Source organism: Salvia hispanica, chromosome 3 (genome assembly GCF_029641045.1).
Source record: "Salvia hispanica isolate PSC_SH4W2 chromosome 3, Shi_PSC_v1, whole genome shotgun sequence".
NCBI classification, from domain to species: Eukaryota; Viridiplantae; Streptophyta; class Magnoliopsida; order Lamiales; family Lamiaceae; genus Salvia; species Salvia hispanica.
This window is the reverse complement of record NC_142694.1, coordinates 43,853,816-43,925,904: the sequence shown is the minus strand read 5'-3', so window position 1 is coordinate 43,925,904 and position 72,089 is coordinate 43,853,816. Positions and strand designations below refer to the sequence as shown.

The 72,089-nt window shown below is 34.9% G+C and overlaps 2 protein-coding genes, 3 long non-coding RNA genes and 2 other non-coding genes across 7 annotated transcripts; 2 read left to right on the top strand and 5 right to left on the bottom strand.

The window, feature by feature from the left end:
- Nucleotides 1-17,899: 17,899 nt before the first annotated feature.
- Nucleotides 17,900-20,683, bottom strand: LOC125210120 (uncharacterized). The gene has a single exon (XM_048109699.1). The coding sequence runs from the start codon at nucleotides 20,681-20,683 to the stop codon at nucleotides 17,900-17,902; it is 2,784 nt and encodes a 927-aa protein (XP_047965656.1).
- A 15,916-nt stretch (nucleotides 20,684-36,599) lies between these two features.
- Nucleotides 36,600-36,696, bottom strand: LOC125217211 (small nucleolar RNA Z43). The gene has a single exon (XR_007175630.1). It is a non-coding gene; the product is annotated as a small nucleolar RNA Z43 (small nucleolar RNA).
- A 6,811-nt stretch (nucleotides 36,697-43,507) lies between these two features.
- On the bottom strand, nucleotides 43,508-43,614 carry LOC125217210 (small nucleolar RNA Z43). The gene has a single exon (XR_007175629.1). It is a non-coding gene; the product is annotated as a small nucleolar RNA Z43 (small nucleolar RNA).
- A 9,590-nt stretch (nucleotides 43,615-53,204) lies between these two features.
- LOC148930889 (uncharacterized) lies at nucleotides 53,205-54,563 on the bottom strand. The gene is made up of 3 exons (XR_016137349.1): nucleotides 54,428-54,563; nucleotides 54,003-54,068; nucleotides 53,205-53,480 (listed from the first exon to the last, which is right to left on the bottom strand). It is a non-coding gene; the product is annotated as an uncharacterized LOC148930889 (long non-coding RNA).
- Nucleotides 54,564-55,270: 707 nt separating this feature from the next.
- LOC148930888 (uncharacterized) lies at nucleotides 55,271-60,104 on the bottom strand. Its single transcript, XR_016137348.1, has 2 exons — nucleotides 59,906-60,104; nucleotides 55,271-55,893 (listed from the first exon to the last, which is right to left on the bottom strand). It is a non-coding gene; the product is annotated as an uncharacterized LOC148930888 (long non-coding RNA).
- A 3,212-nt stretch (nucleotides 60,105-63,316) lies between these two features.
- Nucleotides 63,317-63,831, top strand: LOC125216286 (uncharacterized). Its single transcript, XR_007175399.2, has 2 exons — nucleotides 63,317-63,422; nucleotides 63,494-63,831. It is a non-coding gene; the product is annotated as an uncharacterized LOC125216286 (long non-coding RNA).
- A 6,321-nt stretch (nucleotides 63,832-70,152) lies between these two features.
- Nucleotides 70,153-71,602, top strand: LOC125200238 (vignain-like). Its single transcript, XM_089066957.1, has 2 exons — nucleotides 70,153-70,496; nucleotides 70,991-71,602. Exons 1-2 carry the CDS (start codon nucleotides 70,157-70,159, stop codon nucleotides 71,578-71,580), a joined length of 930 nt encoding a protein of 309 aa, XP_088923083.1. The 5' UTR covers nucleotides 70,153-70,156; the 3' UTR covers nucleotides 71,581-71,602.
- The last annotated feature ends 487 nt before the right edge of the window (nucleotides 71,603-72,089 follow it).

Sequence of the window (72,089 nt, the reverse complement as noted above, 5' to 3'; positions counted from 1 at the left end):
GTTGGTAAATGTTTTTGGGACATTTTTGGATCAATAAATATTAGGCTAATTTTAGCTATATTTTTTTGCCGAAATAATTGAACCCATAATAATAGGGGCCATTTCTGTATTCCAATAATCATCCATTTTTGTTTAATGTGCGTAATATAAGAGAATTCTCCTCCAAAACAGCACGCGGCTGCGGAAATCAAGGCGCTCTCCACGACTATAAGAGCATCCACAGTGGGACGCCCTAAGCGACGTCCTAAGTGACGCCCTATGCACCGCCACGTCAGCATTTTATCCTCCTCTCATTCCACCTGCAGTGGGCCGGACTATAGCCCGTCCTAAGCGACGCCCTAAGCATATTACTTCTATTTTGTATTTATATAATTTATGCAAATTTATCAAGCAAAATAAAAAAAATAAAAACAACACAATTAAGGTAAATCCTACATTTACTTAATTAAAAAAAAAGTTACAAAATAAAAAATTAAAAAAAAAGTTACAAACTAAGAAATAAAAAAAAAGTTACAAACAAAGAAATAAAAAAAAAATGCCCCATCGGCTCGTCTAGAGTAGTCCCAACCTCCGGCTAAGGCCATCGATCATCCGCTGGATGCCTTCTCTTTGAGTCGGGTTGGTCGCCTGCATCAGAGCGTTGTGCGCGTCCAACAACGTCCTGTAGTCGGAGGAGGCCACCAAATCCGTATAGGCATGTGACGCAGTCGAAGTCTCGCTCGGGGTCGCGCTCGGGGGCTGGTCAGACAGCGCCGCAGCGGATGTGGTCGTCTTGCCCTTGGCCTTGGCAGCCTTGATGCCAGAGGGACGCCGGGCGGACATCGGTATGCCGGAACTCTCATCGTCGAACACTGGATTGTTGAGGTCCATTGGAGACGTGCCGCTCACGCTGCTTGTATAATCAGCGAAGGTACGCTTCGACGCCCTCTTCCTCGCCGCCGTCGATGGGGGAATCACACCACCAACGAACTTCTGCTTCTCCCTCAAGAGCGCGCAGGACTGGTAGTGCTTGAAATCGCCGTACAATGACATGTACGACTGCACCGCTTTGTCCCGCACATCCGCGAGACTCTCGCCACTACCCTGCTCCCTCTCGCACTTCTCGTACTCCCCCGAGAACAAATTTATCTGCTTCTTTATTTGATCCCAGTGCTTGCGGAGCTGCTCCTCCCTGTGGCGCTTGTAGGCGTACGCCGGCTTGGCCACGTTGTATTTCTCGGCGATGCGCTCCCAATACGCAGTCACCTTCTGGTTGTTGGCGAACACCGAATCCTCCGAAACATCAATCCAACATCTCGTCAAGACGATGGATTCAGGGTCGGAGTAGTTCGTCCTTCCCGGAGCGAACTCTTCACACACCTCCGTCGAAGGAAACTTCTGGGATCGTGCCTTGGTCCGCTTCTTCTTGGTGGCGGAGCCCGACGCGGCGGCGGTGGCGGCGGGCCGGCCCCGAGGTGCGGCGGCGGCGGAGGGGAGGTGGGGAGAAGGCTCTATGTCGGACAGCCTGTACGAGTCGGTGTTGAAATCGGAATCGTACTCGGTGTTGGTGTCGAAGGCCGATATTCGTCGGGTTCTGTACCCGACCATCATGCACCACCGAACATCGGACTATTCGGATTTGGGTAATCTCCGGAATCCATTTTTCTTGAAATGTAGAAAATGTAGTGTGAATTTGAGTGAAGAGAATGAAAAATGAAGTGAAAATGAGAGGCATATATAGGTTTTGAAAAGTGAATAAAATTATTAAAAAAAAACGGAAATGCGTCGCATCGTCCGACCCATCATCCGCGTCGTCCACAGTGGCGGACGATGCGACTGACGATGGGGTATCCTCCGCACATTGTCCACGGACGATATATCGGGCGCGGACGATGGTTAACCCATCGTCCGCGATGCTGCAGTGGCGGACGATCCGCACCACTGCGGATGCCCTAAGGTTTTTTTTAGAAATTAACTAATATGATAAAAGATGGAATATATGTTGTTTCATTGATATGGAATAAAATAACAATACCTCCTTTTATATATAAGGACCCTATGGTTGATTCAACCTACTATTCAAGAAATAATAACAAAGAAAAACCCAGAAATGAGCTTCTAGTTCTGCTCGATCCAATTAATTAAAATAATGTTCGGCCCAAAAACAAAATAATACTATCCTAGTCAGATACGCTAATCAACTCAAATATTAATAGGGTACAGAGTCTCCAAACTTGTCCAGTCTCTTCGACGCTCGTTTCGGCCTCGGGCTCTTCATGGTTAAGGTCGGATCCTCTCCGGGCTTACCGCGCGTGTCAAACTCCGGCTGCATTGTCTGAGATTCCTTTCTCGGTGTTGGTTGCTGTTTTGTTGCGGCAGGTGACGATACACTCATATCAGCGTATATATGGGTTCGCACCGCCTAATGTTCATCAATCAAATTTATAAACTAGAGTAATTAATAATTGAAACAAAACAATTAAAATGTAAAGACAATTCCATCTCTTACATACTCAATTCAAATTAAAGGAATCTGAATCACCTATATGCCGAATATGGCGACTTAGTTGTTTATTCAAAATTTTGAGACCAATGATGTTTGGTCTCTACATAATGTTTGATAACTCACATGCACAATTATTTTGTTGATAGTGTTATCAGGCATAGGCAAGGGAAGCATGGGCCTCATGCAATGGGTTATGCTTGCGAGTTGCGGCCCCCAATTTAAATTTAGGTAGTATTTAAATCGAGCTCAAGATCGGAGTACAATCGAGAAAGGAGAAAACAAGACTAACCGGCTCTAAAACAGAATTTAGGTATTTAAACCTAATGGACCCAATGGCTAGTTTGATTCTACAGTGGAGATTAAATCTACCAACTAATTCTCGATCCAATGGTATCCGAGCTGGATATTGCACCTTCACACTTATCTTCCAGCTGAGCAATCACGATCACATAGACCGTTGCTCATCTAAATGGTAAGAGAGCCTTTTTTTTTAAGAAAAGGACTTTTCTTTCCTAGATCATCCATATTAATTTAATTTAACATTAACTTAAAATAACTTGATCACATAAGGGTAAATATGATTTAACAAAAAATCAAATGTGACGTAATAGGATAAGAAAATGGACCAGCCCAACTAACCAGTTATTGAAATTTATATTCATTCTAATTTGGCAGATGTTTAAGAATCAAGATTTAAGAGGAGATCGAGGCAACAAACAAGAAAATAATTCCCACAGGTTACGTTTATAGTGGAATCAAGAAATGAAAAGGTAAAGACCTAATTGTATTAATTTATATTTCGTATTTATTTTGTCATCATAGAAATTAGTCCTATAATTAATCATGTAATAGCATAGAAAAACAGAACCATTGAGTAATACAACTCAATTCTCTTCAAAATCAATACTCATGTCATAGGTATCACCCAAAAAAAAAAAGGAAAAAAGCATAAGATCAAAACACCAAATCCAATTTCAAAACTACAATAAAGAGCATGAAATGTGCAATATAATGGAGTCAAATGAAGTGACACCCAACCGTCCTAGCTGGTAATCAGTGTATAAAGAAGATCGCACGACCTTTTAGTTACAACCCCCCTTGTCTTGTACTCCATCCGCCCCACCGTAAGTGAGACGCCCCGTATCTTCGGCTGTCGTTGAAGGAGTGGAAGAGCAGATCGAGAAAGAGGCCCCACCGACGTTTCACGTTTGAGACAGAGACACACGCTGCAAGAGCCGGATCAGCTCGCACCCGCGACGTAAAGCGAAGAGACCGGAAAAGTAGGGATATTAGATTAGAAATCTTTGGATTTGTATTACTAGTTATAGATTCCTATTGTCTCATTAGGTGACTACTCTTTTCTACGCAATGAGATAAATATGGTGTTATAACTATCGCCATAAAAAATAGCATATACAAGTAGAACTATGACAAGTTAGCATATGTTATGTATATACACGAATATAATTTGCTTCGTCGTTGTTACTACTTGTCATAACTTGCACTAGTAAAATATTTTTGTACTCCATCACTACAAAAAAAAAAAGCGTCCATTTGCTAGCACCCTTGTGCTCGCAAAAAGGTAATAAAGTGCTCGCAATAGCCCATTTTGCTAGCACACTACGAGCATCAGTTGTGCTCGCAACAGACCATTTTGAATAAAAAGGTAATAAAGTGCTCACAAATTTGCCAGCACCTCCATTTTGCTCGCAAGTTTTCTAGCACTCCGATTGTACTCGCGAATTTTCGAGGACCTCCATTTTGTTCGCAAGGTTTTGACCATGCCTGGTTTGAATTTCGGCTCTTTTGCGAGCACAAAAGTGCTAGCAAATTAGATATTCATCGTAAATTTTGTGCTTGCAAATTAGTATATTCATCATAAATTCAAATATTATTTTTTTTACAACTTATTATCTGGATAATTTATTAATTGAAAATTATAATGAATTGATAATAAAAAGTTAACAACATTCAAAAATTTCATAAAATTAATAATATTGTTTTACACTTTCCCTCACTGTACCATTTTCCCTCGCTACCATTTTCCTCCCCTTCAACATTTTTTCTTCCTCAAGACCATTTTCTTCATCAACATCGAGAAGAGCCAACCTTCGTCCTCATCTTGTAAATCCTCCTCACATTTGAGAGCCTTTTCACAGCCACAAACTGCCCATTAGCCAACTCTCCCTGCAAACTCAAATGTAACACATTGTTATACTACTCTCAATGATTGTAGGTATGTGCATATAGATGTGATATTACCTTATAAACAGGTCCAAAACCACCTTGTCCAAGCTTGTTTGTGATGGAAAAGTTGTTGGTAGATGCAGCTATGCTTCCCAAACAGAAGAGTAACAATGAAAAATTAACATCGTATTCATCACCTAAAGGAGTATTTTTTTTATGAAAATGCACGTTATTAAAAGCAACAAATGGAGTCAAACAAGACACATACCTAATACAAATAGGAGTAATAATTTTGTTTAAGTCCCAATCTCCTACCCATCGACATACTGCACACCTTTCTGTAGTCCATTTCCCACAAACAGGTTCATAGTGCTTGCTCTATCATGTCAGAAAATAACTAAGTTATAATTCATGCTAAAGTGAATAGAGGGTTCAGGGGAGATATAATAGGGTTTAAGGTTAGGGGAGAACCTTGTAGGATATAAAGCAACTTTTGCTTCAACTTGTGTGCCATTTCCATTTACCAAGTGCATGCTTCCCCATTGGCAAGACCCAAACTTGCAAACAACTCTGCAACAGGTAAAAATATGGCAATGTTTCTTTCAGGAAATGAAATGATATGTAAAGTGTCCAAATCAGATGAAACTAGAAAAGTAACCAATATTTACAAATGAAGAATTGGAAAGTAAATTCCCTCAACACCACATAAAAAAACAGTAACTTTGTCTGGCAGTGCAACTTTACCGTTCTTTTTCTTGTTTCTGAAACAAACTATCATGATTCTCAGTAGTTAAGGAGACACAAAGATTTTGAATTGCAGACCATACTAAAACTAATATTTTGAATTGCTCGATATTATGCTCGCAATTTTGTGAGCAGACGATATTATGCTCGAAAGTTTGCGAGCCCCGGTGGTGTGCTCGCAAAAAGTTGGTCGCAAACGGAAGCTTTTTTGGTAGTGCATTAGTCTCGTGAAACTGTTTTTGAAATAAAATAATCTGCTTATCGACTGGTATGTATCAATGTGTGTGTATAAAATTTTTGTTTTTAACCTACTCTTTTCATATCTCCAGTTTCAACCTCGAAAATTAAGGGTCCGGCTAATGCCCCTCCAATTTGATGATTTGAGGATTCAGGTAGCAATCCAGATTCATGAATGATTACAAAAAAGTGAGTAAATGAAGTTGATCAAATTCCATGTTATGTGGCAACAACAGGACTACTTTTACACTTGATTTGATACACATGTTAGTTAGGCTAGGGCTGGTCAAAATATAAATTTAGAATTCATTCAATTCTAGTATATAATATAAATAATACTAAAAATAAATATTAAATTTACAAATAAATGTAAAATTAGGCATCTTTCAACTAGCAAATGTTACCTACATTATTAGCAAATCCTTTTGCTGAGTGGCAGAACTTAGTCAATTAGATGATGCAAAAATCGTATGAGGAAACACAAACATGCAATTCTCTCAATCTTTTCAATATATTTGCTAGTTCCAGTAATATCATTAGGATACTCAAGAACCCCTTCATCACGACGACATTTGCTCCTTTTCACCCTAACATAAACAGAGCATTCAAACTTATGACATAACAGACTTGGTGATGCTATGCATATGTGTATGAGGTTGAAAGAATAAGAAAATGAGAATTTATTTGGTTGGGCTAGAGTTGATTTGACAATATAATCGATTGCATTCACAATGGCTATAATTGCTTTTTGTTGTTTCCGTGACTAAACATTTATGCATACAATTTTTTTTTGTATAGTTATATTAATATAATATATGTGACTTAGATCACTTGTCGATTAAATACAGTCTAAAATGACAATATTAACTCCATCTCGCCCATTTTGATCAATTAATAATCTCTCACATTTCACGATAAAATAAATCTAAAAATAAGACTTATATTTCACTCACATGACACCCAACCAATTCAATTTGATTATGCATGAGACCAATTATATATTGTCATGCAAAGAGTGCACTCTCAATAGGGGTCATGGAGCTCCTAGTCATAAGCCTAGGTGTGTCACAAGCTCATTTCAAGGAGTTATTTAAAGGTAATCAATAACAAGACTGAACTAGGTATGTCCGAAATGAAAAATTGCACTCCTAACATTATAGTTTGATATAGTTTGGTATAGTTTAATAATGAACTATCATCATTCGTGTGGGAAATTGGAACTAACCCTAGGAACGGGACCTCTTGTGAGCCGGCTTCACTAACCATCCTCCATCAAGACAACGTCGACGGGCTTCAAGGGTACCTTAAATGATGACAAATGGTGAGCCATCTCATGGTAAACATGTTTAGGGTAAATAAACATGTTTTTACACTATCAAATGCGAGATATAAGAGTTGTTTGCATAGGTGAATGGTGGGAGCTGTGTTTTTATTGGGCTTAATATTTCTGTTGGACCAATTAATAGATAGCCCAATTATCAAATACGCCTGCAAATTTTGATTTTTAATGGGCTGTAGCCCATGAAGTACTTTGCTTCTGGAACTCAAAAATATTGCGTTTGCAATTGTCGATGTACATATACAATGCATTCATATTATCATATACGCATACTATGAATTGTACAGAAAACCATAATTTTATTCAAAACTAGAGTTAATAAGACCAAAATTTAAAGGTTTCAAAATGGATTAAGTATAGAGAGAGGGGATCCCATGGAAACTCTTCCGCTAGTAAATATAGGACTAAATTTAGATTATTTATTCATATTTGGACAGTAGCAAAGTGTGCAAATTATAATAGATTAATGTTAACAACACAAGTAGAAAACTGTACCTACTATCATCTCTGCTTTCAAAATTTAGACTGCAATCTCACTCAAACGACAACCTGCAGTCGTGCCCGTTTCAAAATTATTTATAGTTGCAAAATTAGATAGAATTAAAAGTTAGCTAATTTAAACTTTGTAACCAATAAAAATAATTAGAATAGTTTTGATGAAGATAGTTAACATTTATTTATGAGTAAAAGTAGTACTAGCTAGTTGCCAAGAATATGGTGATACTACAAGGAGGTGGTAAGCAATTTTGGGTGAAAGGGAGAAATCTCAGTATCGTTTACAATAAATAACTTGTCACGTATTGACTTCAAGGCGACCGTACTAGTTATAAATGAAACAATAAATTAAAGTATTTGTTGAGGTTAATTTAACGCAGCCCACGTCATAATTAATAAATTTATCTAAGCAGACACGACACGACTTATGTTTTAACAATTTCAATTGCCACGCTAATTTCTTAACAAGAAGCTTCGTAACACACATCGTATGTTCCATTTTTCAACTCTTTTCTTCGACAAATTTTTTATAATATCATACTAAAATTGGAATGAAAGGGATTTCCATGAATTTCTGTAAAGACTAAAATTTCATAATATCATACTATATAACTTACCCTAATCAAACAATAGTGCGAGGATCCGTCCTGAATTTTGAACTTGGTCTGGGCTGGATAAACTTAAATTCCAGAATTGAACCTAATTCGGTTAAGTCTTTGGGCTCGAAATAAATGATCTCTTCTTAATTTAAATCTTTAATTTATTTAATTTCTAACAACTTTTTTGATTACACTAATAAGAGCATTCCCAATGGAGGTGGCGAATTCTCGGCGATAAATCGCCGGTTATCGCCGAATTATCGCCGGCCATTGTGGCGAAGTCGGCGATAATTCGGCGATAATGTTGCCGTTGCTTCGCCGAGTGGCGTTCTAACGCCGGATTATCGCCGAGCGATCGCCGGCCACTGTGGCGACGCTCGGCGATAATCGGCGATAATTAAAATTTTTTTTTTTTTTTTTTGAACCCAACGGCTATTTTACATTCCACCCCTATAAATATTTCCTCCACTTCCTCCATTCATCACCCACAATCTTCATTCTCTCCATTTTCAATCTCTTCTCCCAATCTTCAATTTTCATCAAAATTATGAGCTTTTGGAAGAAAAGTTCCCGATCGGGTAAGGATAAGGGTAAGGGGAAAGAGTCGAGTTCACAAATTCCCAACACGGATGAAGCAAACGAGCAGTGGATGCAGTCGTTGTTGGCGATGGGTTCTCCTCCCGGCCAACTTCCATACGGGGGTCCGTCTCCTTTGCAGACTCCTCCGGCGCGGAGACTTTCTCCGTACTTCAACTCTGCCGGCAGAATGCCCTTTCCAGCCGACGATGTGTATCGGCCCCAGTTCGACACCCCCGGATCAACCCCAGGCGACCAAGAATCTCAGGCCGCGACACTGAGCGCGGAGGACTTCGAGGTGGAAGAAACGCCCACCGAGCCGCCTTCTAGGAGCGGGAGGGGGAAGGCGCCGGCGTCGTCGGCTGCGACTGATACGGGTTCCGATGAGAGGCCGAAGCGGGTAAGGACTACTTACACTCTGCAAGAGTCCGAGCTGATAGCCGACTGCTGGGCGGACACGTCACAGGACGCGGAGCGCAGCAACTACCAGACTGAGATCATATTCTGGGAGCGGATTGCCGCGAAGTACAGGAGCCACAAGACTGCCTCAATGAAGGACCATGGCAGCGAGGCGATCCGTCGGCATTGGGAGCGCCTCATGAGGGACTGCGGGCACTTCAACGGTATTTATTCTAACTTGATGACTCACATGACGAGTGGCCAGAACGAGCACATGGTCCGAGATGAGGCCATCCGGATGTATAGTAGCCAGTACTTGTCGACGAAGGGCTTCAAGTATTGGAACATCTACGATAAGCTGAAGGATCTCCCCAAATTCCGGACGGGAATGCACGACGCGCTGCACGGGAAATCGGTGCGCTCGCGACTTAGCGTTTCGGAGAGCGAGGGGAGCGCGGCCCACATCGACTTGAGTGGGGATGGTCCGCACGAGCGCCCGGAGGGAGTGAAGAAGGCGAAGGGGAGGCGGAAGGGGAAGGGCGCAACGTCGGAAGTCGCGTCGGAATCCGTCATCGACTTAGAAAAAGCCACTTATTCGAGCAATGTCGCCAATCTGACCCAGATGTACACGCTGTACTTCACCGGCGGCGGGACCCCTGAAGAAAAGGCGGCCCTCTGGAAATGCATCCAACACCTGCAGAGTACGCTGGGGCTCGATCCCGACGCCCCTCCGGCCCCTCCGTCTTAGATTTTTTTTTTTTAAATCTTTGTTTATTTGCGTTTTTTATTTGTAGTTTTTTTTTTCTCGTTGTATTATATTTTCCAATGATTAATACAACGATGAATTGTTCATTATTAGTCTATTTATTAAATACATTTGTAGGGAAAATTAAATAATATAAAAAATAATGATGTAAAAATGAAATGTTGAGTTAGGGAGAAATAATAAGGGAGAAATAAGGGAGAAACCAATGTAGCACTTGGCTAAAAACTGGGGATAAATTTTGGTGCTGATGTGGCGCTGATGTGGCAGGAGTTAGGGAGAAATAAGGGAGTTTTTAGGGAACTCCATTGGGAGTGCTCTAAAGTGACCGAATCTACCGATTCCAAAAGATTAAAAATAAGTAAATCTTCAGATTTAATACAGAGTTGCAAGTGAACAAACTTGGGATTAATAAATTTGTAAATTAAATCTTATGGTTTAGTTTCAACTTAAGAACTTAAGTCAGTATAAACTAGACGAAGTAGATTGCACATCCCAATTGGATAGACAAATATCATTTGTTTTATTTCAACTAAAGTTTTTCGGGTTTTCATAAGAAAACCCTCTCACACACAATCTATACATAATAATTCAAGATCCGTAAGATTAGATTAATTCAAAAAAGTATTGATATGAAAACAACTAAACAAGTTTCCTTTTGAATAAAAGTAGTAATAGTTGTTTGTGAGTGGAAAGTGGAAACAAATGCAAGATTCTTCTGCATTTATATAAATGATGTAATTAATTAGAAGATATCATATAAATGCAAGATTCTTCTGCATTTGTGATTTGCTGATCCATTTACTGCTATTAGCTTCTTTAAGATTGAGGGGATTTTGAATTGGATTAATTGCTCTAAAACATGCATTAATATGATGGATGTCGCATTTACACGTGGTGAGAACATATTAATAAAAAAAATGTGTATAGACCAAATATTTGGGTTGTGGAAGTAGTCGAAACCTTAGGCTGGGAATTGAGGAATTCTCGATGAGTTATTTAAATTGATAATTTTGATATCATACACGAGCATGTCTACAAGGGTATGTAATTAGACATGATTTGGATTAATAAAAAAGTGGAATGAAAGGGATTTCCATAAATTTCTATAAAGACTAAAATTTCAAAATATCATTTAACTTATCCTCAGTCTACATTACTCAAATAATAGAGAGAGGATCCGTCCTGAATTTTGGACTTGGTTTGGGCTGGCTAAGCTTAAAAATTCCAGAACTGGACCTAATTCGGTTAAGTCTTTGGGCTCGAAATAAATAATCTCGTCTTAATTTAAATCCTCTAATTATTTAACTTCTAACAATTTTTTTGATTTAATTAATAGTGACCGAATCTATGAATTCCAAAAGGTTAAAAATAAGTAAATCTTCATATCTAATTAAGAGTTTCAAGGGGATTAATTAATTTGTAATTAAATCTTATGGTTTAGTTTAAACTAAAGAACTTAAGTCGGTATAAGCTAGACGAAGTAGATTGCATACCCCATTAAGATAGACAAATATCATTTGTTTTATTTCAACTAATGTTTTTCGGTTTTTCAAAAGAAAACAAATTAATCTACACACTATCCTTCCCTCTCACACACAATCTATACATAATAATTCAAGATACGTAAGGTTAGATAAACTCAAAAAAGTATTGATAACAAAACAACTAAACAAGTTTCCTTTTGAATAAAAGTAGTAGTAGTTGTTTGTGAGTGGAAACAAATGCAAGATTTTTCTGCATATATATCAATGATGCAATTAATTAAAAGATATAGTTATAATAAAATGACAACCTACGGATACCCTTAGATTTAGGAGAATATTTAGCCTTAATCTACTACAAGGGCAAATATTTGTGATACTATTTTTGGTTTTCCAAAATCTTGGGATAATTTTGACTACAATTATTGTGCAGTAACTAACATTTAAAAAAGTTTGGCCCAAAAGAATTTTATTGTGTATTAGAATCAGTATACAATATGTTATGCTTGTAGACGTAGTCTTGAGTTCAGGAATTAAGAACCAAAAAATCCATGAAGTACTGAAAAACCCTTGCACCTTCAATTGCAAGTCCAATTATTGAATTGGGGATTGGATAAAACTGGCACTAGGTATTTTGGAATGTGGAACACGTTGAAATTATGTGGATAAAGACAAAGAGCTACATTGATGGTGACATATCTAATTAAGAATAACCCTAAATCAGGTACTATATGGTTGGCAATTCATATCCATTTTCTCATTGTTAAGTGAGAGTTAAGACTTTTGGGCACATAGGTTAAGAAATTGTGTAGAAAAATAAGAGAGATGAACCAAGTATGAGACGTAAAAAAGAGAGTAAAATAGGGAATGAGGTAAGAAAAGAGTGAGGTAATTGGATATTTCTTTTTTGTTAAAAAATAAATGACTCAACTTAATTGGGACATCACAAAATGGTCTACGCACGATTCAACTTAGTTGAGACGGAGGGAACACTATATTTTATGGAGTTATTTCGTTATTTTCAGTGTTATTTAGGAAATATAAATACTTATGAATTGAAATAAAAATAAAAATAAAAATAAAAAAGTTAAATTGTGGTAGAATCTGAAGTTTCATTTGGAGTATGAATTCTTGGAGTTAAGGCTCTACGCATGATTTAAGAAACATTATTATGTCGCAAATTTGTGAACTTGTGATATGATTGTAGGCTGATTTGTGATTTGGGGCACCACTCTCGAATGATCTTGAGAGAACGAACAATTTTAAATTTAAAGCTAAATATCATCTTGTCGTCAGAGTTGAAATTATACTTTAGAAACAAGCTTACCGTCAACCATTTAAAGAACTATTTTAACCCATCATAAATTTTTAAAAATTATCTAACTTTTTGAAAAAAAAAATAAGTAGATTGTGAAACTTTTTTAAGGTATTAATTTTATATTAAATTGTGTGTATAAAAAATTAGTAGAATATAATTAGGTCCACATATTAAAAATAGAATAACATAAATAATTTTATAAATTATGGATAATTATCTAAAATAATAAAATGATTCATTAAATGTGAACAAAGAGAATAGTATAAATAATAAAAATATATACAAGGAGTCCAAATCCATTCGCTGTCATTTTACCTTTTTTTAGCAGCTTTAGAAATGAATTAACTTTTTATTTGTTTTCCCAAATCTACATCTTTAAAACTATTCTATTCTAAATAAAAATCCAATTCATACAAATAAAGGGGACCGGTACAAAACCGCATCCAATGATATCTTTTCACTAACCCCTCTCTTACTCCTTAATAATATTTTCACCCCTATATTCCCCACTAACTCCACTCTCTCCCTGAAAAAATAAAAATTTACTCCTTCTATCTTAAAGAAGATTTCCTTCTATCTTAAAGAAGATGACTCATTTATTGAGCAATGAGAATTATTTAATATTATTTTGACGTGTGAAGTAAAAAGAGAAAAAAGGAAAATAAGAGTGAGTGAGAATGGAAAATAGAAGAAGGTGTTTTCATTTTTGGTAGGTTACCATGGTTGAAAAAATTAAAAATTAAAAATGAAAATGAGTCATGAACAAGAAAACAATATATGAAAAATATATAATAAATTAATAATAGACTAAATAATAAGATACGAGAGATCGGAGGCTGTTTATTTATATAAATAAACATTGATTTAAGAAAACATCTAGTATAAGTATAGAAATGATTAACTAATTAGGGACGAGTAAATATGTTGACATGATCACAAAAGAGCAAGCCAAGATTCCAGGAGAAAGTGTTCAACAGCCATGTCAATTAATGGTGATAGCGAATGGGAGTGACCCACGTGTACATGAGCTTGTGATCCCTTGTTGAATGAGAAAGCGACAAGTGTGGCAGGGCAGGACCACCAACGCAGCTGGCGCGATGTGGTGGCTGAGTTGCAGTTGTTTGTTAGAAAGATAATCTAGATGCTTCTATGATATTAGTATAAGACTTAATTATATTTTATTCAGCATTTGAAACAAGACTTATTAGTTGACTATGAGTTCTATATTTAAGTGTACCAATATAGAGGTAAATGATCTTACCTTCACTCAAATATTCTAATTTTTTGGAGATTGTCCCTACGAACCTATTTCAATGTTTGATAAGTGTATTTTCTGTTTTGTAGTATTTGTTGGTGTATGTATAACAATAACAAACGAGAGAATATGAATTGGTCGCACGATAAATAGAGAAGATATAGAAGTAAAATACTGACATTACATTAAGAATTATTCACATTTAAATGCAAAATTAGATATATTTAAAATTATTGTCTCTTCATGAATAGTTAAATTCTAGAAAATGCAAAAAAGTTGCTAGATAAAGATATTTCATGGATTTGGTCTTAGAAGACCTCTAACGCTAGTAACGCATATGCATTACCGTAATATAATTATTAACTAGTTTTCTATGTAAATAATATACTCCATGTTTTTATAAAGGGGGTCGATTGTTACGGATTCAATATTCCACATTAGCTGTAAAAGTAATTAGTACAAGGTTTATAGACTAAATGAGCTCTTGATAGTATAGTCTTTTGGAGTAGAGGAAGAATGATGTTTTTTACAATTATAATCGAATTAAGAATAGAATAGGTCAAGACTTAATTATATTTTATTGAGTATGAGGAGTATCTAATATAGGAATTAGCGTTATAAGAGAATGATCTGTCCTAACTAACCAGTGATTGTGAGGAGATCGAGGTAAGAATCCAATCGAGAATGGAAAAGGCCGAGACTTAATTATATTTCATTTAAACTTTATACAAGTATTTTGTGGAGTAGTATTTATTTTATCATAGAAATAATTAGTCCAATAAATAATTCATGTAATGCATAGAAGTACCATGGTCCATGGTGCTTATTGAGTATTCGTACTATGTTTATGTTTATGCCTGCCCTGTTGTTCCCGATTTGTAATATCTAAGATTGTTTTTGGATTAGTGAAAATTTCTCTTTCATTTATAAAGATGAGCACAAAACTTAATGGCACTAAAACCATTTATAACAATCAGGATTAAATTAATTGCACGCTGCCGTTGCCCGTCAGCCTAATAATTTCTCTTCTGTTGCAAGATGTAAACTCTTCCAAATTAATTTTCTTTATTAAACGCGAAATTGGATTTTATTTCTAAATTTGATTAATACGATCATCATCAGAGTACTGAAGGTTCAAAATCCAGTATGTGCAAAAACATTAATGTTCATATTGACTCTTAACACATGTTTTCTACGAAGAAATTAAGGTAAAAAGATGAATTTTTCCTCAGACAAAGTTATGAACTCTTTAATTGCAGGTTTTGTTGTGCAGTACCTAGTGGAGTATATGTTGCGTCATTCATTCCGTGAACCATCTATGTCTCATTTCCTTCGATATTAATATAAATATAGGAAATTAAGGCTCCACTAAGTTAGTTAAGTGAAAATTGCTTTATTAATTCACGACCACCCGTGCTTGTATAATTGTTCTAGGAAAATCTGTACACTTTTCATTTTCACGTTATTGTATCAAAAGTGATAACAAATATTGTTAGGTAAAAACTCCCTAACGTTGAGTAATTCTTCCGTGAAGTCGCGGGAACGTTTGCCCGACGATCAACGGCACGAAGAACTAGGGTTTGAGCGTGAAGAAGAAGAGATTGCGTAAAAATATTTTATTCCTTGCCAATGAAATAAAATACACGCATATTTATATCTAAGGACCCTAAGGTTGATTCGACCTACGATCGGGGAAAGAATCAACGAAGAAAACCCAGAAAGGAGCTTATAGATCGCTCGACTCAAAATAAATCCAAATTAAATAATTGTTCTAAAAAAGGAAAGCAATAACGTAAAAATAAACCAAGCAAAAATAATAATCCTCTCCACTTCATCTTGACGTGAAATCGCCGAAGTGGTCTGGCGGTCGTATCTGGCGTCGCGACCGATGTTTGGCGATGGATCGCTCTGGCTCCTTGCCGCCACCTCCATTCGTATCAAACTCTGCCTCGTCCACCAAGTGCTCTGTTTCAGTCTCCTTTAGCCTAGCCGAGGGTTGCACCGTAACAACTTCCCCCTCCTTAGCGGCATCCTTGGCCTCAAGGAGCAAACCTGGAAAACGCTTCTGCACCACCTGCAACGGCTCCCAGCTTGGCTGCGCACCCTCGTCACCTTCCCACTGCAGCAACATTCTTCTACCGCGGCCCCATCGTGCAAAACCGTCCTCTGCTCCAGAACCTTATTGGGACGAACAACCGGCCTACCTTGTGCAAAATTTGCTGGAAACAATTCTGCACCGGATAACTCCCCCTCCACGAACGGCTTCAATAAACTCACATGAAAGACATTATGAACTCTGCTCCCTTCCGGCAGCTTGAGACGATATGCCACCTGCCCAATTCTTTCCAACACCTCAAATGGACCGTAGAAGCGTCTAGCCAACTTCGTGGATAACGGCCGTGCAACAGAATGTTGCCTATACAACTGCAACTTCAGCAACACTCGATCTCCCACCTCAAATTCCAAGTCTCGACGGTGTTTATTGGCCTGCATACGCATCCTCTGCTGGGCCCTCTCCAAATTCTTTCGAAGGCGCACGATCAACTCCCCTCGCTGCCTGATCATAACTGCCACGTCTGGTGGCGTTGCGACCGAAGGGGGGCAGCAATAAGCGACGGTGGTTCCCTCCCGTAAAGCGCCATAAAGGGGGAAGTCCCCAAGCCTTCGTGATAGAAACAATTCAGTGCCAGCTCCGCCCAAGGTAGAAAATTCGCCCATTTGGATGGCTTATCCGCCGTGAAGGCTCTCAAGTATTGCTCCAAGCCACGATTCCTCACTTCCGTCTGTCCATCCGACTGCGGGTGATAGGCTGTCGAGAAGTGTAGCTTCGTACCACTCAATCGCCACATCTCTTCCCAAGTAGCATTCAAGAATACCGGATCACGGTCGGAGACCAAAGTCTTTGGGAATCCGTGATGCTTAACCACAGTGTCTATGAAAACCGACGCCACTTTCAGCGCATTAAAGCCACTTGACAGCGGGGCAAAGTGAGCATACTTAGTGAGGCGATCTACCGCAACCAATATAGCCGTGTATCCCCTCGATTGTGGCAGACCAGTGACAAAATCCATTGATACATCCTCCCATACTCGCGACGGAATTGGCAGGGGTTGTAGCAGGCCCGCTGGTTTCTGCGTCGGGTACTTAGTTGTTTGGCAATCATAACAAGCCTCCACGAATTTCTTGACCTCTCGACGCATACCCTTCCAATAGAACACCGCCGCTAACCGTTTGAAGGTACGGTCTACTCCCGGATGACCGGCTGACGGAGTGGAGTGATATTCATGCAACAATGCCTGCTTTACGGCCGAATCTTTGCTCACATAAAGGCGGCGATTGAAGTACACCAGCCCCTCCGAAATCGACACTGCAGGGTCTGCAGCACCCCGTTCCAGCGCTGCTTTCAGCGCGATCATATCTGCTGTGCTCTCAGCTTCCTCACGCAGAATCTCCAGAATATCCGAAACCGGGCGAGCAATGGCTAGCAGCAGCCGTGCATCCTCCGCAGGATCGCCACTCTCAACACGCCCTTGTTGGGCGTCCTCTGCATCCCTTCTTGATAGCGCATCTGCAACTTTATTCGACGCCCCTGTTTTATATTCAATCCGAAATTTATATCCCATCAACTTCTGGGCATAAAACTGTTGATCCGGTGTCTGAATTATTTGTTGGAGCAACTCCTTCAAGCTTTTCTGGTCACTCCGAATCACAAACTCACGGCCCAATAAGTATTGGCGCCACTTCTGAACCGCCTCCACAATTGCGTACAGCTCCTTATGATATGTGGAGGAGACGCGACGCTTCGGGCCCAGTTTCTTGCTAAAGAATGCCAACGGATGCCCCTCCTGTAGCAACACAGCTCCAATTCCAAAGTCCGATGCATCAGTTTCTAACACGAACGTTCTTGAAAAATCAGGTAAGCGGAGAACAGGTGCTGAAGACATAGCCTTTTTTAATTCCGCAAAGCTCGCCTCCGCGGCGGGTGACCACACAAAGGCATCCTTCTTTAAAAGTTCAGTCAGTGTCCCGCAATGGACGCGTAATGCTCCACAAAGCGTCTGTAGTAGCCCGTGAGACCCAAGAAGCCGCGCAACTTCTTGACCGTGGTTGGAGGCGGCCACGCCATCATGGCCTCGATTTTGGCAGGGTCTGCCTTGAGTTGCCCATCTGCAATGATATGACCCAGGTACTCGACCGAGGAACAAGCAAAGGTGCACTTAGATAACTTGACAAAGAATTGATTGTTTGCGAGAAGTGATAATACCTCGTTTAGATGGCGCACATGGGCGGGCAAAGTCGGGCTGTAAATGAGGATGTCATCGAAGAAGACGATCACAAACTGGCGCAGGAATGGTCTGAACATGGCATTCATCGCTGCCTGAAAGGTGGATGGAGCATTGGTCAATCCAAACGGCATGACCAAGAACTCAAAATGGCCGTCATGAGTACGAAAAGCCGTTTTGTATACATCCTCCTCGCACATCCGAATTTGGTGGTAACCAGATCGGAGATCCAGCTTTGTGAAAAATCGTGCTGACCCTAATTCATCAAATAACTCATCTGTGGTCGGGATCGGGAAATTATCCGGCACTGTCGCTGTATTCAGCGCTCGGTAGTCAATGCAAAAGCGAAATGCGCCGTCTTTCTTCCTAATTAGCAACACCGACGACGAGAATGGGCTCTGACTAGGGCGAATAATGCCAGAATCTATCATCTTCTTTACTTGCCTTTCGATCTCCGTCTTCTGAAAATAAGGGTATCTATATGGGCGAACATTGACCGGCTTCGACTGTGGCAGCAGATGGATTTTGTGATCAAATTGACGCTTTGGCGGCATGCCTGGAGGCAATCCAAACACCCCGATATGCGACCCCAGCACTGCCAAAACCTCATCCGGCAACTCCTTAGGAAATGAGGCAACCGTCACTGGACCTTCCTCTGCATTTTGCCGCGGTAATTGCACCAATTCAAACACCTCGCCATCACCCTGCAAGGTTAAGAGAGTCGAAAACTGCCTCAAGGATACTGCTTTGGCGAGTGGTGGCACCAAAGTAAGACGAATGCGCTCCCCATTTCTCACAAACTCCAACGTATCGGTGTCAAAATCCGTAGTAAACCTGCGTAGAGACTTCAGCCAGGATCTCCCCAAAATAACATCCGGACCATGAACCGGAAGGATGTGCAAATCCACCAAAAAGACGTGGTTCTGAATGACGATCCTCGTCTGTCTACTAGCCCACGAGCATAATAGGGACTCACCATTACCCACATACACTCTAAATGGCCACACCTTCTGCAGCGGTAGAGCCAATCTTTCCGCCACGTTTGGGTGGAGAAAATCATGTGAACTCCCCGTGTCTACCAATATGCGAATCTCTGCAGCTCCCAACATGCCTACCAACTCAATTGCATCCTCCTTTTGACGCCCATTCATAGCATATATATGTGAGATATCTGCCGTTACAATCTGAGTATCCTGCGCTATCCCGTCCTCCCCCACATCATCCTCCGAGTCCTCGTCCATGCCCATGTACACCAAGAATCTGCCCCGACAGTTGTGGCCCGCCACCCACTTCTCTGGGCAGTACCAACACAAATTCAGACGCGATCGCTCAGCCTTTTCCGCCTGTGTCAGCCTAATCACCAGTAGCTTGGAATATTCGGAGAATTTGTGCTGAGGAGGCCGTGGAGCCTGCTGCTGTGGTGCCGGCAGAGCTAACAGATGTTGCTGTCCTAACTGTCGTTGCTCGTAGCGTCCCCCGGAGCGGCGCTGAAACCCGGATGTCGGTGCTGACTTCTCTATGCAACTATCATACTCCACTGCCAATGCCATTGCTGCTGCCACTGACCCCGGATGTTGATGACGAACTTGGTTCTTGACTGGTTGTGTTAGACCCTCCACATAGATGGGGAGCAGAATGTATTCGGGCACACCCCTAACACGATTCAACATCGTCTCAAAAGCGGTGTTATACTCTGCGAGTGGTCCAGTTTGGCATAACTTCGCGATCAGGCCAATGAAATTTTGAAAGTGCTGCAGATCAAAGCGACGTCGAACATCGTCCAAGAAATCTGCCCACTTGGCATTCGGATTATTCTCCAGATAGTTAAAAATCCACTCCAAAGCTTGACCCTCAAACATCATCACCACATAATGTAACCTGTGATTCTCTGGGGTCCCCATATGTTCAAAATAATATTCGACCCTCGATATCCAATTAGCCGCTTCCGAACCGTCGAACCGCGGTGGTTTCATTTTTTCATAGCGCGGTTTCTCAAAGCGAGGCTGATCATACCTAGGCGGTTCGGCGAAATAACCAGAGTTCCGACCCCCTGATGGGTGATCCCATGCCGACTGACGTCCTCCTGTCTGCCAATCTTGACGATGAGCCGGATTGTCCCATGCCGTTGGTTGACGGCTCCTATCCCTGTCGTCGTCGTAACTGTTGTGCTGCCAAGTTGATGCCGAATTACCCACGACCCCTACTCGTTGCTGCGTGGCCACCGATACTGCTGAGGTCATCACCGGTCTGTGGGCTGTGGACTCCCCTCTCCAGCCACCGTTAATATTGTATGGTGGATCCGGATCCGGCCTTGACTGCGGTGGGTCTCTAGTGGGTTGGCGATCGCTCGCATCCAGCCGAGCCTCCACCCGTGCTATAGATGCTAGGATGTGCTCCAAAGCCAGCGCCGACGCATTTAGCGGCGCTGATGATGATGATGAGAGCGGGTCGAGACCGCGGATAAACGGCGTCGTCGTCGCGGCGATTGCCTCCGTGCGAACAATCCCCTGACTCGCCATCGAAGATGAGTTCATGAGTGAAAGCACCACTTGTTAGGTAAAAACTCCCTAACGTTGAGTAATTCTTCCGTGAAGTCGCGGGAACGTTTGCCCGACGATCAACGGCGCGAAGAACTAGGGTTTGAGCGTGAAGAAGAAGAGATTGCGTAAAAATATTTTATTCCTTGCCAATGAAATAAAATACACGCATATTTATATCTAAGGACCCTAAGGTTGATTCGACCTACGATCCGGGAAAGAATCAACGAAGAAAACCCGGAAAGGAGCTTATAGATCGCTCGACTCAAAATAAATCCAAATTAAATAATTGTTCTAAAAAAGGAAAGCAATAACGTAAAAATAAACCAAACAAAAATAATAATCCTCTCCACTTCATCTTGACGTGAAATCGCCGAAGTGGTCTGGCGGTCGTATCTGGCGTCGCGACCGATGTTTGGCGATGGATCGCTCTGGCTCCTTGCCGCCACCTCCATTCGTATCAAACTCTGCCTCGTCCACCAAGTGCTCTGTTTCATTCTCCTTTAGCCTAGCCGAGGGTTGCACCGTAACAAATATTATGTGATAAAAATAATGTATATAAAAAATGTTTTAAGATACCCAAAAAAAATCAAAATCATCAACAGCAATAAGTAGACAACAGTAAGAGTTGATGAGTTTATTAGGGTATATATATATTAATATATCAAAAAAAAAAGACAACAACAAAACAATTGAAAGAGTGAATTGGCGGTACAAAATAAACATTTTTAAATAGACAAACAGGAAAAATAATCATAAATCAGAATACTGACTCTATGTTACAAGTTAAACAATATTGATGAAGCACAAAGAATAATTAAAAGTGAGTAGAATTTCTGCGGAATATAATGAAAAAAAGATAGGAATGTGTGAATTGTATAATGTTATAGGTCAAAAGTTAGTAGAATTTCTGCGGAATATAATGAAAACCTAATTCAGTTGTTTCCTTTAGGATAAATTAGTTGTTTGTGAGAGGACACAAATGCAAGATTAAATAATTAGAAAATATCATTGCATCAAATTCAGTTGTACTTATCTTACCAATTCCGTTAACTTAAAAATTGAAATTAAATAATGTAATTGAGTAGTCGGGTAATGTATCAATTGTATTCAATGTTATGCTAAAGTTTTATGTTTTTGATCGAATGGTAATATTTGATAATATGTATAGCACGTGAATCATTAATAATTTATACTGTTGGATCAAATTGATTGTTTAGTTTTTAAAATTCATAAATTTGTATGTCTTTGGCTTCGATTCTGTATGAGTTCATATATATAGGGTCTTGTTAGGTTGAGATTATTTAGCTAAATTGAGAAATGAGATGCAATATGGGCCACTAATCCATAAGATTAATAAAATGTCAACAAATACCACATTATGTCAACAAGGGGGTATAATTGTCTTTTTATTAAATTGTGTTTGAAAACATTTTCTAAAATCCTCTCTAAAACTCTAGCCGCAAAGTCTTCAAATCTTCAAATCTTCAACATTCATATCTTCAAATCTTCAAATCTTCAACATTCAAATCTTCAAATCTCTTCAACATTCAAATCTTCAAATCATCAAATCTTCAACATTCTTCAAATCTTCAAATCATCAAATCTTCAACATTCTTCAAATCTTCAAATCTTCAACATTCAATAAAATAACACTTATTAAAATGTCAACAACTAAAAAGAACAATTATAATTCACATATTAATACCCGGGAATATCGAATGTCAACAACTCGTATGAAAATGTCAACAACTAACAAATAACACTTACTATTCACATATTAATACCGAGAATATCGAATGTCAACAACTCGTATGAAAATGTCAACAACTAACAAATAACACTTACTATTCACATATCAATACCGAGAATATCGAATGTCAACAACTCGTATTAAAATGTCAACAACTAACAAATAACACTTACTATTCACATATCAATACCGAGAACATCGAATGTCAACAACTCGTATTAAAATGTCAACATCTAAAAAATAACACTTATAATTTACATATCAATACCGAGAATATCGAATGTCAACAACTCGTATTAAAATGTCAACAACTAACAAATAACACTTACAATTTACATATCAATACTAAGAATATCGAATGTCAACAACTCGTATTAAAATGTCAACAACTAACAAATAATACTTATAATTAATATCGAGAATATCGAATGTCAACAACTCGTATTAAAATGTCAACAACTAACAAATAATACTTACAATTCACATATCAATACCGAGAATATCAAATGTCAACAACTCGTATTAAAATGTCAACAACTAACAAAAAACACTTATAATTCACATATCAATATATCGAATGTCAACAACTCGTATTAAAATGTCAACAACTAACAAATAACATTAATATTTCACATATCAATAGCGAGAATATCGAATGTCAACAACTCGTATTAAAATGTCAACAACTAAAAATAACATTTATAATTAATATATCAACTACGATGTCAACAACAAACATTATTCATGTCAACTACGATGTCAACTGCAAACATTATTCATGTCAACTATGATGTCAACAACAAACGTTATCTATGTAAACAGCAACATTTTACAAATTATTAATGTCAATAACAAATATTTTCATGTCAACGACCTATATTATTTATGTCAACAACAACGTTTTACATATAATTCATGTCAACAACAATGTTTTACATATAATTTATGCCAACAACATTTTTCATAAAATTTATGTCAACGACCTATATTATTTATGTCAACAACAACATTTTACATATAATATATGTCCACAACAATGTTTTAGATATAATTTATGTCAACAACATTTTTCATAAAATTTATGCCAACGATCTATATAATTTATGTCAACAACAAACGTTATTATGTCAACGAGCTATATAATTCATGTCAAAAATAAACATCTTCATGTCAACAACTTATATAATTTATGTCAACAATAATATTTTAGGCAATATCACAAACACCTTATCTACACAGCTCAAAAATTCCAGCAACACACCTTAGGCAAACATTAAAAACGCGATACACATCAGTAGGTGTATATCTATGTGAATATAGCCACAACTCCCCAAATATAGCCACAACTCCCCAAAACTAGGTTTTTGCACACATCATCAATGAATTTTATGATGTTCTCTATTAAAAATCCCAACAGAAATAATTTGATCAGCAACAATACCAAATAACCAATGTAAAAGCAAATATTCAACAACATTGGGTACAATTAACAACAACATCAAAACAATTTGAACTTATCGAAGAATTATTGCCAATTGATAAAAAACGACTAAGAAAATCGACAAATCGAGAATTTTTAATAGTGAGATTAAAGAAAATACAAAGGATTTCAACCAATTGTGTACCTAAATCGATAAATAGATTGAAGTTTTTCTTGTTTGCTAATTGCGAAATTATGCAGTGGAAGCAGTAGCGGTTGTGTAGATCGTCATCATCGAGCTATGGAGTCAATCATGGTAGAACTGAGGAGTTGCGACAGCGGCGCTGCGGCGGAGGAGAAAGGGGAGAGGATCTTATTCATGGCGGAGCGGAGGGGGTAGATCGGGCTGATGCCGTCCAGATTCACGGCGGATCTCAAGGCGGAGGCAGTGGAGAAGAGATCCATCCGCCGCGAGTACGGGGAGCTGCGGGGACGTCGGTAAACTAATCTGAAGCCATGGCTGAATTGTAGAGAGTCAAAAATCTAAAAATATGAAATGACCATTATACCCTTTCATAATAAATTAATCTAAAAATATTTTTTGTGTGGCAAAATCTGGACCACTCATTTAATAAAAATGAGTGGCTGATATTGCATCTCATTTCTCAATTAGCCTAAAAAATCTCAATTGATCACAACCCTATATATATATATATATATAGATATAGGGTCTTATTCTAATGCTTATAGCACCCTAATCCAAAATCAAGACTAAATCTCCACACTTGGATTTTAAAATGAGTGGATGAGATTAAAGCTCACAAATCTCAATAAATAGTAGACAAAATATCAACAAAAGGGTAATATCGTCATTATGTTATCATATGATAATTTTCGTGGGTGTTTTTTTATATCAACATTGTGTATTACAAATATCAACAATATGATATAAGAATATCAACATTAGTACAAGAAAATATCAACACATATTTATTGAGATTTTTACATGGTTTTATTGAGATTTTTTTATGTATTTGTTGATAAAAATCTGGGTATCAACATTTACGAAAACTAAAATAAAAAATATCAAATTTCATCATCCAAACGTCGTCGGAACATATGCAATTGAGATCTCGTTGGAATCCTTATTAAATTATCTTTAATTTGATATATTTTTTGCGAAAAAATAATTTAAATTGAGAGAGTTACGTAAATTTAAAGATTTGAGATGATTTTGAGGAGAGAGAAAGTAGTTAGTTATAATTACTACATATAGGATTTGACATTAATACCCTTTTAATTTAATTAATAATTATTTAAATTTAAAATATATTACATTTGGCATTATATTAACCACAAGATCTTCTAATCTAATGATTGAAAATTGGTCTCAATTTGGGATTGGTAATTAGTTAGCAATTGATTACATCCCTATAGATATATATATATTTCGCAAATTTGTGTTGATCAACTGAATAATCTCTAATTTGTACATTTATTTTTATTTTAATTGCTTTTCGATTTTAGACTAGTTGCACGCCCACCTTTTGTTTGTCTAAAAACCGAACTGGATTTGTTTTGTTTCTGGTTGAATTCGTCATAATTTATTCCGCAGATCGTTAAATTTTGATGAACCCATCCAGCTCTTTCGAACAAATGCTCGGAGTAATTTTGGTTTCTCTTCTAATCGAGAAATGGTATTTATGTGTGAAGTAAATTAAAAAAAAAATCGACCATGTTCAGCTCATTACTATTCCCTCCGTTCTACAAAAGATGTCATATTTGTGGGATGATACAAGATTTTAGAAAGTTTTATTTTGTGTGTTAAATTAAGAGAAAAAAATATAATTTTTATATATGTAAGAAAGAATATTTTCTAAAAATAGAAATATAATATTTTTTATGGGACAAACTAAAAAATAAAATGTGACTTTTTTTATAAGACTGAGGAGTACTGCGTTTGTGTTGCCAAAGCTTCGGTGCAACTCCGAATCTAGCTTGTGTATTTCTCAGTGGGTCCCAGCCCACAAAACTTGTGGCTCAAAATTTTCTGTCCCCTTGCCCACGTGGCACCCACGATAATCAATGTCTATATTCTTTTAGTATTTTTTTTCACATGTATAGGAATTGGGGGAGACCAAATATTTGGCTTATCATTGTTTATGGTATATAAACTGATAGGAGCTCTCTTTTTGCATACGGATAATGGAATTCATTATTATTTTAATAAAAGTGATATTTTATAAATATTCTAGTGTAGAGAAAGTCCTCTTCTACATGGACATCCATTCTCTGTTCTATTGGCGTTGGGTACAGTACAGTTTGATCATTCACTTTTAACGCAAAATAGTTTATTTATTTTAACGCACAATAGTTTATTTATTTTATGCAAATAAAGTGCTAAGTATGATATTATTTTGGGATGCAACATTAGTGTTTATCGGCTTTAAAATTTAGTTTTAATTTTAATTTATCTATGGTATAATTTTAATTATAATTTTAAAATTCAGTTTTAAAATTATTTATCTATGGTATAATTTTAATTTTTCCAAATACTTTGGTTAATTATAATTTATTGAAATATTTAGATTAATTATATGTTTAAGCATCGTCAAATGATCAGACTCTTGTTATATTCTTTTGATTTTTATGGTGCATGCTGCCAGCAATGACTACAAAAATAAACTATTTTCTGGTAATAATGAAGTACAATATTATCTAAAAATCACCTAGACGTGTTTCTGTCTACCGTTTAAATATTTAGAGGTATTTTGTAGTTGTATATAATGTAGTAGTAAGAAATATTTGCAAATTTCATTTGCACAAATTAAAAAATACAGTAGAATTGATAGTACATAATACCAATTTTAATGTAAAGTTAATAAAGAGATATATAGAGAAAAAATGATTGACGTAAGAGAGAAGAATTATAATTGATTGAAAACTAGTTATAGTAGATGCATTATAATGATAAAATGATTTACATAAAGAAGCGTTGGCCCCACTGTACATCACTTTTTTCGTTAATTTCGGGTAGCTGCAATAGCTTTTTTCGTATTTCTGAGCATATGATTCACTTTCTAGTATTTTAATCTTTTGTATTCATAAAATTTCTATTTTGTCGACTGCAAACCTATATCGCTCAGAACACTTTTCGAACTTTTTTTTAAAACTTGGGGATTTAATTTTATATTAAAAGGACTACTGTTAATCAACGTATGATTAAGATCATTAGCAATGGAGGGCATATAGGAGGGCCATCGCCCCACCATAGCAACGGCGGGGCCGTCGATCGCCCCCCTATCTTCACAGCTAATAATCTTGGATCCTTGGATTGGACCAAATGGTTGTGATAATATACCTACATTATTAGACTGAGATGTTATGTTATTAGATTAAAATACTATATTATTTTACTAAAAGATACATTATTAATCAAACTATATAATTAGATTAATAATCTATATTATTACATGACATAGTGATATTAATTTAAACGTTAAATCACAAAATCGAATGAATAATAAATGTTTTGGATATTAAAAAATATTTGCATATTGAAAAATGAATATATGTGTGCGCATGTGTAAATATATTTATAGAGAGAGGATATAAAGACAATAAGTACGGAAATCTATAGAAGAGGAGAATAGTGCACAACAGATACGATTCATCTCATTGAATTTATTGGAAGAGGCAGAGCAATAAATGACGGTGTCACTTTATAATCCTTATTTTTTGAGACAATGCTGAATGCTCATGTGTCACTTTATATGATTATAATAAAATATGATTAAAATTGATTAGTAGAAATTATAAGATAATATAATCATAACCTTTTGATGATTCTCTGCAATGTGATGGTCATTTTTCTCTTTCCGGTCAACATTTGAGTCTTACAACAAACTAGAAATCGGTAGTGAGAGTTGACGCATATTTTTGGTATATATTCGGACTAATTTCTAGATTTCCATGATTCTCATTAAAATATTAGTTTGACACATTTACCCTGTGTTTGACATTTTCTACTATAATTTCTAATACTATAACTCCTGGTATGACCCTTGATATGCCTTTTTACTCTGCATAGATTTTAAATCCCAAAACACTAGTTTGTCATTCAATTTGAGCATAATTGAAAATAAAAGTAATAAAAAATTGAAACATAATTCTACAATTGACTAAATCAAATATGTCTGAGGGTAAGCCCATAAAAATAATTGTTATATTATATGACTCCTAATAATGGAAACTGTAGGATGCTATAATGTGGTGATGTTTTGTTTTTAGTTTTTTTTTATATGAATACGCAATATTTTTGAGCTCCATATACAATTTTATGGAGTATGTACCTTGTTTGCTTTGGCTTTGTAAAATATTCGAACAAATTGTGTAAAATTTTGAACATCATGTCTATCAATATCACATTACATGACTACAACATGTGATGTCAAAAGTCTTAATTTATTTGGTTCGGATCCAACAATGAGAAACTTGATTTCCAATCAAACAAAGACAACACAAATCGAAATATCATGAAATGTGCATTTTAATACCTCCAACTAGATGGCGATTATACTCTATTAGTAGTTCATTTTAAAACTAAAGTCTTTCTGTTTTTGAAAAGAAAACAAATTGATTTCGACACTATGCCTCCCTCCCACAAACAATCTAGCTATACATAATTCAAGATTGGTACGATAAAAAGTATTGATAAGAAAACAGCTAAAATAAGTATCCTTTAGGATAAATAATTAGTTGAGCTAAAATAATTAGTTGTTCTTATCAATACTATTTTTCAGCATTCATGTAAATGATGTAAATAATTAGAAAGTATCATTGCATCAAATTCAATTGTTATCGTACCAATTCCGTTAAGCTTAAAAATTGAAATTAAATAATCTAATAAAGTAGTCGGGTAATGTATCATTGTATCCTGATACTCCTAGTTAGGATTAACCGATTAGTCAATATATACTTGCGTGGATCATTAATTGATACATGTTGGATCAAATTGAATTGATTATTCAAGGTTTAATGTAAACTGAAATTCATAAATATGTGTTTTATTAAGTGCTAAAAGGATTTATAGTATATCTTAGGCTTCGATTCTGTATGAGTTCATATATATATGCGCAAATTTATGTTGATCAATTGAATAATTTTGGATAAAATAAATCAATTCGCACATTTTTTTTTTAATTGCTTTTCGATTTTAGACTAGTTGTACTCCTACCTAGTTGTTACTGTTTGAATTCGTCATAATTTATTACGCAGATCGTTAAATTTTGATTAACCCATCCGGCTCTTTCGCCATGCTTGGGGAAATTTTGGTTTCTCTTCTAATCGAGAAATGGCATATATGCATGTGTGAAGTAAATAAAAAACTTTGTGTGACTTTCATCCAAATATTCTACCATGTTCAGCTCATTTTGTTTGTGTTGCCAAAACTTGGGCTAATTTTGACTACAATTATTGTGAAGTTTGGGAACTTGTTGACAATCATGAAGGTATGGGGCTGCCACCGTCGCCGGAGCCACTGCCGGACTCCGGGCAGAAGCATGCCAACGAGATAAGCTTCCTAATTAATTTTCATTATTATGAGTTTGATGCACTTATGCATATTGACATTTTTGGAACAATTTGTAGTCTAAGTTTTGGTTGTTAGTTTTGGGCAGAATCTAAATGCTATGATGTAATAATAAAAATTAGACAGGACATGTATTTCATAAAAATAAAATATTTAATGCAAATAATAAAATTTAAAACCATGTCAAAGACTCCAAGCTTTTGTTAAGCTAAATAAAATTGATAGTAGAATGTTTGATGGAGTAGTACAAAAAAATTTAATTAAACGAAGGCAATGATTTGCAGAGGGATTCAAATTTCATTTTATCTGAAAATCTGCAGCGGCATTTCTCTATATAAGTACCCCCGTCTTCCCACAGGCATTTCATATCCCATTTCACCTTATCCAAATTGCCCAGTGTTAAACATGCTTCTTCTCCCTCTCTTTCTCCTCATTTCCGCCTCCGTCTTGGACCCCCAGTGTGGGTCCTGCGTTGCTCGGTCTCCACCTCCCCCTTCTCCCCTGTCTCCTCCTCCCCCTTCCGCCACCTCCGCCAGCCCCGGTCCCAGGCCAAATGGACTACCCGCCGCCTCCTCCTCCACCAGTGTGGAGCTGAGTTCACACTGGGCCCCACCCCCTCCGCTACCTAGCTAGGTTTAAGATTTTACGTTTTGTATCTTAAACCCGGACTATCTTGATCAATAAACAAAGCTGTAAATATTTTATTTATTTGTCTCCTTAGCAATTAAATTGCTGTATAAGCTATATAGTATACTATAAGCAATATTGCAAATAAATTTTTCTGCTCCAAAATCAGTATTGGATCTAAAAGTTTGGGCTGTAAAAGGAAATATGTTGAAACAATTTTGGAATAGTAGGTAGAAATCTAATCAAGTTGTAATAATTCAGGATAATTAATCGGTCCCCCATCATATTTAAATGTATCGGCATAAAAAATCTCGACGAGTGTTAGAAAAATGAAGAGAATGAACCATTTGCCATAAAAACTAAAAATTGAAGAACAGTTTTCATATTGTAAAAATCCAAAAAATAAAAAAATAAAAATACATAAATTAAAATACTCTAAATTAAAATTAAATAATAAAAACTACTTCGCCACCGAATCATTCCCCCCCGAAGGCGTGCGTTCATCCGGAAATTCTCTGTAATTTGGGATAATCCCTGCGTTTGCCCATACCTCGGCAGGCGGAGGGACGATAGTATGCATCCACATCAAAATGTGGTGTTTGGTACGCCGCCTGCGTCGACGAGCCTTGGGTGCCCTGCGACGAACCGCAACCGGTAGCCGTCGGAGCCGCCAGAGTTTCCGTCACCGGACAATTTTACAGAAATTGGAAGAGATGATTTGAGAAGAATAGATGTGTATTTGTGTGTAGAATGAAGAATGAAAGAGGAGTACTTATAGAATTAAAAAAAATAATAATAAAAATAAAATTTTACCGTTACAACAGTTATATTACCGTTCTAAAAAAATTCTTAAAATCGATTTTTTTTAAAAAAATTATTTATGACGTGAGCTTGACGACGCCCACTCGCGGGCTGGCAAGTCGGTGTCACGCCTAGGGCCAACGCTCGCCATGTGGCGCTGGCGCGTGGCGAGCTGGCTTTCCAGCTCCCCCTCCGGAACGAGACGCACGACTAGACCGGGACGAGATGCAGATTTGCATCATTGTCTCGATGCATCGAGCCCGCATTGAGACGCAATGCGGATGCTCTTACTCTCTTCGTCCGCCATTAGGAGTCACATTTCTCGGTGTCACGAATTTTAAGAAATGTGAAGAAAAGTGAGTGGAAAAAAGTTAGTGGAATATATATGGGTCCTACTTGTATATACTAGTTTAAAATGAAATGTGAGACCCTATTACCATTTATAGTAAAAGTGAACCGAGACTCTTATTCGCGGACGGACTAAAATAGAAAAACGGGACTCCTATTCGCGGATAAAGGGACTATTAATATTTTTTTTAATTAATTATTATTTTTATCAAATAAAACTAAACTAAAACCTCTGTCAACATAAAAAGTACTCCCTCCGTCCCAGAGACGATGTCACACTGGGAACGGATCCTCTGCTGTGGTGAGAACACAGCAGAGGATGCTGTGCTTCCAAAGAGCTTTTTATGATTCAACTTTCTGCTCAAAACTTCTTTCTCCCTTCTTTATTTCTATATTCTGCAACGTACATAAGAAATCACTTCTCCATCTCTGTATTCTCTCTATAAAACAACTATAGTCCTCATCTAAAAACTTCAATAATATTACCTTTGATCATTCTCTATCAAAAAAGTATTTTTATTAGCTCCCATGGATTTTTTTTTTGTCTGATTATACAGTTGGACGAGAAAATCAGATGCCAAACTTTCAGCCAAATAACACCTATCATTCAATTGCTCTACGAAAACACTTGAGAGAATGGATACGTTTGGGATTTATTTAAAAAATAAAATAGTTGCTGTTCAATCAAAATTTAAAATTTGATCTTAGTAACTTCAGTTTTACTTCGTATCTTGCTTGATATTGATATGTATAAGAAGATCTTAGCATCTAATGAGTTTTGTTTATCTGCTTCCTACTTTGATCTCATTTCTATTAGCAAAAATGATTGGACAAAAATAATCCAAATATACTTGTTTAAAAACATGAATACTCTATATGAAAAATTACATTTGAGGCATGATCAGGTGTTTTGAAGAAAAATACATTTGTAGTAGAAAAATTAAACACCTGGACTTATCGGAAAGAGCGAGCTTTTGAAGAAAAAAGAAAAATATGGAGAGTACAGATTAAAGAAGATGAGATGTTTAGCGGTGGAAGAGATAAGATGAAGGTAATTATTCAATCTCATTAATGACGTATAGAAAAGAAAAAAGAAAGTAGGGAAAGAGAGTAAAATTGCTGTGCAGAATAAAAAATGTAGCAGCACTTCTATTAGTTCATTTAGTTGAATTGTAAAAAGCTCTTATACGGCGTCGTTTGAAAGCACAGCATCATCTGCTGTGTTCTCACCACAGCAGAGGATCCGTTCCCTGTCACACTTGGAAAATGGCACGGGATTTTAGGAAATGTTATTTTGTGTGTTAAGTGGTGAGAGAAAATATAGTTTTATAATTGATGTGAGAAGGAACTTTTTCTAAAAGAGAAAATATGACATCTTTTATGGGACAAACTAAAAAGGAAAGTGTGACATCTTTTGTGGGATGGAGAGAGTACTCCATACCACTTGCACACTGAGTAGTAGTTCAATTTAACGACTTGTATTGTGCTTCAGTTTGAATCGCACAATTTAACAATTTGGAACGTGCAACATGTGAAAATTACATTAGATGAGGACAAAAAACTACTTTAATGGTAATATACCTCGGACACCTAAATCTTAGTACACCATGTCATTTCATATGCTCTAGGGAAATGATTGGAAGGCCCACATCTGATTCACTGTTATTTATTTTATGTGGCTGGCATCATTTATAGTACCCCTTACTATACACTACTTGATCTCCGTTCTTTATCACATTTTACTCTCTCTAGTCCCAGATAATTCGATTCAATATTTTATTTTGGGTTGTCCCACATAATTTATCACACTTCACTTGTACCATTTTTTTGTAGTGGACCTCATATTCTACTAACTCATTCCTTCTCACATTTTATTATAAAACTAATATTTTAAAAGTATGACTCATATCTCACCAACTTTTTCAACTCACTTTTCATTAGATTTCTTAAAACTCGTGCTGTGTCAAAATGTCCCAAATTATGGGACGGAGGGAGTATCTTCTAGTCCTTGCACTGCAATAGCTCGAACTAGACTGGCATCGCATTGATTAGACCAAGGGTAAGCTAAGGCCCACATGTAGCATGTGCACCCTATGCAAAACTGCATTAAAACAAAAACGAGATTGAATATTAGTACCATTGATAATTTAAAGTACAATAGCAAGAGTTGTGTGCGTCGAGCATTGTAATTGTTTCTTCTTTAAATCAAAATTGAGTCAGTTTTTTTTTTTTTAATATTCTTTGGATTGATAGTATAATTTTTAACTTCAATTTTGGAGAGAAGATATGAACAGTTGTCAAACCTACAACGTGAACAGTATAAAACAAGTTACTGTCACCATGACACCATTCACCAACACTTTTATACGGGAAACCAATTTTCCTTCTTTTAAAATTTACGTTTTATGTTTTTAGTTTAAAATATTTTTTTTTACTTTTATATTAGAAACGAAGATAATTAACATCATTCAGAAGAAAATTTTAAGTTGGAAGGATTTTCAACATTTCCCCTTCCAACATTAATGTTCCATTTTGCATTTAATTTTCTACATCACCCATTTATTATTTCAAATATTACTTTAGTAATACTCACTTTAGTAGAGTAGTAGTAGTGCAATTGGTTGTCATATCATATCTTCTGATGAGAACAGATTAAAAATTTCAAAGTCTACCTGCCGAAATAAAATACTCACATGAGAATACTTTTCGATAGTAAATCACATGAAATCAAAGTGTATCTATTAGCTTTACAACATTACTGCACTCATCCACTAGATCTGGACTCTCTTTTCAGAGATTCGAGTTCGAAACCGTTGAAGGCCGTTTCTATTACATTTATTCTTCAATTGCTTTCATGACTCGGCCTATTAATGTTTTTAGTATGTTCCATTTTTCCTTATATTGTTAATACTTTTTTATTTTGTTAATATTTTTTTAATATGCCCCATTTTTGCTTTATATTGTTGATTTTTTTATTTTGTTAATACTTCCCATCATTTCAAATGCACAAGGTTTTAACTTTAAGTTGCACACATTTTATTTAATTTTTTGTTTCGCACAAACTTTGCAATAAAAAAATTCTTCGTATTTATTACTATTATTAAAATAGAAACAATATCATCTCTATATTTTTTATTTTCTTCTTTATTATTTTTACTTACTATAAAATAATAATAAATAAAATCTTGTTTCGAAAAATAAATGTTTCATATTTACTGGAACATAGGGAGTTATTCTCACCATCATTTTATTATTCGTCAATCATTATCCATTTATATACCACTATCTCCTAACTTCCTACCACTCATACCACAACTACTTGATGGGAGACAAATATCGAAAAAAAATACATCACAACTGTTAATAGTAATTTGGACTCCCCAAAGTCGAAATCCCTCCTCCGCCACTCACTATCTACCATAAGTGCAAAAAGTTGAGGATACGAAATTTAATGTTAAATTTCCATAATATATTATTTCCCTCTACAAATAGTGGACAAATGTTTAATTTAGTATTCTCTTTTTCTAGATTTTTCTTCAACTACAAAGAAAGAGTTGTTTCCCGAGCACTTTGGTGCTCGGCAAAAAGGGAAATTTGCTCGGCATATCCCACTTTACCGAGCACTTCACGAGTACTTTAGGTGCTCGGTATTCCCTTCGTCGGCATTTTTATCCGAGCGCTTCTTGGTGCTCGGCGAACTGGTCAACTAACCCGGCAGTGGCGAGCACTTCAATGTGCTCGGCAGGGCGAGCACCTCCATGTGCTCGACAGTTTCGAGAGGTGGGGTTTGGATGTAGCGAGCACCCCACTACTTCAAGCAGGTTGGCGAGCACATATGTGTGCTCGGAATACAGCAAGCGCCTGTGGGTGCTCGGTATTTTGGAGGGATGAGGTTTGAGTGTAACGAGCACTGACAGCGCTTCGACATAACGGCGAGCATATCCATGTGCTCGGGAAGTATGTTGTCCTGGAATTTTTTTAATATATATATTCTACAATTTTAATTATTTAAAAAATTAATAAATAATAAAAATTTAAAACAAAGCTTAAATAACATTAAAAAGATAAGATTGTTTAACAAAAATATATAAAGATAAGATTGTCTTACAAAATTACACTAAACTACACATTTTTTCATTAAAAAGGCTTGGAGGGCTCCAGTTCTTGCTTTGTCGCCAGGGTTGAATGAGAAAACACATTTGGATACTCCTCGCACATTGAAAAATTGAAAAATTAAACAAGTCTTTTTTATTTCCGAGCACATTTGTTGTGGTTGGAATATCCCAAGCACGATATAAGTGCTCGCCCTTTTAAAAAATATTATCAACAATTCGAACAACATATATTGAAAAATTAAACAAGTTTTGAATATAACGAGCACACTTCGAGCAACTTTTGGGGCCTCATAGTTCGAGCAACTTTCTTGTAGTGTAATTAATTGTCAATTATAATGTTATTTTTATCAATTTTCCGAGCACAATATATGTGCTCGCAAAATTTCGACCACCACAAATGTGCTTGCCTTATAAAAAGACTTAGTGAAATCACCCGAGCTAAGCACTCTGTGTTAATATTTTTAGGAACAATGGTGCTTGGCAAATTCCGACCACCTCTGGTGTGCTCGCATTTAAAAAAACTTTTGTACTTGTAATATTTTCAATCATGACTAGCATTATATATTTCAATAATTAATAGTGTAAAATTGAGAATTTATAAAATTTTACGTTAGCTTTATTTGAACCATATAAATTAGTGCTAGTAGCTTTATTTTTCTCAATTGTTCGAGCACATATATTGTGCTCACTATTGGCAAATACAATAATATTAAAATTTCACAACTATTTTTCTTATTACCCGAGCACATATACGGTGCTCGCCATATTCCGAGCATTGGTATGGTGCTCGCCTGTATTGGTGAAAAATATTCACAAGGCCGAGCACTTACGTTGCGCCATAGGTCCCCTAAGTTAATTACCAAGCCGAGCACGTTGACCGTGCTCGTAATTGCTCGCAGCTAAGCCACCAGTTTTTGACATTGCCGAGCACCATTTGATGTGCTCGGTATTTTGGCGAGCACGAGTGAAGGTGCTCGGTATTTCCCGAGCACATTTTTCTGTGCTCGGTCTTTTTGGTCGGGAAACAACGATTTTTTTGTAGTGTTCACTCATCTAGTATCTCTTTTAATGGCAACTTTAATTGTGTCTCCTATGTGGAAAGAATCGGCACTTCTCTGTGCCTGAGAAAATTGAGGTCCGTTAAGCATTGTTTTTTTCACAATATCACTAATAAAACTAAGTACTATGTTACATAAATTAAATCCCTACGGGAATTGGAAATATTGAATTGGAAGGACTTATAGGTTTATGGGTTATGAGTGGTGATATAACAGTATAGTTGGCAAAGCAAATAGTATGCCATTACTACGAACGAGGACCTCTCACAACTCATCATTAATTGCTCCAACGTCATGCTCTGGAGAGAGAGAGAGAGAGAGTAGGTGTGATGAAAGGGTGCCTCTTAACTTAATTAGCACGTGGTTGTGATTTTGGTGTGATAATTAGAGTCTTAGTTATTTCAAAATTAACTTATAAATTAGCACGTAGTTGTGATTTTGGTTTGATTTAACAAATCTCACAAATTACTAATATTAAGTACTCCTTCTGTCCAAAAAAAATAGAGCAATTGGTGTATGACACGAGTTTTAATGTAGAATTATTAAAGTAAGATAGAAGGAGAAAAAGTAAGATAGAAGTAGTGTTACTGGAATGATATGTAGGGATATTATTTGTTAAAAATTTTCCATAAATGAATTTGCTCTATTTTTTGTGAACGGCCAAAAATGATAAATGTGCTCTATTTTTTTTTGAACGGCTGGAGTATAGTATCTAATAGGAACAGATTAACTTGATTTGTCAGAATCAAAATTTAAATATATAATAAAAAAATCAGGCTGCACTAAGTTCCAAAAGTAACACTGCGTTTAAAATCTAAGCAGTGTAAAAAAGCATATCTAAAGATTTAAGTGCTAATAAATATAAGTAAACAAACTCTTCCATTAATTAAACTAGTATAATCCACGTGCATGCACAATCCATTTTATTTTCTATTGAATATAAGGTATATAGTAAGTGAAAACTAAACCAATGCAATGTTTCAATAATTCATTTATTTTATAGAAATATTTTCGCCAATCATACAAAGTAAGCATATTATATCATTTATTGGATTGTATTTTATATTTTGTTATCAATCAAAGTATTGAAATATGAAAAGACGCTAAAAATGAGAATGAAAATTAAATGGTCGAATTAAATAAAATTATATACTACATTATTAATTTCTCACAAATTCCACGCTTCATGTTGCGCAAGCAATAGACGTGGAAAGCAATGCTACATTATTATCAGTTAAATTCAAGTTTTTTTCAATAGCCAATTAAATTCTAATATGCCTAAATTTAAACTCACTCAAAGAAATTGGCATATCTGTTGATGCACAAAGTTCAAAACTGAGTTGTGCTTGAGCTCATTTAACATGTTCTTAGATTCATAACTTAGGACTCTTGGAAAGACCTTGTTACAAAATGCATATCAATTCAAGCTTAGGAGAAAAACACACGTGGAAAAAGGAGTGATATGGCTAACGTAAATTAATTTACGCTTTGTAATGTTACTCTTGAAAGCAAGAGACTCAACCAATCTATCAATATCTTGACTTGTTTATAATTTCATGCATATTGACTAATTGGTGATGTGATAATTCTATGAGTTTAGTAAAGGTAAAACTGAATAGCCTCAAATCTCCAACTAAACGTAACTCTGTCTTACCATAGGATTAATATGTATTTTTTTAAACCAATAGGTTGTGGATTCATATCTTCGTGCAAAATTGTTACTTTTGAAGCTTTCTCAAGGCAAAAGTATACCTGCAAAAATAAGTGAAGATCTTACAAAATAGTTGCACATTCATTTTTCTTAATGGTTTGCAATAATATAATGAATAGAATAACATACAGTAATAAAAAAAAGATAAGAAACTAAAATAAGACAAACATAAAAGGTAAAATAATATAATTAAAAACATAAATTAGAATACATAGCCGGGAGAGAATGATTAATTGTACTCCACATGATTTGATGGACATAAGCTTCTCCACTGAGAGAGCATTTTTTTATTAATAGAATTGGTATTTAACTATTTATAGAAGATTTGATAGTAACTCAAAATTAAAATAATCGTAGTAATAAATATCTTTCAAATCTTGTGACATTTCAAATTATTGTCAAGTGGAAGTGAAGAGACAAAACTCATTTTTGCAGTACTAAATACGACCGCTTGTAGCGGCACACTACGCACCTTTGTGAGAAAATTTTGTTCGCCAATAGTACTTAATTATTAATAAATGTTAAATATCGATCGTGTGACCTTTGAAATCATATTGCTATATAATTGCAGCATTATGTTGTGACCTTTGAAATCGAATTGCCATATAACTGCAAATTTAGATATTCATATTAATTTTAATAAATAATACTACTATTAATTAAAATGGCATTCTTATAAATTTTTTCAAAACTCTCCTTTTAAATATGTATAGATATAGATAGATAGATAGATAGATAGATTGATTGAGGAGGCTAATTTTATAAATAAAAATAATTATCTATATTTCATTATTATGTTATTATATCACTTCAAGTTCATTATTTTGTCCAAAAATAAAATGAATTTAGATTGCATAGACAATGATGGTTCAGTAATTATCATGATAAAGAACATTTTAACCCTAGCCTCTAGAAATGTGTTGTTTGTGCATCCAAATTCCCATCATCTCCTACTCTACTCCCTCAAAAATAGATTGTTTAAGGCATTTATTTTGATACTTAACTAAGCCGCATAGATTTTATTTCATATTAATCATCCAGAAAAGTCTATATATCCATACATTATACCATGAATATTCATATTTCTAAACATATCATATGCTCTTCTTTACTTTTTGTCTGTACATACCATGTAAATTGCACTAGTATATTCATTCATGAAAATGTGTTTATATACTATTATATTGAATTCTCTTGTAAAATGTATATCATATACAGTGAAATGGACGAACCAAATTATCTCACTTTTATTATTATTATTATTATTATTATTATTATTATTATTATTATTATTATTATTATTATTATTATTATTATTATCATCCATATATACATATGCTAAAAAGCTTTTCTATAGTCAATTTATATTATCTATCACAAATATTCGTGAATCCTTTACTCAACTTTTAGACTATTTATGTTCATTCCTTTGGAACTTTCTAACTTTGAAATTAGTACTAAAAAAATGCTTAATATCCCCTTACCCATTAGTATTACACATTCATCAATATTATATGGACTAAGATCACCCTTAAGTATCTACCATAAGTGCAAAAAATTGAGGATACGAAACTTAATGTTAAATTTCCATACGAAACTAAGGTCGAGCACATGCGATAGTGACTGACCGTACATCAGGAAAAAACTAGCAGTAAAATGAGATTAAAAGGTTATTGTTGGTCTGTATTTTCATAATTCTTAACATTACTCCTGACATGATTATTTCCATTTTCATACTAATTCTTAGATAGATGAGCTGTCATGGAAAGAGAGATCATTAAGTATCTATGGAAAATGCAGAACATCTGTAAGAGAGGTGTCATTAAAATAGAATATACTCCTGAAAAGAAAGAGCAATAAATAGAGTGAGAAGAGTTAGAGGAGATATAGTCCATAATATGCACCTGCTGCAATATCAAAAGAGGGAGAAATAGGTACTAGAACAGTGTTCAAATTAGTTGGCTGCAATTAATACACTAATTATAACTTCTTATTTTATGTTCAGTAGTATTATAGAACTCTAATTAACTGCAGGTCAATCCAATTGGTTTTGGGTTAATTTCGAATGAATTATATCGAATTGGGACTATTCAATTTATGTTTTTTTCACGACCTCATTCTCGTATAAAAATTATATTTCATCCGTCCATCAATAAGCAAGATGTTTCTTTTGTGTACGTGATATTAGAAAATGATACTAGTATTTAAAGAGTTACATGGAAAGAGAATGAGTTAGCTAGCCTGAAACCCAATAGTTTAATTAGGGTTAGGTTGGAAATTTTTCAACTGAAAATATCATAACTCGAATGGCCCATACTCGGCCCGACAATCCGAGCGGATTAATCCGGTTGACATAATATGAAATAGTACTTATTATGTACTCCACTTATTTTAAATAATTTTTATAATACAAAAAATGGGCTTTAGCAAACAATAATCTTGTCAGGAATTATTAGAGAAAATGGCTCGGTATGTAATGTAGTTTTATAACCCGTCAATAATTTTGGTAATCAGCATGTAATTTGTATAATCGAAGTGTGATTTCGGTTTCACGTTAATATTTCAATCGGCAGAATTTTTTTTTCAGGACATTTTATTCCGACAAATGAAATCATGGGCACTAAATGGGACTAATGGAGTATTTTAAGCTATGATTTTTTTTTAAAATAATATTAGCAAATAGCAAAGTTTATCAGTGTACAAAAGGAATTCGTATCATGGCATGAAGTGTATGTCTTAAGTCCACTAGTGACTAGTAAGCATTGTTTTTATAAATTAGAAATTGACACCCAATATCTATTTAAAAATTAATTTCGTTATATGATAGTTACATTTATATTTGTTTACTTAATACGTTTAAATATTCCAAAAAGATACTAGAATGATTTGTCAAAATTCCTTTGTATGAATATCAAGTCTCTCTCCCCGAACAAAAAAAAGAATAATCATTTTCCTTATTTCCAGACACATTTTGAACAAGCAATAGTTGCTATCGATCGTTCTATAAAAAAGAAGTTGCCATTGTTTCTTATGTGGACCAACTTTGAATTATCTTTCCTTTCTTGTAATTAGTGTTAGGTACAAAATGATTATTTTATCTTTTTCTTCAAATTATAAATGTTACACGTATGGTATTAAATGCACACGCAACAAGCAGTGGTGTACCCAAAATAGATTACTAGTAGTAATATGTATTGAGAACTATTCTTTATAAAATCCTCTGTGGTCTAGTGGCTTTGCTACCCATCTTCACAGCTAAGTTTCTTAGTTCAAAACCCCTTGGTGCATATTTTGATCTCTTTACATTTCTTGTTTTATTTTATTCTAACATATAAAAGTTCTACGTGTATCATATTACTTATTTTAATTATTTTTGTTTTAGTTTAAACAATTTGAAGATTAAATAATTTGAAGATTTAAATTGAGAAGAGATTATTTATTTCGAGCCCAGAGAACTAACCGAATTAGGTTAAATTTTGGAATTTAAGTTTAGCCGGCCCAAACCAAGTCCAAAATTCAGAGCCAGTTCGGGTAGAATTGCAAATTATTCAATCTGATGAATTTATTCACAAATTCTAAAGGTTCATGGTAAAATTTTAAAAAATAACCAAATGTCGATGATATTAGTCGCTATTGTCCCATTTTCATTTCAGCATTACCACATGCACCCTCTTTATAAATGATTTGTGCTATTTAATTTATTGAATGCCAATAAATGAGCATGCGATTTTAAAATTCAACTATCTAACCATATTAGATTTTATGATCGTATTCAAAGAAAAAAATTTATACTACTCCTCTATATATCACTTGTACAAAATTTTATGATCGTATTCAAATAAAAAAGTCAAAATTTGTGTTTATCCCTTAACAAGGATACATAAGGCATATACATCTCAATATATTTAAGATGAAGGTAGTAAGTTGGATAAAAGAAAAGATTATTTGTATTCTGGTGATCAATAGTAAAGGTGAAAAGATTTTTAAGGAAAATATTTATTGATTGTTGCTTTATTCTGGAGTACTATATGTTAATTTAACTTTGGACATTTATATGATAAAATCTTTCGATAATCTGCCAGATGACATTAAACTCATCATACGACTACCGCCTAAAACGAATTAAGCTGCAAATAGATATCATATATATGATATACTCCATATATATGCATAATTTAGAATATAAATTGATTGAATTTCCGAGTTGGAGTTGGTTCGTCCATCTTACCGATAATTATAAATGTACATGACTACTGACTAGAAACAATTCCTAATAAGTATGAGAACGACGAATGGTAGTATTCTATTTTAAGGGTAACCTTTTGTCTCCTATGTAGAAAGAATCTGCACTTTTGTGCCTAAGAATATTGAGGTACGTTAAGCATTTTTTTTCACTATTATTATCCATACATATGCTAAAAAATATTCTAAAGTCAATTTAAATTATCTACCACAAAAATTCGTGAATCCCTTACACTACTTTTAGTCTACTTATGTTCACCTCTTTGGAATTAATACTCTTATCCCCTTAGAATTATATATTCATCAATATTATACATATTTCCGTCCAAAAAAATAATCTCATTTGTAGACGATACAAATTTTAATGAGAAATCAATAAAATAAAATAGATGAGAGTAGAAATAGATAAAGTAGGATAGGGAAAGAGAAATGAGACTATTTTTAATAAAATGAGGGGGGAGTGTGAATTAAGATAACCCTTAAGCATCTACCATAAGTGCTAAAAATAGAGGATACGAAACTTAATGTTACTATATATAAATTTCCATACTAATATTATATTATATCCCTCTATAAAAAGTGGACAAATGGCATTTCATAATTTAGTATTCTCTTTTTTTAGATTTGTCTTCACTCATCTAGTATGTGATTGAAGAGCAATTTTTTGTCTCCTACGTTACTACGTAGAAAGAATCGGCACTTTTGTGCCTAAGAATTTTGAGGTACGTTAAATTTGCATTTTTTTTTCCACAATATTTCTAATTAAATTTAGTATTATGTTACATAAAAAAAACCCTACGGGAATCGGAAATATTGAAATGGAAGAACTCAGTTTATGGGTGGTGATATATCAATATAGTCATCAAGGCAAAGCAAATATAAACATAAAACTAAAACAATGATTATGATAAAATATTACTCTCAATAAGCAATTAGGAGTATTTCTTTTTGAGACATTATTTTCTTTAATTCTCGCATTTAAAAAATGCATTGATTTACTTGATGTATATAACAAAGAATCGACACTTTTTTGCCTAAGAATATAATTTTGAGGTACGTTAAGCATTTTTTTTTCACAATATCTCTAATTAAATTTAGTACTATGTTAAAACCCTAGGGAATTAGAAATATTGAAATGGAAGAACTCAATTTATGGGTGGTGATATAGCAATATAGTCGTCAAGGCAAAGCAAATAGCTAGTATGCCATTACGACGAACGAGACCAATCACAACTTTTTTATGGGATAATATATGTATGTGTATTTGTATGTACGTGTGCATATATTTATTGAGAGTGGAGATAGAGACAATTCAGTACGGAAGATCTATAGAAGAGAGGATAAAGAGCACAATATCTACTCCAATTCGTTTCATTAAATTTGTTGGAAAAGGGAGAGCAATAAACGTGGGTGAGATAGATTGGACGTGTAGCAATTCCAAAAGAGGGAGAAAATTAAATTAAGAATAGAATAATGGACCAAAGTGTAAGAGCACCAAATGAGGATACTTTTTGGGATTGGTTGGAAAGCTGTTTGGATTGGGATACGTGTGAAAGCTGCCAACATTTCATTATTGCACACTAAACCCAAAGTTGCATTATAGTACTACTCATCGTTCCCTCCCAATCAAACTGATTTGTGTTTTTTACTTCTGATGTCCCAATGAAATTAATTTATGATTATTTTTTCTATTTGTCTATATATTAGTAATGTTTATTTTGTTCTTTTTGTTCTTGTCCTAATAAACTCATCAACTTATATTGTCTGCTACTTTATGCACTTTTCAAATTTTTATTGTTAAGTTACTAGATCTATTGTTGTTGATGATTTTGACTTTTTTTTAACATTTTTTATGTATATTATTTTTATCACTTAGTAATTGTTATCACTTTTGATTCCGTTATGCAAAAATGAAAAGTATACAGATTTTTCCTGAACAATTACACAAGCACGAGTGGTCGTGAATCAATAAAATGGTCTTTTCTTAACTAGCTTAGTCGAGTCAAGCCTTAATTTCCTATATTTATATTAATATCAAAGAAGTTCGTTAAAGTCTGGATACTTCAAAGCATTTTCGACAAGGAAATTAGATAGAGTGAATCAACATTCTTCTACCAAAATTGAGGTGGATACATCAAAATCACAAGAAAACAATTTATGGAGATTGTGGAGTCGCTGTTTAGTTAAAAATAAGACCTAGAAATAAAATTTAGTACTATTTAGCTAAAAATAAGACCAATGAATTAAATTACTTTGCAAAATCCTAAATAGCTAAACCCATAGTAATTAATTTCTTTATTACTTTTCTTAGTTCTCTAAATTTACTCTTACTCTGTCCAGTGGCGGAGGGAGTTAGAAAAAGGGGGTATAATTATAGCCCTAAACCTTTAATAATATTCTAGAGGTTTCATATCTAAATAATCTACCTATCTATATATACATACATATATAAAGGGGAGTTTTCTAGATATTTACATTAATTCCATTTAGTAAATCAATTATATAATCAACTTATCTCTCAGTTTGAAACGAAGACTCTTCATCTATTCTCAAGATTAGGCTTTCAAAATGAATAGATTAGAGAAATTAATTATAATTTTCTATATTGTAAAAATTGTCCTTAATTGTAAAAGAATAGTAGTGCAAACATACCTTCAAAATATAATAAATAAAAGTGGATCTAAACAAATGCGTAAATGTGGTGGTCTTGGGCTTTATCTCTCTTCGGCTCTCATTTTTCATTTTCTCTTAATTATTTAGGCCCAATAATAACTCTTCATACCAATTTATAACTTTAGAATCATATTAGGAGTACGTTTTATAGTTTGTGCAATTCATTATGTTATAGTAGTACATTTTGCTAAAAGAGTTATATACAGTATTTTCCATGATTTTTATTTTTTCCGTATCTGTAAACAAAATATAGACATAATTATTTTTTTACCGTTTATTTTTAATAGGACGGGTTTCTTAATTTGCCAAAGACCTGCAAGCTATCACTAATAAATATATAAAAAAATAACTTTGTAATAATACTAATAACATTAAATATATGGTTAATAGACATTTAAATTATCTACCACAAAAATTCGTGAATCCCTTACACAACTTTTTGTCTACTTATGTTCACCTCTATGGAACTTTATAACTTTGGATTTAATACTCTTATCCCCTTATAATTACATATTCATCAATATTATACTCATATCTCCGTCCAAAAAAATAATCTCATTTATAGAAGACACGATTTTTCATGAGAAATTGATAAAGTAAAATAGATGAGAGTAGAAATACATAAAGTATGATAGGAAAAAAGAAATGAAACTATTTTTAATGACAGAGGAGTGTGAATTAAGGGCATCCATAATGGGACGCCCTAAGCGACGCCCTATGCACCGCCACGTCAGCATTTTATCCTCCTCCTATTCCACCTGCAGTGGGGCGGACTATAGCTCGCCCTAAGCATTTTACTTCTATTTTGTATTTATATTTTTATGTTTGCAAATGTAAAAATAAAAATAAACAAATAAAAACAACACAATTAAAGGGAAATTCTAAATTTACTTAATTAAAAAAAAGTTACAAAATAAGAAATTAAAAAAAGCACTAAATACAAAAAAAGGAGGCTAGTCTAGAGAAGTCCCAACTTGCGGCTGAGGCCATCGATCATCCGCTGGATGCCCTCGATTTGAGTTGGGTTGGTCGCCTGCATGAGGGCGGTGTGCGCGTCCAACAACATCCTGTAGTCGGAGGAGGCTGCCAAATCCGCGTACGCATGGGCCGCAGTCGAAGTCGCGGACGTCGTCGAACTCGGGGTCGGCGACGGGGCCTGGCCAGGCGGCACGGCGGAGGAGGATGTGGCCTTGCCCTTGGAAGCCTTGACGCCAGGGGAAAGCCGGGAGGACATCGGTGTGCCGGAACTCTCATCCTCGAACACCGGACTGTTGAGGTCCATTGGAGACGCGCCGCTATCGCTACTTGTATAATCAGCGAGGGTGCGCTTCGACGCCCTCCTCCTCGCCGCCGTCGATTGGGAATCACACCACCAACAAACTTCTTCTTGTCCCTCAACAGCGCCCAGGACTGGTAGTGCTTGAAATCGCCGTACAATGAAATGTACGACTGTATCGCTTTGTCCCGCACATCTGTGAGACTCTCGCCACTGGCCTGCTCCCTCTCGCACTTCTCGTACTCCCCCGCGAACAAATTTACCTGTTTCTTTATTTGATCCCAGTGCTTGCGGAGCTGCTCCCTGTGGCGCTTGTACGCGTACGCCGGCTTGGCCGCGTTGTATTTCTCGGCGATGCGCTCCCAATACGTAGTCACCTTCTGGTTGTTGGCGTACATCGGATCCTCCGAAACATCAATCCAACATCTCGTCAAGACGATGGATTCGGGGTCGGAGTAGTTCGTCCTTCCCGGGGCGAACTCTTCACACACCTCCGTTGTAGGCAACTTCTGGGCTCGTGCCTTGGTCCGTGGTCCGCTTCTTTTTGGTGGCGGACCCAGACGCAACGGCGGCGGAGGGAGCGGCGGCGACGGCGGAGGGGCGGTGGCAAGGTGCGGCGGCGGAGGAGGGGCGGTGGGGAGAAGGCTCCATGTCGGACAGCCCGTATGAATCGGTGCTGAAGTCGGGATCGTACTCGGCGTTCGTGTCGAATGGTTGGTACTCGTCGGGTTCTGTACCCGGCCATCGTGCACCACCGAACATCGGACTATTCAGATAATCTCTGGAATCCATTTTGCTTGAAATGTAGAAAATGTAGTGAATTTGAGAGTGAAGTGAAAAATGAAGTGAAATGAGAGGAATATATAGGTTTTGAAAATTTAATAATAATAAAAAAAAACGGAAACGCGTCGCATCGTCCGTGACCCATCGTCCGCGTCGTCCACAGTGGCGGACGATGCGACGGACGATGGGTATCCTCCGCGCATCGTCCGTGATGCTGCAGTAGTGGACGATGCATCGTCCGTCGCATCGTCCGCCCCATTGCGAATGCCCTAAGATCACCTTTAAGCATCTACCATAAATGCCAAAAATTGAGGATACGAAATTTAATATTACTATAAATTTCCATATTAATATTATATTATTTCCCTCTACAAAAGTGGACAAATGGCATTATATAATTTAGTATTCTCTTTTCCTAGATTTGTCTTCTCTCATCTAAGTTTGTGATTGAAGAACAACTTTTTGTCTCCTACCTTACTATGTAGAAAGAATCGGCACTTTTGTGCCTAAGAATTTTGAGGTACGTTAAGCATTTTTTTTTTCCACAGTATCTCTAATCAAATTTAGTTCTATGTTACATGAGAAAAAACCCTACAGGAATTGGAAACAACTCAGTTTATGGGTTGTGATATATCAATATGGTCATCAAGGCAAAGCAAATACTCCCTCCGTCCCAATTTAGGAGTCCCGGTTGAATATTCCATAAATGATATTAGATCACACATTCCACTAACATTTTTTCACTCACATTTTATTATAAAACTAATATAAAAAATTAGGATTCACATCCCACTATCTTTTTTCACCAACTTCCCTTTACATTTCTTAAAATACGTGTCGAACTCAACCGGGACTCGTAAGTGGGACGGAGAGTAATATGCCATTGCGACAAACGAGAACTATCACAACATATCATTTCTCCACATTCCATGAACGTCGGTGAGGTAGATTGCACATGTAGCAATTCCAAATGAGTGGAGAAAATTAAATTAAGAATAGAAAGAATGGACCAAAGTGTAAGAGCACCAAATGCGGATATTTTTTGGGATTGGTTGGAAAGCTGTTTGGATTGGGATACGTGTGAAAGCTGCCAACATTTCATTATTGCACACTAAACCCAAAGTTGCATGAGCAATCAAATTGAGTTATGTTTTTTTCTTCTGATGTCCCAAATTTCAATGTAATTAATTTATATTTATTTTTCTATTTGTCCATATATTAACTCCATCCGCCCTACAAAAAATGTCTTATTTGTGGGATGGCATGAGATTTTAGGAGATTTTGATTTTTATTAAATGAAGAGAAAAAAAATATAATTTTTATATTCATATGAGAGATAACTTTTTCCAAAAAATGAGAAATGTGACATTTTTTTTAGGATAAATTAAAAAGGAAAGTGTGACATCTTTTGTGGGACAGATGAAGCAGTGATGTTTATCTTGTTCCATCAATTCACTCTTTCAATTGTTTTGTTCTTGTCCTTTTTCTTTGATATATTAATATATAGCCTAATAAACTCATCAACTTATTTTGTCTACTACTTTACTATGCACTTTTCATTTTTTTATTGTTTAGTTACTATATCTACTGTTGTTGATGATTTTGATTTTTTTGGTATCTTATAACATTTTTTATGTACATTAATTTTATCATATAGTATTTGTTATCACTTTTGATTCCACGATGAAAAAATAAAAAGTGTACATATTTTTTCAGAACAATTACACAAGCACTAGTGGTCGTGAATTAATAAAGTGATCTTCACTTAATTAACTTAGTCGAGTCGAGCCTTAAATTTCCTATATTTATATTAATATCGAAGAAGTTCGTTAAAGTCTAGATACTTCATAGCATTATCGAGAAGGAAATGAGACAGAGATTGTTCATGGAATGACGCAACATATATACTAGGTACTAGCATTACAACGTGGCTATTGACAACCGAGCGTACTACAAATCGACCTGAATTTCGGGCGACGGCTGACGATAGGTCTACTGAAGCACAAAGGGCGACGGAGGAAGTACATAGAGAGTCATGTGAAAGATGGTAAGAGATGTAGAGCGACTCCAAACGAGGCAGCGCAAAAAGTCGATAAAAAAAATCCAGAGATGAGTACTCAAGAAAATAGAGATAATGAGAGATTAGGGAGGCGCTCAACGTCAACTCTTCATCTATTCTCAAGATTAGGCTTTCAAAATGAATAGAATAGAGAAATTAATTATATTTTTCTATATTGTAAAAATGTTCCTAATTGTAAAAGAATAGTAGTGCAAACATACCTTCAAAATATAATAAATAAAAGTGGATCGAAATAAATGCGTAAATGTGGTGGTCTTGGGCTTTATCTCTCTTCGGCTCTCATTTTTCATTTTCTCTTAATTATTTAGGCCCAATAATAACTCTTTATACCAATTTATAACATTTTGCTAAAAGAGTTATATACAGTATTTTCCATGACGTTTATTTTTTCCGTATCTTTAAACAAAATATTGTCTATTAGTAATTTTTTTTACCGTTTATTTTTAATAAGACGGGTTTCTTAATTTGCCAAAGACCTGCAAACTATAACTAATAAATATATAAAAAAATAACTTTGTAATAATATTTATAACATAAAATACTCCCTCCGTCCCATGTTAGTCGCACTTTTGATTTTAGGCCGTAAATTTGAAATTGATTTTTTAGTGTAATTAAATTAAAATTTTATATGTAATAAGACATCACTTAATAAAGGACCTCTTAACTTAATCTACCATATTAATTAAATGCATTAATTCTAACTTAAACTATAAATAGTATAAGGAGTTTGTGACGTGCCGAAAAGTAAAAGTGCAAGTAACATGGGACTGAGGGAGTATATGGTTAATAGACATTTAAATCATGAAGTCTCTCTTCTAAGACATGATTATTAGAGCATGAAGAACGCTACTGGGCCGGGCCGCAACTCGCGAGTCCCGGCCCGTGTTTAGCGTTGGACGACGATGCGGCTCGGCCCAGGCCGGTCCCGAGGACGCAGTTGCGTCCCGGGGCCTCTCCCTCCGTCACGTCCAGGCCGGCGATATGCGTGCCCGGGCCGCATCGGTTGCGGCCCGTCCCGGCATTATTTGCGTTCGGGCCGGGCCGCAAGTCCCCTCCGGTTTTTTTTTTTTTAAATTCGAAAATGAATATATAAATATCACTCTTCCATCCATTTTCAAATCACTTCAACTTCATTCCCTCTCACTCACCATAAAATTCGAAAAATGAATCCTCGGCGTGAAGGCCAACGAGCAATCGAAGCTCAAATGGCTCGAATGTTAGAGACGGCGATGCCCGCAATCCAAGAAGAAATCAACAACGAGGTGGAACGCTATCAAGCTGCTATCCAAGCATGGAACGAGCAACACGACCGGGTACCGCGTACTCGGATGTATATCCACCGAGACCGTGAACAAGCTGGTTTGCGGCTTTTCATGGATTATTTCTCTGCAGATCCTCGATGGAGTGATCAGATGTTCCGTCGCCGGTTCCGGATGCGGAGGAATGTGTTCTTGCGCATTGTCAACGCAGTTGTGGCTCGTGACGCGTACTTTATGCAAACCTTCGATGCTGTCGGGCGGCAAAGTATATCGACTTTATAGAAATGCACATCCGCCCTCCGCCAACTCGCTTACGGAACAGCTGCAGATATGTTTGATGAGTACCTCCATGTGAGCGAGCATACTGGACGCGCTTGCCTAGCCAAATTCTGTCGGGCAGTGATTGAAGCATTCAAGGACACATACTTGAGAAAGCCAACGTCCGACGATGTTCGCAGATTGGTGCGAATGCACGAGGAGAGGCACGGCTTCCCGGGGATGCTGGGCAGCATCGACTGTATGCACTGGCCGTGGAAGAATTGTCCAATGGCTTGGAGAGAAGCATTCACTAGCGGGCATAAGGGCTCGCATCCAACGATTGTGTTGGAGGCCGTTGCCGACCAACGGTTGTGGATCTGGCATGCCTACTTTGGAGTCGCTGGGTCGAACAACGACCTCAATGTGTTGAACGGGTCTCCATTGTTCAACGACTTGTGTGCCGGGCGAGCGCCTACCGTAGAGTTCACGGCCAACCACCGTCGGTACACTATGGGGTACTATCTGGTAGACGGGATCTACCCTAGATGGCCCGTGTTCGTGAAGACCATCACATGTCCGACTACGGATAGGAGGAAGTTGTTTACCAAAAAGCAAGAGGCGGCTCGGAAAGATGTGGAGCGCGCATTTGGAGTTCTCCAATCACGTTGGGCTATAGTGAAGGGACCGGCCCGTGGTTGGCACCGTCCGCTAATCGCCGACATCATGTATGCATGTATCATAATGCATAACATGATCGTTGAGGACGAGGGAGACAACGCCACTGACTGGAGCGACGATCCGCTCGTCAGCGCCAGCAGTAGCTACACTGTCACCGATCCGATCGTGCAAGGTGTTCCTCCCGACGTGCGCAATGTCATGGCTCGTTCAGCGGCAATGCGCCAAGAAGATCAACACACACGCCTCCAAGCGGATCTAATTGAAGAAATTTGGAACCGCAATTGACTTTTGTTTTAAATTTTTTTTTTTCGAATTTTTAAATTTCAATGTTGTAATTTTCTATTTTCCGACTGAACAATGAATTTTCTCGGTTTTAATTGTTCAACGTATTCTATTTTACGATTAAAATATGTTGTGAATAGTGCAGATGAATAGTTGTGGCCTGAGTTGTGGCCTGCGGTGTTAGATGAGTTGTGGCCTGGAACCCCTAATTTGAGGGAATGATGATGTGGAGGGGACTTGCGGCCCAAATCCGGGCCAGGGTTATTCATGCTCTTAATACCAAAGGAGAAGCCTACACATATATGCTCGCCAATCTTTAGCTCAATATATGCGTGCATGGTAATTTTATTTGATATACTTACCATTTATGTGAAAAGTAAAATATAGGGGTGAGCAAAATAACCGAAACCCGAATATCCAAACCGAACCAAACCGAAAATTTGAAATTCGGTTTGGTTTTTTCGTTTTTTCGGTTCGGTTCGGTTTTAAAAATACAAAAATTTCGGTTTTTCGGTTCGGTTCGGTTCGGTTCGGTTTGGGTGGAAAAAAAAACCGAAAAACCGAATTATATTTTAAATATATTATTATATATTTTTATCCTATTAATTTAGTATATTATATCATATATATAATATATATTCTTTTAATATATTTTTATATAATAAATATTATATATATTCTATTAATTTTATATTATATATATTTATACTATTAGTATATACTCCCTCCGTCCACGAAAATTCGTCCCGGTTTGACCGGGCACGGGTTTTAAGAAATGTAATGGAAAGTGAGTTGAAAAAGTTAGTGGATTGTGGGTCCTACTTTTATATATTAGTTTTATAATAAAATGTGAGTAGGAATGAGTTAGTGGAATATGGGGTCCACTACCAAAAATGGTAAAGATGAAATGGGACAAATTTTGGGGGACGGACGGAAATGGAAAACTAGGACAAATTTTCGTGGACGGAGGGAGTATAAAATAAATTAAATTAGATATATTAATATATACTATTTTATTCGGTTTTTCGGTTATGTTTTGAATTTTCGGTTTCTCGGTTTGGTTCGGTTTTTAAGTTCGGTTTTTGGTTTTTCGATTTTTGGTTTTTCAGTTCGGTTCGGTTTCAATTTTAGCCTAAATTCGGTTTTTCGAGTTCAGTTCGGTTTGGACGAAAAACCGAACCGAAACCCGAATGCACACCCCTAGTAAAATATGACGGATTGAATGACAAACCATGACTTATTGTATTTTTCAAAAACTTCAATTGTCATGCATGGCACGGGTGAGATACTAGTTGATTGTAATGACCCAGTGATTGAGTTTTCACCTCCCCAATTCTAGGCGCAGGTTCGACCCCATGATTGGACCATTTTATACTTTTCTATTCCTATTCTGATGAGATTAATATTGTAACGATCCGCCCTCCTAGGGTATAATAAATTCGGCGGTCGCTACCTAGACAACATAAATACAACGAGAGCAAGGCTAGGGTTTCATTTAAAGAGATTTGACCTGGGTATTTAACGTGCTATTGAAGTAATAAGACAACAGTTTAATCAAGAAAATCAATAAAGAGTAGATAACATAAATGACGATCAAAGTCAAGGGTTGACACGAATTCAACAAAACAAGATATGTCTCAATCTTCTAATCCTAAGAGAAATAAGTTTGAAATGACTAAGTAATAGAAATGAGTTTCAAAATTTAGCGGAAGCATCCAAGAGAAAGTGAAGCCATGTATGGAGACACGACTACACTCGAAGTTCAAAATATCCATCTTATTAATTAAGTTTGCTCAACACCCGCCAACGCTCGTCGCCATTCAACCTGCACATAAGGAAAACACATAGAGGGCTGAGTATTTTGAAATACCCAGTGAACTCGTTGCCAAAACATTTTATTTAATAAGTTATGCCACCCTTACCATAGTGAACTCGAGTTTTAAGCAGTTATAAAAGAATATCACGAGTATCACAAAAATTTTCTTAGACTGGCCAGTCAAACAACTCCCCCACTTTTCTCATCAATTATCACAATCACAATCACAATCTTTCCATGGTGCGATGAAAGTGTGGCCACACTTTTCGCCCACGAGACCGGCCGACTAGCAAGGACGGCTCCCGATCCCACCGTGTACACAGCCTGGTAGTGTTTGCGGCCCGTACTCAAACCCGAATTCGTTTATACATATCCATAGCCACTGTAGCCTAATGGAGCGTACTCACAAACTAGGCATCAGACACACAATATCATCAAAAACAATCACAGGCATGACATAACGTTTCAAACCACCCTTATAACACCAATCAATATTTTTGCAAGAAAAGAGAGTTTAAGAATAAAGCCCACCTCGACTGCTTAGATTTCAAGTATGTTCTTTCCCTTTGTTATCCTGCTTCGCAACCGAGGTTTCACCTTTTTACCACATAGGAACATATCACAAATCAGTTTCAACATCAACTCCTAAATCATGCATGTCTCAATGTTTCCCCTTTTTCCCACCGATCCAGTTTACGTTTATCATTCAAACCAAGACATATTCATCATATAAGTTTATTCACTCAACAATCTTAGATCTAACATCAACTTATGTCATACATGAGGGTCGTTAACGTGTCACACCCACACACACGCACACACACACGCACGCACACACGTACAAACACGCACATATATTTTCCAACCACTTAACCCACTTTCACTCAATCTAGATGCATGGGGGTTCAAGAATACCGATTAATCGGTTAGAAAGAAGAAGATTTATATATAGTTACCTTTTCTTGTCAAAACGAACGGTAGAAACGAAGTAGAGACTTGATTCTTCAAAAATCTTGAGGCTCAAACTCTAATTCTTCTCAAAAGATGAAGAATTATTGGAGAAAAATGGGAGAAGATTGAGAGAGAGGGAAAAAGGGAGAGGGGCGTGTGATATGGGGTGGGGTGGGGTGGGGGGGGGGTGGGGGGGGGGGGGGGGCGATTTCTTTGGGGGCTAGGGTTAGGTTTCTGATGCACTATTTATTAGCACTAAAAATACCTGCAAGTTTACAGGATAGATCTAGTATAGCTAAAGGTCAGTACCGGGATATCGAACACAGGGAATAAGATTGCAACTGTCTATCATATACTAAGCGTTATATACTATCTAGAGACACACATTATTTTTGGTTTTTGGTTTTATAAACTAGACATAAATATAAATAAATAAAATAAAATAATACAAAACAGGCTAAAGAATGTAGAGTTTTAGGATCCAACTAATATAACCTAGTGATGATTAATCTCATAGAACCTTTACCTTTATGTGTCTCCAGGATTATTAGGAAAGTCGCGATTATCAGATAAGCCCCCTCTCGAGTGTACCTATCCAGTAGATTAGACTCTAACTATCAAAGTCTCATTCTAATAGATTAGATTCTAACTTCTTAAGTTCGTAAGACTCAAGTCCTCACAAAGGGTCCCCTCTCTCGAGTGCAGATAAACCTATGTGTTGTACCCGTTCCTTTTACCACGTAAAACTAGCTATCTCTCGATTAATCTAGCTAAACGGACATAGTTCTAAAGTTGGCCAGACAAAAGAACAATAAAAGCACAAGAACAAGCAAAACAATCACAAGAGCTAGGAAAAAGTTCAATTCTATAAATCAAAACATGTTCATAATAGTCTTCACAAAAACCATACAAAAGATATTTAACTACTCATAGACAAGTAGTAAAAATCAATAAAAGTACTAGACATGAAAGAAATAGATAAAACACAAGGTTGATTCTTCAATCTTCAGTCTCTCTTGCCTGGATCTGCAGAGCTCCGCTCCAATGGGAGATGGATGAATTGATGTGTGAAATATGGAATTGAAGAATGTGTAGAGGGGAAAGGATTGGAGGTTCTGAGATGAAGATTAAAATTAGGTTTAGAGGTATTTATAGGCTGGAAAAAGGTTAATTTTCGTGGCCTTCAAGATATGGGAGAGATTTGGCTTCACAATATAATAATTTATTTTCTTTCGTGAATTTCCGCCTAAATTCCCGTCAGCTTTGACTGCACTGCGCAACGTTCGTAGAATAGCCATAACTTTCTCCACAGAACTCCGATTGAGACGTGTGAGATATCCACGCGAAGCTCTTTCGAAGACGAAGAGAATGGTATACATTAAGCATCGATTGGACTTCAAAATCGCTGGAAGAATAAGCTCGAACAGAGGCTGCTGCACCTTGGCCTTTTTGCACCTTTTTATATCTTTTTCTATCATTTATTAAGAAACACATCAAAAATACCAAATGTATAACATATGCAATTTAAGAACATAATTTGCATGATTGACATTTAAAACGAGTCAAATCTAGCCCTTAAAAACATGCAAAATCCGTGTTTGTCAGTTTCTCTCCTATTTATAGGGTTAAATAAAATCTTTAGGTAATTAAATAGAATATTTGAGAAGATTTGATTCTCCACAATTAAATAAAATAAATATTGTGAAGTAGAGAGGAAATGAAAAATGGTGTTAATTAAGGTAGAGAAATAGGAGATATTTTTCGAAATCTTGGCTATTTAATTAGCCAAGATTTTGTTTGGTATTTTACGGAGTAGAATACAAATAAAATAAAAGAAAATCTCCTATGTAGAAAGGAAAAGTGGCGTGAATTATGGGGAGAATAGGGAGTAGGCGAATTTTGCCTATGATTTATGTGTAGGATTTATTTAAATATTCACGGAGAAGAAAGATATCACGGAGCAGAATAAAAATAATAATTCTCCTACTAAGAATAGGGAATAGGCGTTAATATTGGTTCTTCCATAAGGAATAGATTTTAAATATTAACTAAAATAAGATATGGCAAGATCTCCTTGAGGTATGGTAAGATTTGCTAGAATATTTATATTCATTCATGGAAGAGAATAAATAAGGGATCAAATAATATAATAAAATAATCCCTTTCTCCCATAAATAGTAGATTTTCAAAAATCTCCTTGGAATAACATAGGGGTCGAAAATTTCATAGGGGGAATAAGGAATAACCTGACTTTGGATTTAATTTAGATAAATATCCCAAGAAATAAATTAAATCCAGAAAAATTAGGATTTCTCTCCAATAATTTAATGGGGTTCGAAAATTTCAAAAATGAAAATGTGGTTAAAGTATTTATGGAAATATCCTAATAATCTCACTCACCCTTAAACAATTAAATCACCACATAATTTCACCTTTTCAAATATTCATAAGCCACGTCATATACTCAACGAGTTTGACTTTTCAAACTCCAACTCAACCCTAGACGCGTCTCGGTCATAAGAACTTATGGAATAAATTCGTTCATCATTTAATTCGCGTCTCCTACGTCATCAGTAGTATTAATTAAGAAATTTTACGGCTCTAAAATTAGGGTTCGAAAAAGTGGGGTGTTACAAATATATTTATTTTTAACCCATTACTAATGCATTTATTTAAAATTGGTAATGTCTCCAATCTTTTATTATATTTTTTATATTTTCGTAAGTTTGTTATGAAGCTTAATTATTTTTTATTATATTTAATTTTTTATATTTTCTATTTGGCATGCATTAAACTTTTGAATGTGTTTTTTACTTGTTTTTAATTTATTTATATTTATCATTTTCCAATATTTTTTAAAGTGAATCTTCTGACTGAAAAATAATGACATGTTAAAATGAAGATAAAAGATTGATTCTAAAGCTCCAAATCGATATGTCCACTAACTTATTTGATTTCGCATGCTTTTATGTCTACTAAAAAAACAGCTTGTAAAATAAATTCTGTCACATCTTGTTGCAACAGATGAGAATTTTTTAGGCTGACGGCAGCAGCTCAAAGAATTAAAGGCCATATCTACATATACACGTATTATCGAAAAGGAATTGTCTGCCATATTCTTAGCTATTCATATCGTATAGTAGAAGAAATTTTTCGAAAATTGATAAAATGAATGATAAATTTGAACCAATAAACTAAATCATAATATTGCATTGGGATATGTGGTTTGAGAGTTTAATTGAGGCATGGGCTTCTGCCTTGCTGACTAGGTGTTTTTAATTATTTTAACCAAATTGATACGTTATGAAAATTTGGATACAAATAGGAGGGGGAAAACATAACAATATAGCAGGGGACATGAGATGTACAAATAAAGTACTCCTATATGATGTATCTAATGCTAATTAAGATTCATACAGTCCATAATTTGGGTGAACCATCCTAGCTATTCATCTACCTAAACTGTAAATCAATGCATGCAAGAAAACGAAATTAATTTATATTTCAGAAAAATAGCAACCACAATATGCATATAGTAAATTATAACAGTGAATGCTAATGATACATATAATATGTGTGTGATCTTTGCTTTAAATTGGAGTAGTATTCCTATGTTGCCCAAATTTGAATATTCTACCTCACATCTATATACATACATGACTTGATATAAATAATATTGCAATTTTAAGTTCTAATTCTAATTTTGAATCTCATCGTAAATAATTAGCTAGACTAAGTTTTTATCGAAACGAATATATATTGCATGATATTTACCCAAAGAAAACAATTACTAGAAATTTAGAGCATATATTGGAATCCTAGCTGACTATTTAATGGGCACGGCGTCTCTTTCATATAGACCGTCCAGATTTATTTTAATCCATTTAGTAATTCTAAGAATAAATAACTTATAGTTTTTTTAACTTAAAATAACCAGATCTAATTATTTAGACGAGGGAAGGAGAGTCCACTATCAAATAATTATTGATGGCATTTATACTGCTACAATCGATATTTAAATCATTCAACCATAGATATTTGATCCCTCTCTCATACATACACCAACAAATACTACAAAACAGAAAATACACGTATCAAACATTGAAATAAGTAGGGACAATCTCCAAGAAATCAGAATATTTTAGTTAAGGTAAGATCAATTACCTCTATATATTGGTAATTATATTAGTACACCTAAATATACAACTCATAGTCAACGAATAATAAGTCTTCTTTCAAATCGACCTATCCAATTTAACCCCACCCCCTACCCAATGAACTCATACCCATGCTTGCTATACATATTCAACGAACAAGAAATGCATATGTACAAACATAGTCTTTCTCCAAATTAATGTTCTTGTCCTAATTAGCCGCGATGCTCAAATAGGTAGATTATCATTTTCACTCGTAAATTAAGACTAAACTAAATATTTCCCACACATAAACACACCTTCTACACATTTATCCAACGTAATTATAGTGGTTGTAACCAACGGTAGCGCCGATCACAGGGTGATTGATGGTTTATGGTCAGTTTGCCACCACCCTGATCATGTTTGCCATGACATATTAATAAATTTTTGACAAAAATATATATTATTATAGATCCAATTCCAATTAGATTACTATTAGTCCATATGTTTCTTAAGTACATATTAAATCATAGTAATTCACCAAATTAATAAACCACATAATCACGTCGAACTCATTAGAGAATTAGACAATTAATTAAGCGTCGAGCAGCAACCGGGATAATTTACATGCTGTCCACATGTGATGTGTCCATCCATTAATAATTTCTAAACAATCAGACATATCACGATGAGTGATTGCACCTTAAAGTTCTTTTTAAAAAAGTCACATTTGGTTCACGGTAAACCACATTTGGAACCGGCGCGCGATTGATAATGATATTCCAATATACTAAAGTCACTACCACCATTTGGTTCACGGTAAAATAAAAAAGTATAATGGAACGAGTTAAAAATACTAACCTTTATTATTAACTCTTTTTTCTGGCGTATCTTTAGCTTATCCTTTATTTTTAACAACAATTTAATTAAATTTGTGTATTTAACTAAGGGGCCAATGGGAAATTGGGGGTCTAACATTAAATTTCTTAAATGTTAGCAATTAATTTCATTTTCTTGCATGTATAGATTTACAGTTTACAGGTCTCCGACTTTTTTTTTTCTAAATTTGAAGACAAAACAAGAATATAAAGTGTATCAATATGCATACTCAGTTATAACAATCATGTTCAAACTAAAGTGTGAGTTCGGATTTGGATCTTCATTTGTTACATATAATCCTAATTTTGTGTGTGTGTATATGTGTGTTTTCAATCAAATTAAAACAAGGAAACATATTTAATTATTCATTATCTAAAGTCAAAACACTCGGATGTAAACATATATCTGTATAATCATAAATTTACATTTAATTAAATACTCCAAAATAGAGAGATTAAAAGAACATACACTGGGTATCGGTATTCTGCGCAAGTTTCCTGGCTAGAGAGACTTGGGGGGACATTATCAGAATAATCGCGATCAAAATGTTAAGAAAAACAATTACTTTCCTACCCATATTTGAGATTGAAATTTAGTTAAAAGAGTGTTGCTTGTTTGTTGGATTTGCTATTCAATTTATAGATAAATTTGAGCAATTGAGTGGTGGAGAATAGACGGATGCTTTAGCTACTTTTCTATCGTTTATAGAAATTGAGAGAAGTCAATGTAGTCATTCCAAGATTGACGTAGATGTGGATTGGGGAATGGGGAATGAAACTTAATTACTCCCTCTGTCCCCCATTAAGAGTAGCACTTTGACCGGACATGGATTTTAAGAAATGTAAAGAAAAGTTGGTTGAAAAAGTTAGTGGAATGTGAGACCCACTTTTTTATATTGATTTTATAATAAAATGTGAGTGAAATAAGTTAGTGTAATGTGAGACCTATTTACCATTTATGGTAAAAATGAAGTGCTACTCTTAATTAGAGATGGACCAAAAGGGAAATTAGTAACTCTTATTCGGGGACGGAGGGAGTATTTGATATCGTTTTGTTGGAGACCGGTAAAGCATTGAATCCCAGATAGATAGGAAGGCCCACCCAAATGATGTTCTGTATGAAACTTAATTATTTGTATATCGCGTCATGTCATGTTCGGTGCTTAAATTTTGGCAATAACAATGAACTTCATCAATGACAATAAGAACAAATCTAATGAACAAGAGCAACACTCTTTATTGATTAAGTAGTGAGTTAATTAGTTAGTAGTTCTACAATGTAATCACCTGATTAACTTCTTAATCATGTTTATGAGTCACCAGAACTTTATATTTCTTTCATAAAAGACAATGAGTTGAATACATGTTTTTGTCAACAGCAGATATGCTTTAATGGGTCCCACAAGAATTTATCTTTAAGAAAATGAAATGTAGTATCCGTACAATACGTGATGACTCTATATATATAATCACCTCGCCTAACAGCTCACACGCCACAATGTCACTAATACTCCTCCTGGTAGTGTCCGGCGCCCTCCACCTTGCCGGCGGGGTATGCCTCCCGCCATCTCACCCCCCACCTCCACCACCGCCATCTCCGCCGCCGCCTCCACCGTCGCCTGTGCCTGGTGGGGTCGACTGTCCCCCGCCTTGGCTATCTCCTCCGCCACCGCCGTCGCCAGTGCCTGGTGGGGTCTACTATCCCCCGCCCTCACCGCCATCTCCTCCGCCGGCCCCCGTTCCTGGGGGCAACAACTGCTCTCCCCCAATGCCAACATGCTCCGTCGACATCTTCTCAATGTCGGCGTGTGTCGACGAGATCGGCTGTTGCCCGCTCATTGCGGGCTTGCCCCAGCTGGAGGCCGCCATCTGTGTGTGTGCTGCCGTAAAGATTAACGCTTTTAGCCTTAATCTTTACGTGCACTTGTTGGTCGGCTGCGGGATGACCCTGCCGGACTGCTTCACTTGCCCGTAGGAGGGATGGATCTACTACTTGTTATCTCCCTCTTTATCTATATCCTAAATAAACTTATTTGCCTTTCTTCTTAATTACAGCTTTTAACTTTTATTGCTTTCTGTTATATAACTTCACTACTACTAATCTACTTATCTACACAAAAAATCCCTACTCATGCTAGTTGCTACTACTAAAAATGGAATAATCCTCACGAAAACTCCATAATCATGTGTATTAGTAGAACGAGTAATATAACTTCACACTTGTCATATTTACTAACCACACTTAAATAAATGAGCACGGATTATATAATAGTATTATATTATAGATGATGGACCATTAATTATTGTAATAGACTTGCCAAGCCTAATTTATACATTACAGATCCGATATACAGGAGTAGAGTATATATAAATATATCCCCAAGAAAGTCTCAAATGCCTATAATTAAGAATCGTTTAAGTAGGTATTGCTTCATTTCAACACCATTTAAATAGCTAATTTAAGTTTTTGTATCAAATTAATAAAGAATAAAAGCTAATTTTAAATATACTACTACTATTTTTATACTACTATTTTAAAGATCAAATGATATGCTTGTTCATTTATGGGTAACTGAGTCATGACATCAATTTTTTATGCCTATATATGATTTCTCTGTATGTGTTTATATATAGTAGTAGTACGTTTCTAGGTATGGGTGTATCATGTACATCAGAAATTTTAATTAATTGCAATCGAATTTGTATATTGATGCTTCAATTTATCATATGATTAAATCTTTCGAAAATCTGCCAGATCACATGATATGCTTGGTCATAATTTAGAATAGAAATTGACCGAGTTTCCGAGTCTGGAGTTGGATCGTCTATCTGACCGATAATTATAACTGTACATGACTAGTAACAATTTCTAATAAATATAGTGTCCTTGAGCTTTCCCGTGAATGTAGGATTATTGGCCGAACCACATATATAGTTGTGTCGTGGCTATTGTTCAAGTTTATTGCTCGTTATCTTGTTTTGCTGTTAATCGAATTGCATTCAGAAAAAAACATGTGTGGTTGATATTCATAGTTTCTATAGTCAACAAATGTTTATGTGGAAGGAATATGATTGATTATTATTATATGTTTTACTTTCATACTTTGCGTCCAAACTTTTTTATCCATATCTCTCCTATTTTACATACTTTCACTATTTTTCTTCTCTCTTACTTTACTAATTTTTATTAAAATATGTAGCATCCACAAGTGAGACTATTTTTATGGACGGAGGGAGTAATAAGTTGTAATACCCCAAAACCCACCTTAGACGGAAATTGATTTTCCGGTGCTATAAATCGCCGAAATTATAATTTTCGGTGAATAATTCGAAATAATTAACAATATATATTTTGATAATTCAATAAATCATGAAATAGAGAAATATAGGTCTTAAATAAGTGTGAGAAAAGATATGTGAGCAAAGAATTGAGTTTTAAAGAGTTTGAACAAAAGTCATGGATTAGAGTTTTTCGATGATTTCTTCGGGAATAATTAGAAATATTCGTTATGCAATAATTTATATGGAATCTAGAAGCTAAAATAATAAGTATAATGTAAGCTTGAATTAAAAATGTATAGTGTGTGAAGGAATTTTAGAAAATCAAAGAAAAGTTTTTTGATAAATTGAATGTTTAATCGATTAAATTATGCTTTGATTCTGAATTAGTACTAAACTAGAATTTAGTTGCAATAAGATGGTATATATAAATCATAAATGTTGAATCGTATGATATGAAAATAATTTAGCACAAGAAAATAAATTTAGTTAGGAAAATTAAATAGAATAAATTAGTAGATAAATATGAAAACTTCTAGAATCTGTCCACCTCACTATAACACTTGTCCAACACTTCTTCTTCCTCATATTTTGATAGCTAAAGTCGTGGCTCCATAGAGGAAGAGAACGGTGGGTTCTTAAGCTCTTCCTCCCTCTCGATTTCTCATGGTATCGTCATTCTAATCGCTTAAACTCTAATAAATCAAGTAAGTTTTACCTATCCATACTATTTTTATAGCTTGAAAATTGATACATATATATTGTGTTATGATATCAGAAAAATTAGGCCTCTTGGGGTTGGAATGATTAAACCATTTAAATTTCGATATGTTGGTGTTTACGCGACCGTGGGCCTTCGTTCACTATGGTTTGATGTTTGAATTAGAAGTGGGATCGCATGGATATTTGATGTGGATGAAAATTCGGGCTAACACGAATTTAACGGATTTTCCGACATCGAAAACCTAGTAGGGATTTATCTTAAAAATACCAATGTTAAGTTTATATACTTGTGTTATAATGGAGATAATTAGGAATGGATAGTCATGGTGTTACAAGTTAAAGTGTGATACTATTGGAATCATTTTTTTTATAGTGTGAATTTTGAGAAATCTAGTTAATATGTCTATGGTATAAGTTATGTACTAGAATTTGTAACATCTCCTATCTGACGGCAAGGGATGTTTCATAAGCACTCCATAAGATATAGATTCATAGGTTCAATTTTAAATTTAGGCTTAGTCCACTTGAATATTGAGCCCAAACATAATAAAAAATATGAGGCCCAAAATCCCATTTGCCTTGAGGAACTCAAGTCCAAAAAGAAAGAAAAAATTTGAACAGATCTTCCTCTCATGTTTGAGTAAGGTAGACTGAGGACTAAAGAAAAAGATGATAGTTATTGTTTAGAAAATATAAATATGTGTCGCCCAATATAGAAAATATGATACCAAAGTACTAGGGATTAGGGGAGTATGGCTGGTACTCAAGTGTAATATCACGATCGTATTTTTTAAGAATAGAAAACACAGTTTTGATCACGATTAGGGGAGTATTAAAGAAGCGGGAAAGAAAGGAGAAAAACAACACAACTCGACAATAGCTCGGAATAAATGGGAATGGCTCGACTAAAATCAGAGTATCAATTCAACAATTAACAACTAGAAACGAATATTATCTCAACAATACTTGAAATCAAAAGAAACAACATTCAGCGGAAGTATTCGAGAAAATAATATATTACGTATGAAGGCATAATATGTTTGGAATCTTTTATTTGCTATCTTCTTCACTTTCATGCTCAACACCCACCGGCTCGTCGTGGCTCAATCTGCACAATCATATGCACGGTTCAGTACTTGATGCACTCAGTGGACTCATGCTGAAAATATTTCATAAAAAAAAGTATTTATCATGCCACCATGGAGTGACCTCGGGGTCTTAACTTTGAAAATGCCCGAGAAACTAAAATCATTTTCATCGTAAAATTCAGTTGATCAACCATTTTCCCATAGATGTCTATCATATCTGGACCATTGATGACAAGGAATATGGCCACATTCCAAGTTACTAGATCGGTCAACTCGAAAGATGGCGCACGATCTCCCATAGGCGTAGGGACTCACTCTCTAATCAGACCCGAATTCGATTAACCATAGATGGCAAAAGCCACATCAGATAGGTTCTAAAAAAAACAAAACATGGCATGACAAATATTCACATCATTTTTCACATCAAAATATGCTTTAGAACATAGTACTTATTAAAAAAAAAAGCTCACCTCAATCACTTAAAGTCTTAACTTATGTTCCATTTCGTCCTCAAAAAATGTGCGTGAAGCCGATTTGATGTACTCTAGGCTCAATCTTCCATTCAAATAATTTGGCCTAAACCAAATTAAGTCCAATTCATTTCCTTTACTAAAACAGGAAGCCAAATATTTAAACTAAAATCACTTGGCCCAAACACTTAAATAAAACAAGGCCCAAACCTTCACTCTTTCTCACCTAACGTGAAATCCCATTTTGGGATTTGAAGTCCCCAAATATCAGCACCTTACTCTACTATATGTCTTGTTACGTCAAGAAAATTCTAGAAACGTGATATACCTAATAATTAGTACTACATGCTATCCAATTAATGTTTGATGCACGTACATCTATTTGATACCAAACTATGAATATCAAATCTCAATCGCTGAATGCAAAATTGTTAAAATGATAGTATGTTGTAATTTGTGGAAATCGATATTCATTATAATATCAGGGATATACTCTAGTCCGTAATCTACTCAACGCAAATGCATAGTTAGGGATATTGGAGATTTTTTTGTCGTAAGAGATGAAGGAAAATATTTGTTTCTACTAGTGAAATAAATAAATTGATTCCATCTACAAAATTAACCTATTCACTAAATATATTTGATTCAATCTACAAAATTAATCTAATTGGGGAGTGTTATATTGCTAACTCAATACCTAATTGCTAACTACAACTAAATAATAGCCATTAGATATTCAAATTAAGGGCCTAGATCATCAACCACGAAATGTCAATACGATCAACAAAAAACGTTAATAAAGCCATATGATTAATTCCATAAAATATCAATAGGGGTATTAATGTCAATTAACTACATGTTTAGTTATAACTAACTTTTAAAAGAAATCCCAAAATGTTAAATTCATATAACATATATCAAATTAAAGATAATTTTATAAGGATTTCAACGATATCATACATGCATATGTTCCGACGTCAAAATTTGAAAAAAAATTCGAAATTTTTTCAATTTTTTCGTAAAGCAAAAATGTCAACATACTATATAAAATATGTCAATATAATATATGTAGAATGTCAATATAAGCAATGGGTTAACATTCTTAAAGCATTGTGTTGACATTCTCAAGGCATTGTGTTGACATTCTCAAGGCATTGTGTTGATATTTCCGAAACACTATATTGGCATTTTCATCTAAAACCCTAATTTAGCGTTTTTTTTAATCTTTTTTGATTTTATTAATAAAAACGAAAATTACACGTGACAAATTGTAGACCACACGTTTTCTAAAATCCTATGGCCTTAAATTAGTTGTAGTTAGCAATTAAGTGATGAGTTAGCAATTTATCACTCCCCTTTGCTAGATACCTTAAAAATTAATATTAATAGTAATAATAAAAAGGATAATGGTGCTATATATTGTTTTGAAATGTGTCGCCACAATACGTGCTAAAAGCAGAAGTGTTCTGTAAATTAGTACAAGAATAATTTTCGATGAGATACAAGAATGCCAAAACTGGCAATCTTGCACAGTAGTACTTAATTTGAAAACTCTGTATTTTGATATCTAAATTAAATTAAGTTTCATCAATTTAAGATATGTCATATATGGTTCATAATCACAAACTTAATTTAAATGTGCTACTTGTAATTTAGTTAAAATCTCTACTGTCACGCGTAGTTTATGGAGATGAGGAGTATTAGTTTTGCTAAAATATATGACGATTAATTTCCACAAATCACAATGCCCGATCTTAGCATTCAGAGATTGGGATTTGACATTAGTTATGCACTCAATAGATGCACTAGTGTGTTAAAACAATTGTAATTGAGAAAGGTAATTAATATAGGCTCGATCTTTATAAATAGGCCATTTATGTTTTTAATTAAATGGAGATATTATAAAATGAGTGATGCTAAATGGCCACATTATGGCCAGCCACACAAGGATAAATTAGTAAATTTAAGTGTTAGTTATTGAATAAAATATTAGTTAGAGTTAGTGGATAAATAAAAATTACATATATATCCTTGATCTTATTTTTGTTTTTTCTAATTCCCTTAATTATCTCGTTTCTTGCTGATGGAGGGAATTTATATGTTTCAAATTTTGAATTAAAGATACGTATTTAATAGCCTCTTGGAATTTGAATCTAAGCAGCCATAATTAATTGAATGCTCATTAATTAATATAAGTATAAAGGCGTATTATAGTATACCACTTTAGTGAAATTTAATCCATGGAAATGTGATTCTCTCATGTAGATCAGTACATGGCATTACACGTCCTAATAAACCTTAATTATGGTACAATCAGTTTGACAAAAAAATTATGGATGAATTAAAAAAAATATGCGTAAACCCCGAAAAAGAATAGTTCATAATGAAAATGTAAACAATAAATAGAATACAAAAAATAATGTTCTTAATTCGAAATGAGTATTCATAGAATAAATAATGAAAGATAAGCTCAAAATTAGAATATTAAAAAAATAAAATTTTTTGTTTAGAAGTGAGTAGTCTTAGAATAAAATATAATATTCTTAATTGTAATTAGGTTTTTTTTTTTTTTTTTTTTTTTTTTTTTTGCTATAGCATGATACTCCAAATATTTGATATGTGAATTAATATTATTTTATTGTAAATTTACCTATAGAAGGAATTGGTATTAACAATTGAATGTGAAATCAATCTTGAAAGATTGGATTGATGAACTTTGTCTCGATTAAGAATTTGAGTATTCTAATTGATACTATTTGATTCGATTGAAAATTATGAATAAAGTTTAGAGTTTTTATTATTAGTAATATTAGATTAAATTGAATATTTAAACTTCTTAAATAATTTTAGATAAAATTGAATATTTAAATTTCTTAAATAATTTTAGATTAAATTGAACAAGTGAATTGATTCAATTCTTAGATGAGAAAAATTCAATAATTAATCTATCTATTTTGTGATATTTGAATTGAACCACCTTTAAATTACTAATTTAATCAAATTTTAATCTAATTATAAACTTTTACTAAGTTAAATAGATGGATAAGAATAATTCAATGGTTAATCTATATGTTTTGTAAAAATATTAACTTAATCACATTCAAAAATGTTATATTATCAACATGTTCGGCGAGAATAATTTCATAATTGATCTATTTATTTTCTAATATAAAAAATTAACAACATTCAAATTTTTTTTTTTTTTTGTTTTGGTAACACAACCCAGAAAACTCAAGAAACTATCGCAAATAAGAAACACCTAATCTATCATGAAGTAGCCAAACATTCATACCCGGTGGAGGGCCATCAAGAACATGAACTCCTTTATCAAAGCTATATGCATATTGGGAGAGAAAGTCTGTAGCAAAATTACCTTCTCTATGCACATGTTTAATTGATTTTAGGCTTGTCTAAACTTTTATTTTATCTTATAATCCTTTCGTTCCACCGAAGATAATAAATTTTCTTTTTGGTTTGCTATGCCCAAAATGACTCATTACTAAAAATAAAAATAATTTTGTCTCTATTTTATTTTCTCCACATAACATACTCCACAAAATAAAATGGCATTAAATCCTGCATCATCCAGAAAATGGATCATCTTCCTTAGGACAGAGGGAATACGCAATTCAACAACCCAATCAAATATTAGATTAAATTCTTGGACAAGAAAATTTCAATAATTAATCTATCTATATTGAGATATTAAAATTGAACCACCTTTAATTATAATGTAATCAAACTTTAAATTTCATTATAAGTTTTTGTAAATTAAATTGTTGGATAAGAATAATTGATAATCACACCTTAAATGCTATCTAACCCACAACTAATATCAATATAATGTTTTGACTGATTAAATAGTTTGGAAAAAATATTTTATTAATTGATCTATTTATTTTCTTATAATATTTTTTATATTCTATTTGTTGTCTACATTTTCATTATGAATAAACCCCATGAAAGAATATAGTTCATAATTAGTGTTATATTACTATATAATTGATCAAATCATTCTTTAATTGGTTTAGGCTTGTCTAAACTTTGTTTTATATACTCAATTTAAAAACCCATACGAATATTAGATTCAATTCTTGGACGAGAAAAATTCAGTAATTAATTGAATTTAGATTCAATCGAACAATTAAATTGACTATTAGAATAATTTAACAATTTAAGATACTTTAATCTTCCATTCAGTTGAATTATTTAATTAAATATTATATTTAGTTGAATAATTTATTAAATCAAACAATTATGTTTAGCATTGCTATTAGATTTAAGTTATGTAACTGAATAAGTTAAACATTAAATTCATATGAACATTTGGTTTTATCATAGATTCAAGTTATCTTATACCCCGTTGTATCAATGAATGTTAAGATTAACTGAATAAAATTTTAGATTTAATAACTTAATCAAATATTAGATTAATTTGATACACTCATTTCAATTGATATTTGCTCCTATATTAAATTTGGAAATTTTATTTTTACAGAAAATAGAAAAAGTAAAGGGAGATTTGAGAGGGAAGAAATACGTGGGATGGGGATAGAAGCTAAGGGATGAGAGAGAATTTGAAAATGAAAAAAAGAAACAGAGGGAAGAAATACAATGGGAAGGGCGTGGGAATTTGAAAATGAAAAAAATAGAAGCGCCCCTTTTGTGAGCAAGCTGGTGGGATAAAAATAGGAATATAAATTTAAAGTGCAATTTATCCAGCTAAATACTACAGGGGCATAAGAATAAGAATCATTTGAGTTGAACCGAAACTTATAAACTAACCGATTTTTTTATCTATTAAACCAGTTTATGGCTGGCCATAATGTGGCCACATAGCATTTCCCTTATAAAATTGAATGTGACATTTATTAGATTTAAATGTGCTGCATAAAACAATTGGTGTCTTACATAAATTTCATATAATAACCGAATCTGTATTTAATTTATAGCTATAACTGACTAAGAGGAACATTGGATAGCAATAAATACACCATACAAACATTTCTCAAAACATCACACTACTCAATAAAATCCTCTAGGAAAACAATTCATCTAGAAATGTCCTCCAATAAAAATTATTATTATATTGTTGTTTTGTTAATTTTTGCTACATCATGTTATCATGTAGCATCATCATTGTCTTATAGTGAGGAAAGCATGTCTATAAAACATGAGAAATGGATGGCTCAACATGGATTCTCGTATGAGAATGAGAAAGTAAAGAAAACAAGGTATCAGATATTTAAAGATAACGTGGAGCACATTGAGAGGCACAATCAAGAAGGTAAACACACGTACAAGCTTGGGATAAATGAATTTGCAGATCTAACGAATAAAGAGTTCTTGGCTAAGTATGCAAGAAGTTCTATTCCATCATTCAAGGTACCATCATCGAATCAATCATCTTTTGAATATAGAGATATGAAACATGTACCACCTAGTATTGACTGGAGAAATCACAATGCCGTCACACCAGTTGAGACTCAAGGAGGATGTGGTTAGTTCTTTAACTCTACGACCTATTGACTTAGTAACATAGCAATATATGTTAAGTGTATATAGGATAATTATGACTCATAATTTATGAGAACTATAGAATGCATTTCAAAGTTATTAACTGAACTAAAATTATTTTTAATAAATACAATTGGCAAAGTTTTCATAATTTATGATTTTTATCTGAATTACTTCCTATGCTATATATGTGCATCGTGCGTTTGTGCTGGATAAAATCATATACTTAAGCCTTAGCGTGTCCTCTTTGATTACTGTAAAATAATTATATTTCACTGATTTTTACTAATGTTTCAAATATTTTTTTAGTGTAGATCATTTTCTCTGTTATGATGAATTTTTTTTCTACGGGAGGAATTTTCCTTCATTTCACTCTATTTGGTGTGACCAAATTTTAGTCTTTTTTAATTTTTTTTCTTATATTCTCCATATAGAATGTGTGTGTAGATGGTTATGTCAAATAATTCCCACGTACAGGAAGTTGTTGGGCATTCGCAGTTGTTGCTGCCATTGAAGGCATAGAAGCCATCCGAACAGGCAGGCTAACTCAATTATCAGAGCAACAAATCATTGACTGCAATGAAGATCACGAAGGTTGCAATCGGGGAAGAATGGATCATGGTTATGAATTTGTTAGGAAAAATGGGGGTCTTGCATCTGATAACGATTATCCTTACATTGCAACTCAAGGAGCATGTGCGAATAACAAACCATCATCTCTTACCTCAAAGATCATTGGTTTTAGTTGTATCCCTAATAATAATGAGGCAGCATTGTTAGCGGCAGTAGCTAACCAACCGGTCACGGTTAATATTAATCCACAACTATTACAATTTTATCGGTCTGGGGTTTTGACAGGAGAATGTGGAAGCCAGTTAACTGATCTAATCCATATAGTTACAATAATTGGTTATGGAGTAAGTGAAAATGGAGTTGATTATTGGTTGATCAAGAATTCATGGGGACCGGTATGGGGAGAGAATGGTTATGCAAGAGTGCATAGAAATATAGGTGCTATGGAGGGACAGTGTGGTATTGCAACGTTTGGTTGTTATCCCAATGTCTGATTCTATTACACTTAATTTGTGTAAAGGGAGACAATGACTTAGAATAATGTTCCACAATTAAGTTGTGTCCTTTTATTATATAAATAAATTTATTATTTCAATATGAATTTTCTTTTCATATCCACTTAGTATGTTTTGAATCTTTATTATTGTTATTCACTTCATGTCCATTAATAATTGTCACATTTGAGATTGACAATATATTTAAGTAGTATGAATTAATATGGTTGAAAAAATTGTGGAATATGATTCTTATGTTTCTTATGTTTATATAGTCATTTAATAATAAAATGCTACTAGAACCTATCATCATTATATAAAAGGTGACCTTAATATTGAGTATTTATGAGTTTTATGCATAAATTTGAATAGGTTTCTGACAAGATTTCCAATAAATCTAAATATTTGTTATAACTGCCATGAACTAATTTAGGCTATAAACCGTAGTTGCCTAATGAATTTAGATTTTAGACTATAAATAGCAGCTACAACGCATTATATTTTGGAAG

Bases quoted from the DNA above. Each gene is read 5' to 3' on its own strand.
- LOC125210120 (XM_048109699.1), bottom strand. From the start codon at position 20,683: ATGGCGAGTCAGGGGATTGTTCGCACGGAGGCAATCGCCGCGACGACG.
- LOC125200238 (XM_089066957.1), top strand. From the start codon at position 70,157: ATGTCTATAAAACATGAGAAATGGATGGCTCAACATGGATTCTCGTAT. The intron at 70,497-70,990 runs GTTAGTTCTTTA...TCCCACGTACAG, and splicing joins TGAGACTCAAGGAGGATGTG to GAAGTTGTTGGGCATTCGCA.